At 30.7% G+C, this 60,588-nt stretch overlaps 2 protein-coding genes across 2 annotated transcripts; one reads left to right on the top strand and one right to left on the bottom strand.

Annotated features, from left to right (window-relative positions):
- Positions 1-18,352: 18,352 nt before the first annotated feature.
- Positions 18,353-20,301, bottom strand: BDBG_06182 (uncharacterized protein). The gene is made up of 3 exons (XM_002622956.2): positions 19,780-20,301; positions 19,498-19,633; positions 18,353-19,373 (listed from the first exon to the last, which is right to left on the bottom strand). The coding sequence occupies exons 1-3, from the start codon at positions 19,950-19,952 to the stop codon at positions 18,843-18,845; spliced, it is 840 nt and encodes a 279-aa protein (XP_002623002.1). The 5' UTR covers positions 19,953-20,301; the 3' UTR covers positions 18,353-18,842.
- Positions 20,302-40,090: 19,789 nt separating this feature from the next.
- On the top strand, positions 40,091-40,300 carry BDBG_17473 (uncharacterized protein; the record flags this gene model as incomplete). The annotated part of the gene is made up of 1 exon (XM_031725182.1): positions 40,091-40,300. The coding sequence occupies one exon, from the start codon at positions 40,091-40,093 to the stop codon at positions 40,298-40,300; it is 210 nt and encodes a 69-aa protein (XP_031579736.1).
- Between the last annotated feature and the right edge of the window lie 20,288 nt (positions 40,301-60,588).

Genomic DNA, 60,588 nt, shown 5'->3' with positions numbered 1-60,588 from the left:
CATTTCATCAAGATTTTGAATACTCAGAAGACTTTCTCTTTGAAATATGTCTTTAACACTTACTAGAATAATAGATGTAATGAGCTTCACTCTATTCTTAAGCATTTTATTTGAGATATCTTGATCAGAATTTCAATACAGCTCACTCTGTCTTTCAGATTTTAACAGTTTTATACTTTCTTTAACTGCCTTTCAGTCAGCTTTTTCAAAGTTAAACTGATTAGAGAGAAGAGAATTTTCACTCATTTGTTCCTCACTCAGTTCAATATTAAATTGAATAATCTCATAACCTGATTCTGATGTCTCATTTGAATCAATAAATCAGTTTACAAGTCTTTTTTCTATTAGATTTTATGATATAAAGATTAGATCTATAATAGATTTCTGTTTCATATCTTTTCTAAAGAATGTTTGTTGATCAGACTTGTTAACTAAATCTATTGAATGCTCAAAGATTCATTTAATCAGATTATCAGCTCTTACTGCTCTTTTGCATTCTGAATTTTATCAGAGATGATGTGCATTGAAATCTTCTGCAATTATAGAGTTTCTTAATAAAGTTATATTCAGAAATTCTCTATTAATTGTTCAGATATTATTATTTTTCTTCAATAACTTTTCATTATAGATATTTATAAGCTGTATAGTATCAAACTCATTCTCTTTATCTATAATATCACTTATCAGAATATCAGAGTCAGACATGATATTAAATCTTAGATTAAATTGATATCTTGATCTCTTTCTTTCATAGATCACTACTCTTGACTTTATCTCAGACTTTTGAGGTAAAAAGCAGTAGTAGCTTGAATGAGAAATGACATATTTTTGCTCAGCATCAAAATTCGGCTCCTGAAGCAGTATAAAATCAACTTTTTATTCAAATGTAATTTGAAGACAAGAATAAATACAATTTGAGTTTCTATTCACATTATTTTGAATAAATGTGATTTTTGAAGAGTTTTTAAACTTTTTTTGTTATTTTTATTGTATATTCATACTAAAAGAGAGTAGAGTAGAATCTAATCACTATCATCAGATAGTAGATTATAACTATTCTGAAAAGAAGAAATCTCAACTGCTTGCATTATATCTAGTTTATCATCAGAGTTATTTCTCAATTCTCTAATCTTAACAGAAGTTTGAGGATTCAAATTATATTTACATTTAACTGAAGAATTGAAGTTTGAAGATTTAAATAGTTGAGAGTTTCTTCTTTTTAAGCTTGCAGTTGTGAGTTTACTGACTTAACTATTCTCTTCAGTTCTAGATTTACTTTGAGCTTCATCTTTTCTTCAGTTCTTTTGAGTTCTTGAAGTAAATATATATTCTTTTAAGCTAGATGCATGTTTTTCTTTGTAATTAGAGCATTTAAACAGAGTATATTGACATATTTCATCTCTTTTTAAGCATATTTCATATTTATGCTCACTAGTTTTGTGATCTCTGATACAGAATACACATTTTGAGTCTCTGAAACAGAAGATTATAAAGTATTCATATCTTTGACAGTTTAAACACTGTGTTTGAGCTTTGAGATTCATTCTTGAGTCTTTGTATTCATGAACTCTCATTTTCAAACCTGTTACTCTTACTTCAGAGATTTTTGACTGTTCAAGTGTCTTTGTATATACTAGAACAGAGGCATTTCTTCTGCTTTATCTGAACTTAATTGAATTTAGTTATACAGGCTCTTTTCTCAGTTGAATAGAGTTGTATTCTTCTAATTCATTTTTGAGAAGTAGTATTTCTTCTTCACAGTCAAAAATTTCAACTGGAATATTATAAAGAATGAATTTGTCTTACTTTTCATCTCTCTCAGATAGAATTATTATGTTTAACAAAGATTCTACTGCTGATTTTCAGAGATTCTCATTCTGAATAAGGAATTCTGCACTGAATTCAGGCATTGTAGTCAGAATGATAGAGTTTTCAAAGAAGAATGACTCAATTGAAGCTATAACTGATTTTTAAACCTCAATATCAGTTATTAACTGAGAAAAGAACTGCTGATTAATTTCATTTCTGATTCTGAAAATGAGATTTGAGTTTAGCTTGTTTCTTTGCAAGATATCTTGATTTAAGACTTTGAGAATAAGTCTTCTATTTCTGAAGATTTGAAAGTTTTTCTTCTTTTGCATTTTTTTCTTCACTTTTCTATCAATAGAAGTATAAGCATTATTCTTCTCAGTTTTCTCAGGATTTTGAGCATGTTTTAAGACAGCAGGTTTAGAGACAGCAGATTCAGCTGCTTGAGCATATGTTTTCTTCTGATTCAAAGAAGAAGAAGAAGTAGAAAAGAAGAAAGAAGAATAAGATAAGAAGTCAGTGATTGTACTAGGAATTTTCAATGTTTTTTGAACTGTGTTTGAAATTCCAAGTTTAAGCTTGATCATCTTCTGTAGTTGTCTAGTCTGAGTATGAAGAATTAATAGAACTTCTTTATTTATCTCACTCAGACACTGCTTTTCATGAATCTTGCTTACTTTTTCAAGTTTCTGTATTTCAAGAACTTGTTGTTTCTCTATTTCTTCTTTCTTTCTTCTCTTCAGAATTTCAATCTCAGAAATAGTATTTGAGAAAGCATCTTTTTCCACATCAACTGAGTGTATTTTTGAACTCATTGTTCTCACTCAATGAAAAGTTAATCAGACTGTTTCAATTGAGATATGTATTGAAATCTTTTGAAAAGTTGATCAGACTATTTCAATTAAGAGGTTTCTAAGTCTGTTTTCAATTGAAAAGTTGGTTAGACTGTTTCAAAAGAAGAATAAAAGACTTTTGTGTATAAAATACCTGATTTTTTTCACACTAGTTCAGTAACTAGGTTAGATTTTTGAAGAGAATCTAATAAACTAAAATTGATTTTTAAGATAAATTAATAAAATCTTTACAATCTCTTTCTTAAAATACAGTAAGAAAAAGTATGATATTAATTAATAATAAATCAGATAATATGACAGTTTTTGAGAGAAAAACTGATAAAAAATAAATCAATTTTTTACAGAGAAATTGATTAAAACTATTTAATTTTATTCTAAATCATTCAATTCTTCTCACACAACAAGTGTGCAACTCAAATCAGTTAATAAAGAGTGTAAAAAAGAATTAAGTATTAATGAAAGCTCTTCAGTCACTGAAAAAGTAATTCTTACTTAAAAGAATATGAAATTATGACTGAAAACAGCTCTGTTTTTCATTCTTTGTAAGAATATTGTATAAAATCCAGAGAAAAACACCTTACTTTTTCAAGAGAAGTAAAAAACTATTTCTAAGATCTTTTTTTTGCATTAACTGCTGCAGAAGAATGAGATAGAAACTGCTAAGATATATACTACTGTATATTCTCTATCAAGACTTTCTCTCTTCAGAGTCTTAATATTATAGAGAATATAAGTCTGTTTCTATATAATAATATAAATATTGTCAGTAGAATGTAGAGGAACTGATTATTTATATCTCAAAATAGAAGCCTTTGTCAATGATTATATTAATATAGAGTTAATTCTTAAATTCAATAGAAATCTAGTGTTGCTGTTCTCAATGTCTTGCAGAATCTATTGAATATTGAGATATTAAAACTAGATTTAATATATCTCACTGTGCAGGGATCAAAGGCTCAGTCAGACCTTGAGATATACTGATTTTATAGTTGTTGTGTCTGCTGATCATGTATCAAATACAGTTGCTGAGGTATCTTTTTGTACTTTTCTGCTGGGGATGAGCCAGATTGAGAGGGATGGTACAAGGGTGAGACTTGGCGTTGATGTCTAGATACACTGAAGACAGACTGCGGAGGTTGCACTTCAGAAGTGACTGTTGATTATGTGCTTGATATTATTGCTGAGGTATCTTTTTGTATTTTTCTGCCGGGGATGGGCCAGATTGGGAAGGGCGGTACGAGGGTGGGACTTGGTGTTGGTGTTTTGGAACATCAAAGATGGACAGGGTTTTCGCAGAGGTTGCTTCTCAGATATCTCCACAATTACAGATTGGGGATCTTCCAAAATCGAGAAGATTGGCGCATATGGCTAGGTCTCTTCACCTTACAATTTGTATGGCAATCTGGCCCGGGGTTGTGGTGTGGTAGGGGAGAATGGGGGATAATCCCACACAGGAGTTTTGAACAACGTCTGATTCACGTTTGGCTGAATAACTCCACCACCACACGGGGTATGCGGTCGGCGATGGGGTCAAAATGCTCGTATGATCGAGGGCTTTTCGATGGATCTAGGGGCAGGTTCTTATTCGAAAAATCGAGCGAGTTCGTGGTGGAGCGGTTTTTTTGAGTGTGAAATATATGATCTCTAGAAGATTCAGTACTTTCATGTGATATCTGTGTATGAGAAAGAATAAGCTTATATCTGTTAAAATAGCATCTCAGTCATTGATAGTGACTTCAGTGTGTAGAAGAAGATTATATCAATCATCTTATAAGTAATTACAGAACTTATTAAGATAATTCTTTACAGTCTGAATTATCTATTCTGATGTATCATTGATCTCAGAATAATAAACAGTTAATAAACAGTATGTAATCTTGAGAACTTGACAGATTTTTATTCAGAGAGTGCTCATGAATTAACAGATCTGATCTGATACTATGAATCTTGATAATTCATATATCTGATAGAATAGACTTCTTAGAAAAGCTTCAGTGACTTATTCAGCATTCATCTTATTACAGAATTTCAATATTACACTCTTACTCAATTAGTTTATAATAAGCAGAATATTTCTATAACTCTTACTCTCAGAGAGATTAACAGTGAAGTTAATTATCATATCTTATCAGATTCTATCAGAAATATTAAGCAGTTTCAGCAGATCTTTTCTACAGTTCTTTTACAAGATGATAGAGAAATAATAGTTACAGTTTCAGATAAAACATCTGATGTTGTTTAATATCTTAAGTCAGTAGAACTCTTAAGAGAGTATTTAATACAGTTATTCATAATCTGAATAATCAGTTATACAAGAGTCATGCAGCTCTTGCATTATTCAGATGTATAAGAATTCAGAGTGAAGAACTCTGCATTATTTACAGAATTACAGAGAATTATTATCATTGATTGAACATTCTGAGATGTCAGTTCTAATATATAGTTCTGGGAAAAATTGAGATACTTCTTGTCATACTGCTTTGATAAGTGCTTGAAGAAGTTCATCAGTTCAGCTGCTGTATGTCATAGTTCATCTAATATAAATTTGAGAGAAGTTGAGATATCAGTGACAGTTCTAATCAGAGAAGCATGTATAGTGTCATAAGCTGTTTCATCTTGATTAACTAGTATCTTCAGATTCAAGAGCTGATGCTCTTAATTCATTCAGTGAGTATCTGTTACATCAGATAATATATCTTACTCTCATTATAAGAGAGCATCTATCATCAAGTTCTGACTATCAGTGTAAGAAATCCCGCTCCTCGCGGATTCTTTACTTCTATTCCTATCTCTCGCGTAACCAATAGGGCTAGCGGCCCTTGGCTACACACAACTATATAGACTGGAGTTCACAAATACTATTTACAACTCAGCTTGAATGCTATTATACATTTGATCTCTATATTTATCTTTCTACTGTGAACACTTCTAGTAGTTAACAGTACATATCATGTCAAGCTGTAAACACCTGAATAATTGCCTGTGAGCACTTATTCTTACATTTCAAGCTCAGTCAGTCAGCAACCACCTGTTATGACTGAAAGAACTAGAAACTTATATACTTCAATCTCTGTGAACTCTACTGCAGGCATTCAGAAGCAGCCATCTGAATCATGAATAATCTCTGTGAAAGAAGTCTCAGAGAACTTATCAATCACTTACAGAACATCATTCTCTGCATCTCAGACAGAGAAATTCTCTGAACTCACAAATAAATCAATCTCAGTGAAGAACATTCTTAAGCATCTCTTATGAGATTAAGCTATTTTTCTACAAGAAATGCTTACTGTCTGCAAACACTCTCAAACTGAGTCTCTAGACATGATCTTCAGAGACACTCATGAACTGAAAAGAAACTTTCTCAAGCTGTAATTACTTAAGATCATTTATCAAACCACAATCTATAAAAGCTTTTGCAAGTTTGTATTTGAAATTGACTTACAAGCTCAGCTGTGTGATATGAAAGATGAAGAAGCTGTCATCTACATAATAACAGGCCTCTATTACACTGAAGCTAAGAACTGGCTGAATTATCTAGAGAATGATTATGAGAGATTCTGATAATCTGTTCTCAAGACCTATCTAGAGAATAAGTTGAGAGACTTCATAAGCTGAACAGAGAATATCTGAGCTGTGATCATCAATATTAGAAAAAGAGACAAGAAATCTGATAAAGACTACTCACAGCACTTCATAGAATTGTGATATGAATTGAGATCTGTGGAAACAGAGCTCTGAAATAAGACCTGAATAATGATATTCATGAAGAGACTGAATAAAGACATACAGAACAAGCTCATTGAGCAAGGCTCTAAGTCCTTGACTCTGAAGAAACTGATGACTCTCATTCATCACTTATAAATCACTGTGAGAGTCACAGATCTGTGAAGAGTGAATTATCAATCAGCTCTGCAAGAATCAGAATAACAGAGAACAGATTTATCAGAAAAAGATGATAAGATATAGAGAGATTCATATCTGACTGCTAAGTAGAGAGAGAGAGCTTCACAAGCTTCTGTAAACAGAGTGTATAATAGAAAGACTAAGAAAAAGAGACTCTACTTCATCTGTTCTAAATCAGAACATCTTCATACAAACTGTTCAGACAAATCAAAATAGGAATTTAAGAAGTCATGAACAGAGTCAGCAACAGTCTTCTTAAGAGTCTTGAAGCTGATACCTGAATCTGTTACTTTCTCAATGAAAATACTTACTTATGAAGAGAGACTGTATCATGATACTGCTGCTCTGCAAGCATGAAAAGTATTGATGAACTCAGAATTCCAGGTCACTGTAATGTCTCTAAAGCTCATGAAGTGAATGAGCTGAAAGATGAAGACTGAGAACCTGCTCTTGTAATAAGCAGAGTGTGAGAACTCAGATCTGAGAGCTGAGAGACTCACAAGAGTCATCTTTGAATTGCAAGATCTCTCTGAAATCTGAAGAAGATTTGCAGAAACTATGATTATCACAGACATCACAGATAATATGTATTTAAAACTTACATGACTTCAAAGACACAATCTGTACATAGCTGTTCATGAGTCAGGTTTATACTTCTGATCAGTGTTAATAGACTCACTCACAGAGATAGAAGCAGTTGATGCTGTAGAGTTGATTAGAGAAGACAAGCTTATCTATATAATGACTTTACAAGTGTCTGAGGATCTTGCAGTCATGAAAACTGAGCTTCAGATATCAGAGAAATACTGAGATCTCACAGAGATGTTCAGCTCAGCTAAGATAGCTGAGCTTTCTTCTCATCATAAAAAGAATCTGGTAATAGATTTAATAGAAGAGCAGAAACTCTTCTGAGAATTAATCTATAAGCTCTCTCACTATGAGATAGAGATCTTACAGATCTATGTGAAGAAGAATCTGAAGAATGACTTCATTCAATCTTTACAGGCCTTCACAGAAGCCTCTGTGATATTCATGAAGAAGAAGAATGAAGATCTCAGATTGTATATAGACTACTATGACCTGAACTTCAAGATAATAAAGAGCTGCTATTTTCTGTCTCTGATTGAGAATATGATCAATCATCTTATGAGAGCTGTCATATTCACATAACTGAATATGATTAATATATATACACAGCTGTGAATACAGTCTGAGAATGAATAAAAGACTGTCTTTAGAACTGCACTGAGACTGTTTAAATATCTAGTGATATCTTTTAATCTGACTAATGTCTCTGCAGCATTTCAGTCTTTTATTAATAAAACACTTCATGTATATCTGAATGTCTTCATAATAATATATCTGAATGATGTGATAGTGTACTCTGCAAAGAAGAAAGAACACACTGAGTATATGCAAAGTGTGTTGAAGGTCTTAGATGAGACAGAACTGTATATTAAGCTTGTAAAGTGCAACTTCAGTGTCTGCTGAATTAATTTCCTAGAATATGTAATCACTGTAAATGATATTCAGATGAAATCTTCACAGATTGAGACTATTCTATCATGACTGAAGTTAACTAGTATTTATGAGATTCAGATCTTTCTGAGCTTTATGAATTTCTATAGACAGTTTATCTTTGCATTTATAAGAATCTTCTTAGCCCTTACAGACATGCTGAAGAGTGAAAACAAGAAGAAGTCATTCTGTGAATAGAGAATGAAAAGATTATTAAGAAGAAAGAACTGTAAGAACTTTCTTATCTCAGAAGCTTATAAGATCTTTACAAGATTGAAATAGATATTCATAAACACAGTGATGCTGTTTCACTTTGATCTCTTACTCTTAATCAGATTGAAGACAGATGTCTTCTTCTTTATAATTTCAGAAATAGTCTTATAACTATAGTTAAATAAGAACTGAGTTTCAGTAGTCTTTTTCTCATGAAAGATGCAATCTGTGAAGATCAATTATAGCATTTATAATCAGAAGCTTCTCATAATAGTGAAATTCTTTCATCACTGATATCACTACTTTAAGAGCCTTGTGATAGTGATTACTGTTAAAACTGATTATAACAGCTTATAACAGTTTACTTCAATCAAGAAACTCTCATAGTGATAGATTCACTGAGCTCAGAGACTGAGTGAATTCTGATTCAAGATAGAACATATCAAGAGAACTAAGAACTCAGCAGATAGACTCTCTCACAGGTCAGACTATATTAAGAAGATCAGAGTGACAGATACAGAGAGACTAGAGAAGATAGAAAAGCTTTACAGAATGCTCAGACTGAGTGTTATAAAGAGATTGACTGAAGAGTCTCTTAATTCTCTATGAGAGAAGAAGAGAGAGAGAGAGAAGAAGTCTGTGTAACTACTCTCTATAACACTGAGAGTTAACACTCTGAGAATCTCTGTGAGAATTCTTGAAGAGAGTATCTATAATCTGAAGAGTTTGCAGACTTTGAGAAGCATTATGAAAGACCTGATGTAAGAGAAAACAGAGCATAAGTCTTTATAAGATCTTCTATTCAGATTATCTGAACTACAACTGAAGAATGAATATACTTAATATATTCAGAAACTGCTTACAGCAGAGATCAACCCTGTAGAAATAAAGAATTAAAGAGACTTAAATAATCTCTTATAAAGAGAGGACTGAATTTATGTGTCTGTGAATAAGTTTCTATATATAGAACTTATTAAAAGGCATTATGACTCTTCTCTAGCAGGTCATTTTACAGATACTAGAACTCATGAGTTACTTATAAGAAAATACTTCTGACTGAAGATATAAGAACTTATGAAGAAGATAGTGAATTCTTATACTGTTTATCAGAATTCACAAGTAGTGTGATTCAGATTATATAAAGAACTTACTTCTCTACTTATCTCACAGAAACCTTGAAAACAGCTAGAAATGAATGCTCTTATAAGTCTCTCTGAAAGCAAGAACATATATAATACCTGTTTTGACAGTGTGCTGATGATAGTGAATCACTTCATCAAGATAACACACTTTATACTCACTCACAAGAACATGAAGTCAAAGAATTTGACTTATATCTTTGTCTGTGATGTGATTCAGTTGTATAAATTGTCTATGAATATTATCTCAGATAGAGAATCAATCTTCATAGAAGAGTTCTGATCTGATCTAATAACTATACTGAAGATCTCATAAGATCTAAGTATGACTTTTTATCAACAGACAGATGATCAGATAGAACATCTAATAAGTATATTAAAACAGTATCTGCAGTGCTTTGTTAATTACAATCAGAATGACTGAGTGCATTAATTATTATTTACAGAGTTTGTATACAACAACTTAAAACATGTCAGCACAGATAAAACTCTCTTTGAGATGCTCACTGAGACTTATTCACAGATAATCTTGATAGACTCATGAGAGTACACTATAGAGTGTGATGATGCTCATGAACAGACTGAGAGAATTCAGAAGATCTGAGAGAAAGTCTGTGAATTCTTGAGAAAGGCTCAAGAGTATCAGAAGAGATACTATGACTTCAAGTATATTATAAAGAGTTTCAAGAAAGATAATAGAATCTGACTAAGTCTAGAAAACATCATTATACAGAGATCTAGTAAGAAACTAAATCTCTTATAAATAGAGTCTTATAAGATTATGAAGAAAATTAGTCTGCAGTTCTACAGATTGAAACTGTCATCTAAATTACAGATATATAATGTTTTTCATATCTCTTTACTTCATGAATATAAGGAATTCTCAGAAGAGAACTCTGTGACTCATCACTCTATCTATGAAGTACTAGAGAGTGAAAGAGAATATCAGATTAAAGAGATTATTGACTCAGAGAAGCAAGATCATGAGCTCTGATTCAAGGTTCAGTGACAAGAGTATTCTGATAAGATGAATAAGTTCACTTGAAAATCATCTGAACAGATAAGATATCTGCAGAAGCTGAGACATGACTTTCATACTGTAAATTCTGATAAGTTAGAATGATATGATCTTCACTAAGAACCTGATTATAATAAAGATATTAACACTGTCATTTGTGAACTCTAGTCTATAAGATGATGAGTTTCTACTGAGATGAACAGTCTGTGATGTATATAAGAAAAGAAGAAAACATATTCTTATTAAAGCTAAAAAATAAGAAAATAAACAGGATTATAAATGCAATTTAGAGATTAATAAAGAAAAAACAAAGAAAACTCACACTTATATTATTAATATCTATGACACTCAATCTCTTCACAACTATCAATTTCTCTCTTTAAAGAAGCAGAGAGTATTATATCTATGATACAGATAATTGTTGCATTTGATGTGAAGACTGTCAGAAATGCACAGACTTCAGAAGAGCTGAACACCAGAATATACACAGTTATAGTAGAGTCTTGAAGACTGATCATCTGCATGTGTGATCAGATATCTCTTATAAAGCTGTATTCACTCTCTCAGTTGTACTGAAGTATTCAGTCTGAAAACAATAAGAATGCAGAGAGAGAGCTTATCTGTTCAGATTAACTTCTATCATGAATTCATAGCATTCACATTACCTTGATTACCTGGATTTTGCAGGTACCTGGGGACTCATCTCTCATTGACAATGAGATTGTGGAAATGCGCTGCGGTGCGAGGATCATTGATAGAGAATCTAGGCATATTCACATATGTCTGATTAGAGATTGTGTGAGTAGAAAGAGAGTGATTATAGGCCTGCAGAGCTGCAGAAGACACTAACAACACTGAGAGCTTTATAAGAACTGTCAGCTAGAGTCTGTAAGGAATTACTTGTAAGAAGACTTACAGTAAAGAGAGAGACTACACTGCTTAGAGTCAGAGACTGATCTGAGAGAGGCAGGGGATTGGCTGCTGGTCTGAAGATTGGGTGTAGTGATGAGACTGAGAGAAATGAAGACATGATTGTGAGTGATGACATCTCTGCTTCATCAGCTGGTAAAAAGTAATCAGAGAAGTTATGAGAACACTCACAAGAAGCTCAGCAGTGATCAGACATTGTTTACAAAGAGATTAAAATTGAAAAAATTTTTATTCTTGAGAAGTTCTTGAATCAATATATGAACACTGTCAGAAATACTCTCTCTCTGTCATCTGAGTGAAAACACTTCACAGATGAATGAGAATACTCACAGTTTATAAGAATGAGAGCTGTTATAGAAAAAGAAAAAAGAAGATGAGATTCTGCAGACAGATCTGAGATATTTATACTACTTTAGAGAGATTTGCTTACACTGTGAGTGATTCTATGAAACAGTCAGATCACTCTAGTAAATAAGAGTGATTATGAATCACAGATCTGAATCTTTCTATATGACTATAAAGAGTGATTACAGACTGTGAATATCTTGATTCTACAATTCTACAGAGTTAATGAAAGAATGAAAAATTTCTCACAATTCTACAGTATCAAAGAGCAATGATTTGTAAGAATGAATGAAAGATTAACTTATAAATATTTCTCTTTGATGAGAGTGATCTCATAGAGAGTGATTTATCTGTAAGATGAATCTGTGTGATGATTACATAAAAATCTTATAAAAATAATTGAGAGTCAACTGAAACTCTTCTGTATGAAAGATGTGAGATGAATCTGTGTAATAGTCAGAGAAGAATCTGTAGATTATAAAGAATCTCATGAAATAAGAAACTAAGTGACAGACTCTTTTTTCTTCACAGTAATAAGAGATTTTTTCTCACTGAGATTTTTTATAGATGTGAAGAGTTTTTAGTGAGTATCACTGCAGTGCTGAGCTGACTATGAAGTCACTCAGTGAAAGGCTTTGCAGACAAAGCCTTAGAGAGGAAAAGATATGTAAGAAATCTCACTTCTTATAAATTCTTTACCTCTATTCCTATCTCTCATGTAATTAATAGAGCTAGCGGCCCTTGACTACACACAACTATATAGACTGAAGTTCATGAATACTATTCATAACTCAGCTTGAATGCTATTATACATTTGATCTCTATATTTATCTTCCTACTATGAACACTTCTAGTAGTTAACAGTACATATCACGCCAAGCTGCAAACACCCGAATAATCGCCTGCGAGCACTTATTCTTACAATCAGAATAATAGTATATTGTAAAATGAAAGCAGCTTAAGAACTCAGATTATCATATCTATTATTTAGTGAGTTTACAGATAGTTATAAAGTACTTAAGATTCTTATAATTTATGATTATTTTAAATTCAGAGATACTTCAGAGTTCAGAGTCTCATTCTTCTAGACAGTGTATAATTATGAGAAGTTTCTTATCATAGATCTCATAGTTCTATTCAGCAGAACTCAGTTTCTTAGATATGAAGATCTATAATTATAAGACATGTTTATTATTATATTATAATATAGCTTCTTCTGTGACATAGTCAGAGAAATCAGCTTCAATAACTATCTCACAATCAGAATTGAATATTATCAGTAGAGAGATATTAATGAATATCTTCTTTATCTATGTAAATACAGCTTCAGTATCTGCTAATCATTGAAATATTGAGTCTTTCTTAGTAAGTTCTGTAAGTAATCTCATGATATCTGAGAAGTTTTGTATAAATCACTGATAGAAGTTAGTAAATTCAATGAAGCTTTATACATCTTTTATAGTATATAAAGTCTCTCATTTGAGAATAGCAGAGACTTTCTCAGAATTCATTGAAATTTTCTTATCAGCTTCTATGATAAAGCCTAGATATTTTATACTCTTGACTTTAAAATCATACTTTTCAATATTTATTGATAGTTCTGTCTCTTGTAATTATTGTAATATCTTTCCCACATGTTCTTGATATTCTTTTCTGAATCTGTTAGTGAAGATGAGAATGTCATCTAGATATACAGATACAAACTTATCAAGAAAATCTCAGAGTGCTCAGTTGATATACTTCTGAAATGTACTGAGAGTATTAGTCAGTTCAAAGAATGTGACTACTCATTCAAAGAGACTGTAATATGTTCAGAATACTATAAGTTATTCATCTTCTTCAGTAATACAAATCTTATAAAATGCAGTGATGATATCTAACTTTATAAATTATTGAGCTCACTCAATATATGCTAGAGTTTCATTGATGAAAAATAAAAGATAATAGTTTTTCTTTATCAATCTGTTCAGATCTTAATAGTTCACACAGAATCAGAGTTCTTTATCTAACTTCTTTTCAAAGAGAATAGAAGCTGCAGTGAAAGAGTTACTAATATATATAAATTTCTTATTCAACAGATTATTGAGTGTCTTCTGAAGAAGAAGAAGTTTATCTTGAGATATATTATAAAGAGAGCCTCACAGTGATTCAGAGTTCTTATCATTCTTCTTGTCTAACTTGATGCTGTGATTCACTTCTGAATCTTGTAAAGAAGATATATTAATATTATCTTATCAGAAGACATCTAGATATTCATGATATTATTGAGAAAGTTTTATGTGAGAATCTGTTATTATAGTATGAGATAACTTTTCTAGGGCTTTCTTAATATTGATCATACTGATGAAATAGATTGATACATAATTCTGCTATTGATGACTTTGTCAGTGACTCTGTCAGTGATTTTAATAATGACTTCTTTTTTAAAGTATTTTATAAGCATTGACAGAGATCTGTGTAAGATTCATAGTCTTATAAATATTATCTTCATGAATTCTATCATTATTAGAGAATATTAAGCTCCTGTTTCAAGTACTTAATAAGATGTCTTATTCAGATAGCTAAATAAGTTCTAGCATGAGATCATAGTCAAGATTATCAACTTTGTATGCATAGACATCTTCACATTAATATTCTCTGACACATCTATGTTTAGTTTTATCATATAACAAGTATGAATGTCTTCTGAATTATCAAATCCTGCAAGGAGTCAGAGTCTTGATAAGAGAATACACTGAAGATTATAACATCTTATGATGAAAGATTTAATCATTGTATAATGACATAGATCACTGTCTATCATAGCTTTCATATTATACATGTTATCTATCACAGTAGATATAAGAATCACATTCATTGTCATTTTCTCTTTAAATCATCATCATTCAACCTCTTCAAGCTTCTGCTTATAAATTTAGACAGAAGCTAATCTTTTCTCTGCTTTATCAAGATATTTTCATAGTTATCTTTCAAATTCTTCTCTAATGTAATGTGGTTGATACAGACAGGCACTGATTCATTCTTTAAGCAAGAAGATATGTAGATCAATCAACAGTTGAAAGTAATATATCTCAATCAGTTACAGTTAATGCACACTTCTTATTGATATTGATTAGTAACTTCTTCAGAAGTGATCTCAGAGACTCAGAAGCCTGTTTAGATGACAGAGACTCTTACTTATATATAGACATTTGAGTCTACTCAGTTCATAGCATCTATATCATTGTTGTTGTTTCTCAGCACAGATGTATGAGTGACTGAGTTATTTCTTAGCACAGATATACAAGTGTAATATCTTCTATCACTGTTCTGTATACTCTTGAGCTTGATAAGATAATTATTCAATATCTGAAGCTGTGTGCAGAAGTCTTTATAAGTCAGGTCTTTGTTTATACTTATAAGAGTCTGTAAGAGTTCAAAAGTTAATATCTTCTTAAGTATACTAATCTTCATTTAATTCTCTCGAGATTGATCATCTACTTGTAAGATCTTGATGTTGAAGTCAGAGATAAATGTTGTAAGAGAAGTGTTTCTCTGTCAGATACTCTGTAATTAATATAATACTTTTTGTTATATGACAGTGTCTCAGAACAGAATATCAAGATATTTAATAATATTATCAGATATTCATAATACTGATTCACATGCTTTCATTCATGAATGAAACTTCTATTTCATATAATTCTTCAATTATTCATTAATATATCAATCTTGATTGATTAGTGAACTGATGATATCTTCATTTATACTCAGTTTCATAAGTATTTTCATTCTTTATAATGAGTAGAGAGTGAGATCAGAAGTATTGAAATATATAAGAGTATCTAAGTATTCTTTCAGCACTTTTATATTTAATTCTGTAGATGTTGAAATTATATAAGTTTCTTATTAAGTTAATTATTGAATTTTCTTGTATTGAAGTTATTGAGTTGTATGTATATTAGCTATCTATAACTGTTATAATTTTAACATTGCTCAGAGTCACTGTAATATTATATCTATATCTATATTCAAGAGTTCTTCTATATTATTATTAGACATGATTATATTGATTATTAGATATATAATATCTGTGAAATCAGAAGAAGTGTAATTATATAAATATCTTATACATCTGTAATATCAGAACTCTCAGATCTTTCACTGATATTCTCTTTGTAAAATCTTACTCTCTTTGTAAGATCTTGTTACAGAGTCAGAGTGACTGATGAGTAAGCTTTTATCTGAGAACTCAGTATTTATTTAACTATTTAACTGTTTCTCTATTTCTTACCTGTTATTATGTGTTCAGATATCATACTGAGTAATTGTTTCTAATAAGAAGATAATAAACATTTTTCAAGTGTAAGAGGTCTATGCTGAATAGGTCAGTATAATATTTATAGATCTTATATAACAAAGTGAAAAATATTAGAGAAGAAAAGAAATAGAAAGTGTGAGAATGAGCAATCAGAGTGAATATTTATACACATATATGATAATATACACAGTGAAACTTCAGAGTGAAAGAATAGAGGTTTTTATACACAGTGAAGCTTTGAGATGAAAGAATAGAAATTCTGTAGATTTTCAGCTGAGAATCAGCGACCAAGAATTAAAGCAGTAGAAATCTGTGAAGTGTAATGAAATAGTCTATATAATTGATCAGGCGCAGCCCGCCACACTTCTATATAATTAATATTTAATTTTTATATAATATTATATAAGAACTCATCATACGCTCTACTTATATATAAGTATAATGAAATAATAATAATAATAACAAAAGCTGAAATCTCTTATAGATATGTGAATAAGTGAACTATTTAAAGAGAAAGAATATAAATAATATTTAAAGAAAATTTTTACAATTATTATAAAAGAATCAATTTTGATTTATTTAGATAACTTAGAAAATGAAAATGAAAATGAAAATTTGAATAGATTAAATATAAATATTACTTGTATTGAAAATAATATAAATTTCATTTCAAATTTATAAAGATTAAACAGTAAATGTGAAGTTTTTAATACTGAACTATTTGCAATAATAACAGCTTTTAAGTTACTTGAATTAAAATGTTATAAAAGAGCTAATTTAAAAGAAGTATAAATATTTTCAGATTATTAAACTATTATACAAAGACTGAAAAATAATTAGAGTAGTCACTGAGATTATAAATTTCATATTTAATCTTATTTAGTCTGATCTTATACATTTCTTGACATGAATCCCACTGAGACTAATTATTAAAATAACATGCAAAGTGACTATATATCAGATCTCAAAATGATATCAAAACTTAGAAAAAATAAGAAAGTGATTTTATTTACTCTTATTTAGTTTCATTCTTAATATAAAGTTACTATTTTTAGACATTTTAAGGTTTTTTTTAGACTATTTTTAATTTTTTTAAAAGTAACACTTTTTGATAACACTTAAATGAGATTTAAAGTTATTTAAAGCAATAAAAATAATTTCAATTGAGAAGTGAAAATCATGATCTCATTTGAAAAATATAATAAAAGTAGATAGTAAGTCTTATTAAGACAGTATAAGACTACTATCTAATATTAAAACTATCTAATGAGTAGACTGACTATCAGAATCATGAATTTCATATTTAGTCTCATTTGATCTGATCTCATACATTTCTTGGCGTGAATTCTGCTGAGACTGGCTATTAAAAAAACATGTAAAGTGACTATATATCAGATCTTAAAATGAAATCATGACTTGAAAAAAAATGAGAAAGTGATCTCATTTAATTCTATTTGATTTCATTCTTAGCATAAAGTTACTATTTTTAGACATTTTAAGGTTTTTTTTAGACTATTTTTAATTTTTTAAAAAGTAACACTTTTTGATAATGCTTAAATGAGATTTAAAGTCATTTAAAGTAATAAAAATAATTTAAATTGAGAAGTGAAAATCATGATCTCATTTGAAAAATGTGATAAGAGTAGACAGTAAGTCTTACTAAAACAGTATAAGACTACTATCTAATGTTAAAACTGTGTAATGAGATCAGTTGAATTGATAATGAGACTATCAAAAAATCTGATCCTGATTCTGAACACGGTCACACGGTCAGTCTAGTAATGAGATCAGTTAAATTGATAATGAAACTATTAAATATTCTAATTCTGATCTCGGACACGGTTACATAGTTAGTTTAAAAATAATCAGATTTATCAGTTCTTTGTATTTTTCTATATTTTTATTATTTTAATATAATTTCAATATCTGTATTTTCTTCTATATAATTAACACTTAATCTGTATTTAATATTATATAAGAACTTATTATAAGCTTTACTTCTATATAAGTATAATAAAAGAATAATAATAATAATAATAATTAAGATTAAATAATAATTTTATATAATTTCAGTAAGATTTAATATCTGTTTTTATCACATTGTTAAAATGAAATTATAATTTTTACTTCTTAATTTTAAATTCATTTTATTGCTTTAAATGACTTTAAATCTTAATTAAATATTATCAAAAAATGTTACTTTTTAAAAAATTAAAAACAGTTTAAAAAAAATTTAAAATCTCTAAAAATAACAATTTTATACTAAAAATTAATTTAAATAAAATTAAATAAAATCACTTTCTTAATTTTTCTAAATTATGATCTTATTTTGAAATTTAATTAATAGTTACTTTGTCTGTTCTTTTGATGACTAGTTTCAGCAGAATTCACATCAAGAAATGTATGAGATCAGATTAAATGAGATTAAACATGAAATTCATAATCTCACTAACTAGTTTAGCAGAGACTCAAGCAATCTGCGATGCAGACAGATCTAGAGGTTATAAATATTGAATTAATGAGTATGAGAAATGTAGAGGACTTTTTTTCTTATATAGATAAAGATGGTGATCCTAATATACCGCGCTATTAAAGCTACAAATATATTCATTTTTGATGAAATATAGCGTTATGGTGATAATCATATTGTGGTGAGGTGCCCCCCCACGGATGTGGTGGGTTTTTAGCGTAGGCACGTGTACAGGTGTATACTTGAAGCGAATAAAAAAGAGAGACGAAAAATAAAGAAAAAGGAAAAAAGAGGAACATCCCTGATCTTTTACAAGGCACAAAAAATACGGGGGTAGTTAGGTTTAGAGCTGCCGCGCCCTCTTTCGCGCGCTGCCTTTGACTGGAGTCTCAGTGTCCCGATCGTGACTTCGCTTCTCCTTTTGATCAAGCACAAGACTGAGCACATCGAAACCAAACTGTGGGTACTCCAAACACATGGCCTTGAACTCTTGCTCGGCCTCGTGGCGCAGGACATGGCTCCTTGTAGCCCAAAATGCAGCAACAGGTTTCCGAATAACGGTATCTTCCGCCGGCGTGTTACCGTAGACATATCTCGCATATGCGATTTCTCCACGCGCAGTGCTGCTGATGCGATGGATCTTGCTGTGTGCTAATTGTTTGAGGGTTTGTAGGCCGAGTTTTTCGGCCAGGGTGTATACGCGCGCATGCTTTAGCAGCTGGTCGCCCGTGTCGTCGACTGCTGGAATTGAAGGGTCGCTTTCAAGTGCGTCGGACGGCGCGGCAAGACGCCTTGGGAAGTATTCGCCTGTGTACTGGTATTGGAGGAAGCAGCCAATGGTATCTAAAACCTCGTCTTCCAGTATTATTCGACGCTAGTGGAAATGACGGACACCGGTTAGCCATATTTATTTTGCCCTGTTCCTACATGACCCTGTTTATTGCCAGCAGTTTTCACATTAAACTGCGGAAGCGGGTTTGGAGAATAGGGTAGCGTACAGGGCCATCACCAGTGAACTGGGCGACTGCGTCCCTGAAAAAGGGGCTGGCGGTAAGTATGGCCTCATGGGCTGTTAGAGTGGTTTGATCCTCGCCTCTACCGACAACTAGTTCCACTATCGGCGATTTTAAGTATCTATTATAATAGGTGTCAGAATCAATGCGCCAGCCTTTTCTTACTATGGAAAAAGCCGGAAATTTGAGCAATGCGCCTCCTACTAAACACTGAAGAAGTACACTATGTTATAATATTTGCCACTAGGGATCATGTAGCTTACTCACTCGATATATGCGGATTCCTTCCTTTCTGGAGCTGGCGTACTTGCTTCTTCCACCATAGTAGTATCAGCTTCAGCTCCAGCTTCCGCACCTTCGGTCGTAACAGGGGTTTCCGTAGAACAAGCCATATCTACGTCGAAGCTCTCCGCAGGGATTTCTATGCGTGGTTCGGACATTCTTCTTTAATTGCTATTTGAGAAAATGTGGAAAGGAAAGAAATATCAAGGGGTGGATGCGCTTGCAAACGATCGACTGTTATCCGTAGGAGGGTGGATGAGAGGCACAATTGCGGCCAAACCAAAAGGACAGCGTAGAATTAGGATATTAAAGAATAAAATATCAAATAAAAGAACAAAAGAAAGCAGAAAATGATTGAAAGAAGCCCCGCGACAATGAATCTCTAGAGCTCAAGAGACGGTGTTTTGTAGGTCCCAGCCTCCTTGTTTTTTGCTGCCGAAGCTCCCATTATAACCTGCATGACTAAGATACTGATCACATGATGTCCGGATTTGGAGAACACAAAGGTTATCTCAGCAAGCTCAGACGCTTCTCCAGATATTCATTGCTGTTTTAACACTGGATTGATGATTATGTCATGAGCTAACCTCAAATAAGCAATAAGCTAACCCAAATAGTAAAATCAGGTCATGTGAGTGATAATATCTTATAAAGCATCTGAGAAGAAACAGTTTCTGATTATTAATAACATGAGAATAAGTTACTCAGTACTCTGAGTATGAAAGAGAATTTCAACTTAACTTTATAGATTCATCATTTCTATATCATCTTAAAACCTTAGAATAATAATGTTCTCATGATGTATCTGATTTTTATATTCATATCTTAAGTTTTTAGAATAGAAGTATCATCTCAAAGTTAATCAGTGTGTTTTTGAACACAGGAATTTTAATTCAATTTCTCATATAAAAAAAAGCTCTTAGAAATTCTGAGATCAAAAAATATGATCATTTTCAAGAGTATACATTTATCTTAAATATAGATTTTTTTGAAATATTAAAGTAATATTTCTATTCTTCTTCTCTTTAGCTATAAGCTAAGATGATTTTCAAATCTCAAAGATATATGAGTATATAGTAATAGAAAGTCAAAGTTAAAGAATCTGAAAAATCTCTGTAAATCTCAGAAATCTTTATTGCAGATGAAACTGTTTCTTCTCAGACTCTGTGATGAGAATTGCTCTGAGTATATAACTTGTATCAAAAGTAGACTAGTATTATACTAGATTAGTTAATAATAATGCTGTAATCTGTTCAAACTGAGCCAGAGAGTCTGAGCTCACTGAGATAACATAAAGAGCCTGTTCAGTGCGGCTGTGTGTACTCATTCTTTTTGTACAGATCTTCACTTTCTTTAAAAAGTACAGTCTCAATATCATGACTGTTCAGTGAACAGAGTGTCTGTACTAATATTACAGCTGCTTTTTACAAATTACAGATGAAAAAGACAGGTGTTTAGTGAATTGAGTGACTGTAGTTGTATCTTCCACTAAGATCTTATAAATAAATAATATTCAACTTCAATAGTGTGTGATAATATAGAATAGTACTTTTAGAGACAATATAATATAAAATAGTGTTCAAAGTGAAGGTAGTTAACTAATATTGATTAGAAAGAAGCTTATAAAAAACATATTATTTTTAAACTGACTTCAGAGTCAGTTTACAAAGTGTAAGAATAAGTACTCACAGATAATTATTCAGATGTTTACAGCTTGATATGATATTAGACTAGCTGCTGAGACTATAAATTTCACATTTAATCTCATTTCATCTGATCTCATACATTTCTTGATGTGAATTCTGCTGAGACTAGTTATTAAAAAAACATGCAAAGTAATCATATTTAAGATCTTAAAATGAAATCATGACTTGAAAAAAATGAGAAAGTAATCTCATTTGATCTCATTTAGTCTCATTCTTGATATAAAGTTACTATTTTTAGACATTTTATGGTTTTTTTTAGACTATTTTTAATTTTTTAAAAAGTAACACTTTTTAATAACACTCAAATGAGATTTAAAGTCATTTAAAGCAATAAAAAGAATTTAAATTGAGAAGTGAAAATCATAGTCTCATTTGAAAAATGTGACAAGAGTAGACAGAAAGTCTCACTGAAACAGTATGAGACTACTATCTAATATTAAAACCATGTAATGGGATCGGTCAAATTGATAATGAAACTATTAAAAAATCTGGTCCTGGTTTCAGACACAGTCACACGGTCAGTCTATGTGATATGTACTATTAATTACTAGAAGTATTTAGAATAGAAAGATAAAATATAAAGATTAAATGTATAATAGTATTCAAGCTGAGTTATGAATAGTATTAAGAAACTTCAGTTTCTATAGTTATATATAGTCAAGAGCTACTAACTCTATTAATTATATAAGAGATAGAAATAGAGATAAAGAATCTATAAAAAGTGAGATTTCTTATATACTCTTTTCTCTCTAAGACTTTATTCATAAAGTCTTTCACTAAGTGATTTTATAGAATCAGACTCAGCACTGTAGTAATACTCACTAAAAACTCTTCATATCTACAAAAAAAACCTCAGTGAGGAAAAATCTCTTATTATTATAAAGAAAAAAGAGTCTGTTACTCAGTTGCTTATTTTATAAGATTCTTTATAACCTGCAGATCTTTCTCTGACTATTATATAGATTTATCTTATATCTTTCATACAGAAGAATTCTGATCAACTCTCAATTATTTCTGTGAGATTCTTGTATAATTATTATATATATTCATTTCTGTAAGAAATCCCGCTTCTCGCGGATTCTTTACCTCTATTCCTATCTCTCATGTAATCAATAGGGCTAGCGGCCCTTGGCTACACACAACTATATAGACTGGAATTTGTGAATACTATTCACAACTCAGCTTGAATGCTATGATACATTTGATCTCTACATTTATCTTTCTACTGTGAACACTTCTAGTAGTTAACAGTACATATCACATCAAGCTGCAAACACCTGAATAATCACCTGTGAGCACTTATTCTTACATTTCAAGCTCAGTCAGTCAGCAATCATCTGTTATGACTGAAAGAACTAGAAACTTGCATGCTTCAATCCCTGCAAACTCTACTGCAGACACTCAGGAGCAGTCACCTGAATCATGAATAATCTCTGTGAAAGAAGTCTCAGAGAACTTATTAATCACTCACAGAACATCATTCTCTGCATCTGTGACAGAGGAACTCTCTGAATTCACAAATGAATCAATCTCAGTGAAGAACATTCTTGAGCATCTTCTGCAGAATCAAGCTATTTTTCTACAAGAAATGCTTACTGTCTGCAAACACTCTTGAACTAAGTCTCTAGACATAATCTTCAGAGACATCTGCAAACTGAAAAGAAACTTTCTCAAGCTATGATCACTTAAGGCCATCTATTGAATCACAATCTATAAAAGCTTTTACAAGTTTGTATTTGAAATTGACTCACAAGCCTGACTGTGTGATATGAAAGATGAAGAAGCTGTTATCTATACAATGACAGGCCTCTATTACACTGAAGTTAAGAACTGGCTGAATTATCTAGAAAATGATTATGAGAGATTCTGATGATCTGTTCTCAAGACCTATCTAGAGAACAAGTTGAGGAACTCTGTGAGCTGAACAGAGAACATCTGAACTGTGATCATCAATATTAGAAAAAGAGGTGAGAAATCTGATGAAGACTACTCATGATGCTTTATGAAATTATGATGTGAATTGAGATCTGTGAAAACAGAGCTCTGAAACAAGACCTGAATAATGATGTTTGCAAAGAGACTGAATAAAGACATGTAGAATAAGCTTATTGAGTAAGACTCTAAGTTCTTGACTCTGAAGAAACTGATAACTCTCATTCATCACTTACAGATTACTGTGAGAGTTACAGATCTGTGAAGAGCAGATCATCAATCAGCCCTGTGAGAGTCAGAACAATAGAGGACAGGTTTGTTAGGAAAAGATGACAAGATATAGAGAGATTTGCATCTGACTGCTGAGTAGAGAGAGAGAGCTTTACAAGCTTCTGCAAACAGAGTGTATAACAGAGAGATCAAGAAAAAGAGACTCTGCTTCATCTATTCTAAATCAGGACATCTCTGTGCAAACTGTTCAGATAAATCAAAATAGAAATTTGAGAAGTTATGAACAGAGTCAGCAACAGCCTTCTTAAGAGTCTTGAAGCTGACACCTGAATCTGTTACTCTCTCAATGAAAATGCTTACTTATGAGAAGAGACTGCACCGCAGTGCTGCTGTCTCACAAGCATGGAAAGCATTGATGAACTCAGGATCTCAGGTCACTGTGATGTCTCTAAAGCTCACAGAGTGAATGAACTGAAAGGTAAAGACTGAGAATCTGCTCTTATAATAAGCAGAGTATGAGAACTCAGACCTGAGAACTGAGAGACTTACAAGAGTCATCTTTGAATTGCAAGATCTCTCTGAAACCTGAAGAAGATTTGCAGAAACTGTGATTATCACAGACATCACAGATAACATGTATTTGAGACTTGTATAACTTTAAAGACATAATCCGCACATAGCTGTTCATAAGTCAGGTTTATACTTTCAATCAGTGTTGGTAGACTTACTTATGAAGGTAGAAGCAGTTGATGCTGCAGAGTTGATTAGAGAAGACAAGCTCATCTATATAATGACTTTATGAGTATCTGAGAATCTCACAGTCATGAAAACTGAGCTTCAGATATCAGAGAAATACTGAGATCTCACAGAGATGTTCAGCTCAGCTAAGGCAGCTGAGCTTTCTTCTTACTGTGAGAAGAATCTGATAATAGATTTGATAGAAGAGTAGAAACTCTTCTGAAAATCAATCTATAAGCTCTCTCATTATGAGACAGAGGTCTTGCAGACCTATGTAAAGAAGAATCTGAAGAATGACTTTATCTGATCTTCACAGACCTCTGTGAGAGCCTCTGTGATATTTGTGAAGAAGAAGGATGAAGGTCTCAGATTATGTGTAGACTATCACAATCTGAACTTCAAGATAATAAAGAGCTGCTATTCCCTGTCTCTGATTGAGAATGTGATCAATCATCTCACAGAAGCTGTCATATTCATACAACTGAATGTGATCAATGTATATACACAGCTGTAAATACAGTCTGAGAATGAATAAAAGACTGTCTTTAGAACTGCACTGAGATTGTTTGAATATCTAGTGATGTCTTTTGATCTGACTAATATCTCTGTAGTATTTCAGTCTTTCATCAATAAAACACTTTGTGCATATCTGAATGTCTTCATGATAATATATCTGAATAATGTGATGATGTACTTCATGAAGAAGGAAGAACACACTGAGCATGTGCAAAGCATGTTGAAGGTCTTAGATGAGGCAGAACTGTATATTAAGCTTATAAAGTACAACTTCAGTGTCTGCTGGATTAATTTCCTAGAATATGTAATCATCATAGATAATATTCAGATGAAATCTTCATGAGTTGAGACTATTCTATCATGACTGAAGTTAACTAGTATTCATGAGATTCAGATCTTTCTGAGCTTTGTGAATTTCTATAGATGATTTATCTTTGTATTCATGAGAATCTTCTTAACTCTTACAGATATACTGAAGAATGAAAATAAGAAGAAGTCATTCTGTAAACAGAGAATGAAAAGGTTATTGAGAAGAGAGAACTGTGAGAACTTTCTTATCTCAGAAGCTTGCAGAGTCTTTGCAAGATTGAAACAGGTATTCATAAATGTAGTGATGCTGTTTCACTTTGATCTCTTACTCTTAATCAGATTGAAGACAGATGTCTTCTTCTTTGTGATTTCAGAAATAGTCTTGCAACTACAGTCAAATGAGAACTGGGTTTCAGTGATCTTTTTCTCATGAAAGATGCAATCTGTGAAGATCAACTATGACATTCATGATCAGAAGCTTCTTATAATAGTGAAATTCTTCTGTCACTGACATCACTACTTTGAGAGCCTCATAATAGTGATTACTATTAGAACTGATCATGATAGCTTGTGACAGTTTGCTTCAATCAAGAAACTCTCACAGCAGCAGGTTCACTGAGCTCAGAGACTGAGTGAATTCTGGTTCAAGATAGAACATATTAAGAGAACTAAGAACTCAGTGAATGAACTCTCTCACAGACCAGACTATGTTAAGAAGGTCAGAGTGACAGATACAGAGAGACTAGAGAAGGTAGAAAAGCTTTATAAGATGCTCAGACTGAGTGTTATGAAGAGATTGACTGAAGAGTCTCTCAATCCCCTGTGAGAGAAGAGAGAAGAGAAAGAAAAGAAGTCTGTGCAATTACTCTCTATGACACTGAGAGTCAACACTCTGAGAATCTTCATAAGAATTCTTGAAGAGAGTATCTATAACCTGAAGAATTTGCAGGCTTTGAGAAGCATCATGAAAGACCTGATGTAAGAGAAAACAGAGTATAAGTCTTCACAAGATCTTCTATTCAGATTGTCTGAACTGCAACTGAAGAATGAATATACTCAGTATATTCAGAAACTGCTCACAGCAGAGATCAACTCTGCAGAAACAAAGAATTGAAGAGACTTAAATAGTCTCTTACAAAGAGAGGGCTGAATTTATATGCCTGTGAATGAGTTTCTATATATAGAACTTATTAAAAGGTATCATGACTCTTCTCTAGTAGATCATTTTATAGACACTAGAACTCATGAGTTGCTCACAAGAAAATACTTCTGACCAAAGATGTGAGAACTTGTGAAGAAGATAGTGAATTCTTGTGCTATTTGTCAGGATTCACAGATAGTGCAGTTCAGATCATATGAAGAACTCACTCTTCTACTCATTCTGTGAGAATCTTGGGAACAGCTAGGAATAAATGTTCTTGTGAGCCTCTCTGAAAGTAAGAATATATATAATACCTGCTTTGACAGTGTGCTGATGATAGTGAATCACTTTATCAAGATGACACACTTTATACCCACCTGCAAGGACTTGAAGTCAAAGAATTTAACTTATATCTTTATTCACAATGTGATTCAGTTGCATGAATTGTCTGTAAATATTGTCTCAGATAGAGAATCAATCTTTACAGAAGAGTTCTGATCTGATCTGATAACTATACTGAAGATCTTGTGAGATCTAAGCACAGCTTTTCATCAACAGACAGATGATCAGACAGAACATCTGATGAGTATATTGAAACAGTATCTGTGATGCTTTGTCAATTACAATCAGAATGACTGAGTGTATTGATTATCACTCACAGAGTTTATATACAATAACTCAAAGCATGTCAGCACAGGCAAAACTCTCTTTGAGATGCTTACTGAGACTCATCTGCAGATGATCTTGATGAACCCGCGAGAGTACACTATAGAGTGTGGTGATGCCTGTGAACAGGCTGAGAGAATTCAGAAGATTTGGAAGAAAGCCTGTGAATTCTTGAGAAAGACTCAAGAGTATCAGAAGAGATACTATGACTTCAAGCATATTATAAAGAGTTTCAAGAAAGATGATAGAGTCTGACTGAGTCTAGAAAACATCATCATATAAAGATCTAGTAAGAAGCTGAATCTCTTGCAGACAGAGCCTTGTAAGATTATGAAGAAAGTTAGCTTGCAGTTCTACAGATTGAAACTGTCATCTGAGTTGCAGATATATAATGTTTTTCATGTCTCTTTACTCTATAAATATAAGGAATTCTCAGAAGAGAATTCTGTGACTCATCACTCTGTTCATGAAGTACTAGAGAGTGAAAGAGAATATCAGATCAAAGAGATTGTTGACTCAGAGAAGTGAGATCACAAGCTCTGATTCAAGATTCAGTGATAAGAGTATTCTGATAAGATGAATGAGTTCACTTGAAAATCATCTGAGCAGATAAGATATCTGCAGAAGCTGAGACATGACTTTTATACTGTGAATTCTGATAAGTCAGAATGATGTGATCTTTGTTAAGAATCTGATTGTGACAAAGATATTAACACTATTATTTATGAACTCTAGTCTATAAAATAATGAGTTTCTACTAGAATGAACAGTCTGCAGTGTATATAAGAGAAGAAGAAAACATGTTCTTATTAAAGCTAAAAAACAAGAAAATAAACAGGGTCATAAATGCAATTTAGAGATTAATAAAGAAAAAATAAAGAAAATTCACATTCACATTATTAATATCTGCAACACTCAATCTTCTCATAACTATCAATTTTCTTCTTCAAAGAAGTAGAGAGTATTATGCCTGTGATACAGACAATTGTTGCATTTGATGCAAAGACTGTCAGAAATGCACAGACTTCAGAGAAGCTGGACACTAGAGCATATGCAGTTGCAGCAGAGCCTTGAAGACTGATCATCTGTGTGTGTGATCAGATATCTCTCATGAAGCTGTGTTCACTCTCTCAGTTGTGCTGAAGTATTCAGCTCAGAAACAATGAGAATGTGAAGAGAAAGCTCATCTGTCCAGGTCAACTTCTGTTACAAATTCATAGCATTTGCATTATCTTGATTACCTGAATTTTGCAGGTACTCAGGAACTCATCTCTTATTGACAATGAGATTGCAGAAATGTGCTGCAGCATGAGAATCATTGATAGAGAACCTAGACATATTCACATATGCCTGGTCAGAGATTGTGTGAGCAGGGGAGAAGTGGTTGTAGGCCTGCAGGGCTGCAGGAGACACTGGCAACACTAGAAGCTTTATAAGAACTGTCAGCTAGAATCTGTAAGGAATTACTTGTGAGAAGACTTACAGCAAAGAAAAGAACTGTGCTGCTTGAAGTCAGAAGCTGGTCTGAGAAAGGAATGAGATGAGCTGCTGGCCTGAAGATTGAGTGCAGTGGTGAGGCTGAGAGAGATGAAGATGTGATTATGAGTAGCAGCATTCCTGCTTCATCAGCTGATAAAAAGTGATCAGAGAAGTTACAGGAATGTTCATGAGAAGCTCAGCAGTGGCCAGACATTGTTTACAAAGATATTGAAATTGAAAAAATTTTTATTCTTGGAAAGTTCTTGAATCAATACACAGACATTGTCAGGAACACTCTCTCTCTATTATCTGAGTGAAAACACTTTATGAATGAATGAGAATACTCACAGTTTGTGAGAATGAGAGCTGTTACAGAAAAAGAGAAAAGAAGATGAGATTCTGTGAACAGATCTGAGATATTTATACTACTCTAGAGAGGTTTACTTACACTGTGAGTGATTTCACAGAACAGTCAGATCACTCTAGTAAACAAGAGTGATTATGAATCACAGATCTGAATCTTTCTATGTAACTATAAAGAGTGATTACAGACTGTGAATATCTTGATTCTATAATTCTACAGAGTTGATGAAAGAATGAAAAATTTCTCACAATTCTACAGTGTCAAAGAGCAATGATTTGTGAGAATGAATAAAAGATTAACTCATGAATATTTCTCTTTGATGAGAGTGATCTCACAGAGAGTGATTCATCTGTGAGATGAATCTGTGTGATGATCACACAAGAATCTTGTGAAAATGATTGAGAGTCAATCAGAACTCTTCTGTATGAAAGATGTGAGATGAATCTGTGTAATAGTCAGAGAAGAATCTGTAAATTACAAAGAATCTTGTGAAATAAGAAACTGAGTAACAGACTCTTTTCTCTTCACAGTAACAAGAGATTTTTCCTCACTGAGGTTTTTTATAGATGTGAAGAGTTTTTAGTGAGTATCACTGCAGTGCTGAGCTGACTATGAAGTCACTCAGTGAAAGGCTTCATGGACAAAGCCTTAGAGAGAGAGGGGTATATAAGAAATCTCACTTCTTATAAATTCTTTACCTCTATTCCTATCTCTTGTGTAACTAATAGGGCTAGCGGCCCTTGGCTACACACAACTATATAGACTGGAATTCATGAATACTATTCATAACTCAGCTTGAATGCTATGATACATTTGATCTCTACATTTATCTTTCTACTGTGAACACTTCTAGTAGTTAACAGTACATATCACGTCAAGCTGCAAACACCCGAATAATCGCCTGCGAGCACTTATTCTTACAATTTCACATCTTTCAATCTGAAGAGTTTCAGTTGATCTTTAATTATTTTTCTGTAAGATTCTTATATAATTATTACATAGATTAATTCTGCAGATGAATTACTTTCTGTGAGATCACTCTTATTAAAAAGAAGTATTTATAAGTTAATCTTTTATTTATTCTTATAAATCATCATTCTTTGATACTTGTGGCGGGCTGCGCCTGATCAATTATATAGACTACTCTGTTACACTTCACAGATTTCAACTGCTTCATTCTCAAACATGTACACTCTGATTCTCAGCCATTCTTGATTGCCGATTCTCAACTGCTATGAACACGTATAGATTCTTCGACTCTGAAGCCCCATCACATACATCATCACATACACATATAAATATTCACTTCAATCACTGATTCTCACACTTTCTCTTTCTTTCTCTTCTCTAACATTTTTCTCTTTGTTATATAAGTTCTATTTATTATATCAATCTATTCAGTGTAGGCCTCTTATAGTAGAAAAACATTCATCATCTTCTTATTAGAAATGATTATTCATCAAGAGATATCTGAATATGTAACAATGTGTAAGAAAGAGAAATAATCAGTGAAAGTGAACACTGAGTTCTTAGATAGAAGCTTACTCACCAGTCACTCTGACTCTGTAATAAGATTTTACAAGAGAATGTCAGTGAAAGATCTGAGAGTTCTAACACTTAGATGTATCAGATATTCATACAATTATACTTCTTCAGATTTCACAGATATCACATATCTGATAAATGATATAATCATGTCTAACAATAATATAAGAGAACTCTCAAGCTTGAGCATAGAAGTAATATTACAGTGACTTTAAGTAATGTTAGAATTACAATAGCAACAGATAACAGATATGTACACAACTTAATAACTTTAATACAAAGAGATTCAATAATTAACTCATGTAATTTCAACATCTACATAATCAAATATAAAAGTGCTGAAAGAACACTTAGATACTCTTATATATTTCAATACTTTCAATCTCACTCTCTACTTATCATGAAGAATGGAAATGCTTGTAAAACTAAGTGTAGATGAAGATACTATCAGTTCATTAATCAATCAAAATTGATATCTCAATAAATGATTGAAGAATCACACAAAACAGAAGTTCTATTCATGAATCAAAGCATGTGAATCAGTATTATGAACATCTGACAATATTATTAAATATCTTGATGTTCTGTTCTAAGACACTGCTATGCAATAGAAAGTATTAGATTAATTATAGAGTATCTGACAGAGAAATACTTCTCTTACAACATTTATCCCTGACTTCAACACTAAGATTCTAGAAGCAGATAATCAATCTTGAGAGAATTAAATAAAGATTAGTATACTCAAGAAGACATTAACTTTCAAACTCTTACAGACTCTTATAAGTGTAGATGAAGACTAGACTTATGAAGGTTTCTGCACACAGCTCTGAATATTCAATGACTGTCTTATCAAGCTCAAGAGTATACAGAACAGTGATAGAAGATATTACACTTCAGTCACTTATACACTTATGCTGAAGAACAGCAATGATGCAGATGCTATGAACTGAATAGATTCAAATGTCTATACACAAGCAAGAGTTTTCACTGTTTAAACAGGCTTTTAAGTCTCTGAAATCACTTCTGAGAAAGTTGCTGATCAACATTCACATGAAGTATACATCAACTATAACTGATTAGAACACATCACTTCTAACTACTGATTGATCTATGTGTCTTCACACTCAAGAGAAAGATCAGCATTCTCTCAATTGAGAGAAAGATCATTGTCTTCTCATTCAAAGAATGAATCAGCACCTGTTCATATCAATCACATTGCAGTGAAGAAAGATTCAGAAGATAACTATGAGAATGCTCTGATAAAACAGAGAAAAGATTAGCTTCTGTTCAAATTCATAAACAGAAGCTTAAAGAGATCAGATAATAATAATTTGAAGAGAAAATGACAATGAATGTGATTCTTGTATCTACTGTGATTGATAATATGTATAATATAAAAGTCATAATAGACAGCAGTCTATGTCACTATGTAATGATAAAATCTTCAGTCATAAGATATTATAACCTTCAGTGTATTCTCTTATTAAAATCCTGACTTCTCACAGAATTTGATGATTTAAAAGATGTTTGTACTCATTACATGATGAAACTAAACATAGATGTGAGAGAACATCAATATGAAGATATCTACACATATGAAGTTAATAATCTTAATTATAATCTTATGTTAGAACTTGCCTGGCTATCTGAACAAGGCATCTTGTTAGATACTTAAAACAGAAGCTTGATATTTTCTAATGATGATAGAATTCACAAAGATGATATTCACAAGACTATGAATCTTACACAGATCTCTGTCAACACTTATAAAATACTCTGAAAAAGAAGTCATTATCAAAATCACTGACAGCAGAATCATGTGTCAATCTATTCTATCAGTCTGACAGATATTAAAAAGACTCTAGAAAAGTTATCTTGTGTTACAATAACAGATTCTCATACAAAACTCTCTTAATAATATCATGAATATCTAGATGTCTTCTGATAAGATAATAATGTTACAAATCTATCTCTCTTACAAGGTTTAGAAGTGAATCACAGTATCAAGTTGAAAAAGAGAAATAGTAAGAACTCTGAATTATCATGAGATTCTCTTTATAATATGTTCTGAGATGAACTTCTCCTTCTTTAAAAGACACTCAATGATCTGCTGAATAAAGAATTCATATACATTAGCAACTCTTTCACTGCAGCCTCTATTCTCTTTGTAAAGAAATCAGGTAAAGAACTTCAGTTCTGTATGAATTATCAAGAATTGAACAGATTAATAAAGAAGAATTGTTATTCTTTATCTCTTATCAATGAAACTCTAGCTTGTATCATACAAGCTCAATGATTTACAAAGTTAGATATCATCACTGTGGTTTATAAGATTTATATCATCAAAGAAGATAAGTGAGTTACAGTATTCTGAACACAATATAGTCTCTTTGAATAAATAGTCACACTCTTTGAACTGATTAACACTCTCAGTACATTTCAGAAGTATATCAACTGAGCACTCTGAGACTTTCTTGATAAATTTGCATCTGTATATCTTGATAACATTCTCATCTTCACTGATGAATTCAGGAAAGAATATTAAGAATATATACAAAAGATATTATAATAACTACAGAAAGCAGAACTGCTGATAGACATAGATAAGTATAATTTTGAGATTAAAAGTACAAAATATCTAGACTTTATCATAGAAGCTGGTAAGAGAATCTGAATGAATTCTGAGAAGATCTCTGCTATTCTTGAATAAGAGACCTCACACACTGTGAAAGATATACAAAGCTTCATCAAATTTACTAACTTCTATCAGCAATTTATACAAAACTTCTCAGATATCATAAGATCACTTACAGAACTTACTAAGAAAGACTCAGTATTTCAATGATCAGCAGACACTGAAGCTGCATTTACACAGATAAAGAAGATATTCATTAATACTTCTCTGCTGATAACATTCAATTCTAATTATAAGACAGTTATTGAAGCTAATTTCTCTGACTATGTCATAGAAGAAGCTATATTGCAATATGATGATAAAGATATCTTATAATTATGCATCTTCATATCTAAGAAACTGAGTCTCACTGAATGCAACTATAAGATCTATGATAAGAAACTTCTCACAATTGTACACTGTCTAGAAGAATGAGACTCTGAACTCTGAAGCATCTTCAAATTTAAGATAATCACAGATTATAAGAATCTCAAGTACTTCACAACTACTTATAAACTCACTGAATGATAGATACAATGATCTGAGTTCTTAAGTCACTTTCATTTTACAATACACTATCATTCTGGCAGTCAGAACTCAATGACAGATGCCCTCTCATGATAAGAGTAAGATATGTCATTCAATGTAACAGATACTCACTGAATGAATTGAGAGCATCAGCTCTTGAATCTGAAGATATTAGTTGATCAAGATGAAACAGCTTATGACACTATACATACTTCTTCAATTAGAACACTCTCTCTCTGAACTGATATTAACACTAATATCTCAACTTCTCTCAAATCTACACTGAATGAATTATGATATGTAACAGCTTAAATTGATAAACTTCTCTAAGCACTCATTAAAGTAGTATATCAAGAAGCATCTCAATTTCTCTCAGAACTATATATAAGAACTGACATCTCAGAATGCTTAATCAATGATAATAATACTCTGCAGTTCTGTGAATAACATTGAGTCTCTCACTCTGAACTCTTACAAACTCAGATAATGCAAGAGATGCATGATTTGTATATAATCAGTTACTCAGATTATAAACAATTATACTGAATCATCTCTCAAGAGTTCTACTGACCTGAAATATTAAACAGTATCAGACATTTCATTTGAAACTATAATTATTATTCTTTCATTATCTTGTGAAAGAACTGTAGAAAAGATCTACTGAAATTACTCAATATCTCTAATAGAATCTGATGAGATGTGATAATTGACTTCACTGTTAATCTCTCTAAGAGTAAGAATTATAGAAATGTCCTGATCATCATGAATTAATTAAATAAGAGTGTAATATTAAAATCTTGTAATAAGATAAATACTGAACAAGTCACTGAAGCTTTTCTACAGAGCTTATTCTATCAGATATATGAATTACTGAGATTCATAGTATTGAATCAGAGTTATTAATTCATGAGCACTCTCTGAACAAGAATCTGTCAAGTTCTCAAGATTATACACTGTCTGTCAACTGTCTATCACTCTGAGACTGATGATACATCAGAATAAATAATTCAGACTGTAAAGAATTATCTTCATAAGTTCTATAATTACTTATAAGATGATTGATATGATCTGCTTCTACACACAGAGATAACTATCAATGAATGAGATGCTGTTTCAACAGGCATAAGCTCATTCTTTCTTAGACATAGTTATCATATGAAAGTGTTGAATCTTCTAGAGATCACACAGTTCATATCAAATTCTCACAGTTCAATTCAGATCACTGATAATATAGTAATAAAGCTCTGAGATGCCTGTGACTGAGTAGAGGTCTTCATGACAACTGTGAAACAAGATCAAGAGAATTAAATCAATATTTACTGAGATCTCACTAAACAATATAAGATAGAAGACTTGATGTGATTAAATCTTAAGAATATACAGATCACACATTCATCTCATACACTAAATTACTGTTATATCAAGTATAAAGTGATAGAAGTTCTAGATAGTCACAACTATTATCTTGACACATTATCAGAGATTCATAATATCTTTCACATAAGCTTGCTTCACTGTACTGTTATCAACTCATTCTCTTCTCAACTGACTTCTGACTGGCAGTCACCAGACATCATAGAAGAAGATAATGAGCTTGAGTGAGAGATTGAGAATATTCTTGATAAGAGATCTCACAGCTGTGATCAATAATATCTTGTGAAATGAGTTAGCTATAATTAATCAACCTGAACTCTGAGTTCCATGTTATTCAAAACAGCAGCTCTTGATTAATAAGAACTGCTTCTGAAAGAAGAGGACTAATGTGACAGGCTGTGCCTGATCAATCATATAGACTATTCTGTTACACTTCACAGATTTCAACTGCTTTATTCTCAAATGCATACACTTTAATTCTCAGTTATTCTCAATCACTGATCCTCAGCCGCTATGAACATGTATAGATTCTTCTGCTCTGAAGCCTCACTGTGTACATTATCATATATACATATAAATATTCACTTCAATTGCTGATTCTCATACTTTCTCTTTCTTTTTCTTCTCTAACATTTTTCTCTTTATTATATAAGTTCTATTTATTATACCGATCTATTCGGCGTAGACTTCTTACAATACTGTAGAATTATAAGGAAATTTTCATTCTTTTATCAACTCTGTAGAATTGTAGAATTAAGATATTCGTAGTCTATAATCACTCTTTATAATTATATAGAAAGATTCAGATCTGTAATTTATAATCACTCTTTATTTACTAGAGTAATCTGACTATTTTATAAAATCACTTACAGTATAAATAAATCTCTCTAGAGTAGTATAAATATTTCAGATTTATTCATAGAATCTTATCTTTTTTTCTCTTTTTCTGTAACAGCTTTCATTCTTATAAACTGTGAGTATTCTCATTCATTCATGAAGTATTTTCACTCAGATAATAGAGAGAGAGTATTTCTAATAATATCTATACATTAATTTAAGAACTTTTCAAGAATAAAAATTTTTTTAATTTTAATATCTTTATAAATCATGTCTGACTGCTGCTAAGCTTCTTGTAAGCGTCTTTATAACTCTTCTAATTACTTTTTACTGGCTGATGAAGCAGGAATATCATTACTTATAATAGTATCTTCATCTCTCTCAGCTCTGTCACTGTATCTGATCTTTAAGTCAGTGACTAATTCTGTATCTCTGTCAGATCAGCTTCTAGCTTCAAGTAGTATAGTCTCACTATTTACTGTAAGTCTTCTCATAAGTAATTTCTTACAGATTCTAGCTGACAGTTCTTATAAAGCTTTTAATATTATCAGTGTCTTCTGTGACTCTGTAGATCTATAATTATTCTCTTTCTATCTACACAATCTCTGATCAGATATACACAAATATGTCTAGATTCTCTATTAATGATTCTCATACTGCAGCGCATTTCTGAAATCTCATTATTAATAAGAAATGAGTTCTCAAGTATCTGTAAAATTCAGATAATCAAGATAATGTAAATATTATGAATTTATAATAGAAGTTAATCTGAACAGATAAGTCTTCTCTTCATATTTCAATTATTTTCAGACTGAATACTTCAGTATAACTGAAGAAGCAGATGCAGCTTTGTGAGAGATATCTGATTATATACACAGATAATCAGCTCTTAAGACTCTGTTATAACTGTGTATACTCTGATATTCAGCTTCTCTAAAGTCTGTACATTTCTGACAGTCTTTATATCAAATGTAATAATTATCTGTATTACAGATATAATACTCTCTACTTCTTTGAAGAAGAGAATTGATAGTCACAGAGAGATTGAGTATTATAAATATTAAGAATATAAGTATAGATTTTCTTTATTTTTTCTTTATTAATCTCTAACTTATATTCACAGGTCTATTTTTATTTTCTTTATTTTTTTTAGTTTTTAATAAGAATATAATTTCTTCTTCTCTTTTTAAACACTACAAACTGTTTATCTCAGTAGAAACTCATTATCTTATAGACTAGAATTTATAAATAACAGTATTAATATCTTTATTATAATCAGATTCTTTGTGAAGACTGTATTATTCTGACTTATCAGAATTTACAGTATAAAAGTCATGTCTCAGCTTCTGCAGATATCTTATCTGCTTAGATGATTCTTAAGTAAACTTATTCATCTTATCAGAATACTCTTATCACTGAATTTTAAATCAGAGCTTGTAATCTTACTTTTCTGAGTTAATAATTTCTTTGATCTAATATTCTCTTTCACTCTCTGATACTTTATGAACAGAGTGATAACTTACAGAGTTCTCTTCTAAGAATTTCTTATATTTACAGAGTAAAGAGATATAAAAAATATTATATATCTATAACTCAGATAATAGTTTTAATCTGTAGAACTGTAAACTAACTTTCTTTATAATCTTATAAGACTCTGTCTATAAGAGATTCAGCTTCTTACTAGATCTTTATATAGTGATATTTTCTAGACTTAGTTAGACTCTATTATATTTCTCAAAACTCTTTATAATATACTTGAAGTCATAGTATCTCTTCTAATATTCTTAAGTATTTCTCAAGAATTCATAGACTTTCTTCTAAATATTCTGAATTCTCTAAGTCTGTTCACAGACATTATCACACTCTATAATATACTCTTGCAGATTTATCAAGATCATCTGCAGATAAGTCTTAGTAAGTATCTTAAAGAGAGTTATATCTGTACTGATATATTTTAAGTTATTATATATAAACTCTGTGAGTAATAATCAATATATTCAGTCATTCTGATTGTAGTTGACAAAGTATTACAGATACTGTTTTAATATACTTATCAGATACTCTATTTAATCATCTGTCTATTAATGAAAAGCTGTGCTTGAATCTCATAAGATCTTCAGTATAATTATCAGATTAGATCAGAACTTATTTATGAAAATTAATTCTCTATCTGAGATAATATTCATAAGAAATTCATATAACTGAATTACATTGTAAACAAAGATATAAGTCAAATTCTTTGACTTTAAGTTCTTATAGATGAATATAAAGTGTGCTATCTTAATAAAGTGATCTACTATCATCAGTACACTGTTAAAACAGATATTATATATATTCTTACTTTCAGAGAGACTTATAAGAGTATTCATTTATAGCTGTTTTCAAGGTTTCTATTGAATGAATAGAGAAGTAAGTTCTTTATATAATCTGAACTACATCACTCATGAATTCTGATAAACAGTATAAGAATTCACTATCTTCTTCATAAGTTCTTGTATCTTTGATTAGAAGTATTTTCTTATAAATAACTCATAAGTTCTAGTATCTATAAAATAATCTACTAGAGAAGAGTCATGATGTCTTTTAATAAGTTCTATACATAGAAACTTATTTATGAGTATATAAATTCAGTTCTCTCTTTATAAGAGATTATTTAAGTCTCTTCAATTCTTTATTTCTGCAGAGTTGATCTCTGTTATGAGAAGTTTCTAAATATACTGTGTATATTCATTCTTTAATTATAGTTCAGATAATTTGAACAGAAGATCTTATAAAGACTTATACTCTATTTTCTCTTATATCAGGTCTTTCACAGTACTTCTCAAAGTCTATAAATTCTTCAGATTATAGATACTCTCTTCAAGAATTCTTATAGAGATTCTCATAGTGTTAACTCTCAGTATTATAAAGAGTAATTGTACAGACTTCTTCTCTCTCTTCTCTTTCTTCTCTTATAGAGAATTAAGAGACTCTTCAGTCAATCTCTTTGTAATACTCAGTCTGAGTATCTTATAAAGCTTTTCTATTGTGGCGGGCTGCGCCCGATCAATCATATAGACTATTCCGTTACACTTCACAGATTTCAATCACTTCATTCTCGAACGCGTACGCTCTAATTCTCAGCCATTCTTGATCACTGATTCTCAGCCGCCACTTCATTCTCGAACATGTACACTCTGACTCTCAGTCATTCTTGATTGCTGATTCTCAGCCATCATGAACACATATAGATTCTTCCACCCTGAAGCTCCACTGTGTACATCATCACATACATGTATAAATATTCACTCTGATTGTCAATTTCTACACTTTCTCTTTCTTTCCTTCTCTAATGTCTTTCTCTTTGTTATATAAGACCTATCAATATAATACTGATCTATTCAGTGTAGGCCTCTTACACTAGAAAAACATTCATCATCTCCTCATTAGAAACAATTATTCATTGAGAGATATCTGAACACATAACAACATGTAAGAAATAGAGAAACAGTCAAACAGTTAAGCAGAACACTGAGTCTTCAGATAGAAGCTTGCTTATCAGTCACTCTGACTCTGTAACAAGATCTTATGAAGAGAATAAGATCTTATAAGAGAATATCAGTGAAAGATCTGAGAGTTCTGACACTTAGATATATGAGAATATGACTACACATCTGATGATTGATATAACCATGTCTAATGATAATATGAAACCCTCGAACATGAGCATAGACATGATGTCACAGTGACTCTGAGCAATGTTGAAATTACAACAATAATAAATAGCTGATATGCATGCAACTCAACAACTTCAATATGAAGAGATTCAACAATTAATTCATGCAATTTCAATATCTACAGAATTGAATATAAAAGCACTGAAAGAACACTTAGATGCTTCTGTATATTTCAATACTTCTGATCTCACTCTCTACTCATCATGAAGAATGAAAATGCTCATGAAACTGAGTATAGATGAAGATTTCATTAGTTCATTAATCAATCAAGATTGATATATCAATGAATGATTGAAAGATTACATGAAACAGAAGTTTCATTCATGAATAAAAGCATGTGAACCAGTGTTACAAACATCTGACAATATCATGAAACATCTTGATGTTCTGTTCTGAGACACTGCCATGCAATGAAAAGTATTAGATTGATTACAGAGTATCTGACAGAGAAACACTTCTCTTACAACATTTATCCCTGACTTCAACACTAAGATTCTAGAAGTAGGTGATTAATCTTGAGAGAATTGAATGAAGATTAGCATGCTTAAGAAGACATTGACTTTTGAACTCTTACAGGCCCTTGTAAGTGTAGATGAAGACCAGACTTATGAAGACTTCTGCACACAGCTTCAGACATTGAATGACTGTCTTATCAAGCTTAAGAGTATACAGAACAGTGGCAGAAGACATTACATCTCAGTCACTTATACACCCGCACTGAAGAACAATGATGCAGAGGCCATGAACTGAATAGATTCAAATGCCTATGCACAAGCAAGAGTTTCTGCTGTTTGAACAGGCTTTCAAGTCCCTGGGATCACTCCTGAAGAAGTTATCAATTGACATCAATATGAAGTGTGCATCAACTGTAACTGATCAGGACACATTGCTTTCAACTGTCAATTGACCTATGTATCTTCATACTCAAGAGAAAGATCAGTGCCTGTCTACATCAATCACATTACATTAGAGGAAGATTTAGAGAATAACTATGAGAATGCTCTGATGAAACAGAGAAAAGAGTAGCTTCTGTTCAAATTTGTAAACAGAAGCTTGAAGAGATCAGACAATAATAATTTGAAGAGAAGATGATAATGAATGTGATTCTTGTATATACTGTGATTGATAACATGTATAATATGAAAGCCATGATAGACAGCAGTCTATGCTACTATGCAATGATAAAATCTTCAGTCATAAGATATCGTAATCTTCAGCATATCTCTTTATCAAAATCTCAACTTCTCACAGAATTTGATGATCTGAAAGATGTTTGTACCTGTTACATAATGAAACTAAACACAGATGTGAGAGAACATTAACATAAAGATATCTACATATATGAGATTGATAATCTTGATTATAATCTTATATTAGAACTTGCCTGACTATCTGAACAAGGCATCTTATTGAACACTCAAAACAGAAGCTTGATATTCCCTAACAATGATAGAATTCACAAAGATGACATTCACAAAACTATGAATCTAACACAGATCTCTGCCAATGCATACAAAATACTCTGAAAAAGAAGTCACTGACAGTGAGATTATATAACAATCTATTTCACCAGTCTAATCAATATTAAAAAGGCTCCAGAAAAGTTATCCTGTGTTACAATGACAGATTCTCATACAAAACTCTCTCAATAATATCATGAATATCTAGATATCTTTGAACAAGACAATATTACAAACATACCTCTCTTACAAGGTTCTGAAGTGAATCATGGTATTAAGTTAGAGAAAAAGAATGATAAGAACTCTGAACTGTCATGAGGCCTTCTCTATAACATGTTCTGAGATGAACTTCTTCTTCTTTGAAAGACACTTAATAATCTGTTGAATAAGAAATTCATATGTGTTAGTAACTCTTCCACTGCAGCCTCTATTCTCTTTGCAAAGAAATCAGAAGAAGAACTCTGATTCTGTTTAGATTATCAAGAATTGAACAGATTAACAAAGAAAGATTATTATTCTTTATCTCTTATCAATGAAACTCTAGCTCACATTGAACAAGCTCAATGATTTACAAAGTTAGATATCATCACTGCATTTTATAAGATCTGCATCACTGAAGAAGATAAGTGACTTACAGCATTCTGAACACAATATAGTCTCTTTGAATAAGTAGTCACACTCTTTGAACTGGTCAATGCTCTCAGTACATTTCAGAAGTATATCAACTGAGCACTCTGAGACTTTCTTAATAAATTTGTATCTAGTTATCTAGATGACATTCTCATCTTCACTGATGAATTCAGAAAGAAATATCAAGAGTATATACAAAGAGTATTACAATGACTACTAGAAGCAGAACTATCAATTGATATTAATAAGTATGATTTTGAAGTCAAGAGTACTAAATACTTAGGTTTTATTATAGAAGCTGACAAAGAAATCTGAATGAATTCTGAGAAGATCTCTGCTATTCTTGAATGAGAGATCTCATACACTGTGAAAGATATATGAAGCTTCATTGAATTTACTAACTTCTATCAGTGATTTATATGAAACTTCTCAGATATTGTAAGATCACTTACAGAACTTACTAAAAAAGACACAGTATTTCAATAATCAGTGAATACTGAAGCAGCATTTATATAGATGAAGAAGATATTCATTAATGCCTCTCTGCTAATAATATTCAATTCTGATCATGAGACAGTTGTTGAAGCTGATTTCTCTGACTACATGACAGAAGAAGTGATATTGTAATATGATGATAAAGATGTTCTATAATCATGTGTCTTCATGTCTAAGAAACTGAGTCTCACTGAATGTAATTATGAGATCTATGACAAGGAACTTCTTACAATTATATACTATTTAGAAGAATGAGACTCTGAACTTCAAAGTGTCTTTGAATTTGAGATAGTCACAGATCATAAAAATCTCAAATACTTCATAACTATCTATAAACTCACTGAACAACAGATGCAATGATCTGAGTTCTTAAGCTGCTTTCATTTTACAATACACTATCATTCTGGCAGTCAGAACTTGATGAGAGATGCTCTCTCATGATGAGAGTAAGATATGCCTTTCAATGTAGCAGACACCTGTTGAATGAACTGAGAACACCGGCTTCTAGATCTGAAGATATTAGTTGATCAAGATGAAACAACTCATGACATTATACACACTTCTCTGATTAGAACACTCTCTCTCTGAACTGACACTGATACTAATATTGATACTGATATCTCAACTTCTTCTGAACCTACATTAGATGAGCTATGATATACAGCAGCTTAAACAGATAAACTTCTTCAAGTACTTACTAAAGCAGTATAACAAGAAGCACTCTGATTTTCTCCAGAATTATGTATAAGAACTGACATCTCAGAATACTTAATCAATGATAATAACACTCTACAATTTCATAAATGATACTGAGTCTCTCACTCTGAACTCTTATACATCTGAATAATGCAAGAGATGCATAATTTGTGTATAACTGATTATTCAGACTGTGAATAACTGTATAGAATAATTTTCTGAGAGTTCTATTGATCTGAGATATTAAATAGTATCAGACACTTTGTCTGAAATTGTAATCACTGTTCTTTCATTATCTCATAAAAGAACTGTAGAAAAGATCTACTGAAATCACTTAATATTTCTAATAGAATCTGATAAGATGTAGTGATTAACTTTGCTATTAATCTATCTAAGAGTAAGAGTTACAGGAACATTCTGATCATCATTGATTAACTAAGTAAAGATGTAATATTAAAATCTTGTAATAAGATAAATGCTGAACAAGTCACTGAAGTCTTCTTACAGAGTTTATTCTATCAGATGTATGAGTTATCAAGATCAATAGTATCAGATTAAGACTGTTAATTCATAAGCACGCTCTGAATAAGAATCTGTCAAGTTCTCAAGATTACACACTGTCTGTTAACTGTCTATCACTTCAAGACTGATGATGCATCAGAATAAACAATTCAGACTGTAAAGAACTATCTTCACAAGTTCTGCAATCACTTACAAGATGATTGACATGATCTGCTTCTACATGCAGAGATTGCTATCAATGAATAAGATGCTGTTTCAACAGACATAAGCTCATTCTTTCTTACACATAATTATCACATGAAGGTGTTGAATCTTCTAGAGATCACACAGTTCATATCAGACTTTCACAGTTCAATTCAGATTGCTGATAATATAGTAATGAAACTCTGAGATATCTGTAATTAAGCAGAAGTCTTCATGATAACTGTGAAACAAGATCAAGAGAATTAAATCAATGTTCACTGAGACTCTGCTGAACAATATAAGATAGAAGATCTGATATAATTGAATCTTAAAAATATATGAATCATACATTTATCTTGTACACTAGATTACTGCTATGTCAGATATAAAGTGATAGAAGTTCTAGATAGCTACAACTACTGTCTTGACATATTATCAGAGATTCATGATGTCTTTCACACAAGTTTACTTCACTGTGCTGTCACTGATTCATTCTCTTCTCAACTGACTTTCAACTGACAACTGCCAGGGATCATAGGAGAAGATAATGAGCTTGAGTGTGAGAGATTGAAAATATTCTCAATAAGAGATCATGCAGCCGCAGCTGATAATATCTTGTAAAATGAGTCAGTTATAATCAATCAACCTGGACTCTGAGTTCCACATTATCTGAAACAGCAGCCCTTGACCGATGGAAACTGCTCCTGGAAAGAGGAGGCTAATGTGGCAGGCTGTGCCTGATCAATCATATAGACTATTCTGTTACACTTCACAGATTTCAACCACTTCATTCTTGAACACATACACTCTGATTCTCAGCCATTCTTGATCGCCGATCCTCAGCCGCCACTTCATTCTTGAACACATACACTCTGACTCTCAGTCATTCTTGATCACCAATCCTCAGCTGCTATGAATAGACTGACCGTGTGACCGTGTCTGGAACCAGGACCAGATTTTTTGATAGTCCCATTACCAATTCGACTGATCCCATTACACGGTTTTAACATTAAATAGTAGTTCCATACTGTCCCAGTGGGACTTACTGTCTACTCTTGTCACATTTTCCAAATGAGACCATGATTTCCACTTCTCAATTTAAATTATTTTTATTACTTTAAATGACTTTAAATCTCATTTGAGTGTTATCAAAAAGTGTTACTTTTTAAAAAATTAAAAATAGTCTAAAAAAAACCTTAAAATGTCTAAAAATAGTAACTTTATGCCAAGAATGAGACTAAATAGAACCAAATGGGACCACTTTCTCATTTTTTTCAAGTCATGGTTTCATTTTAAGATCTGATATATAGTCACTTTACATGTTTTTTTGATAGCCAGTCCCAGCGGGATTCACGCCAAGAAATGTATGGGACCAGACCAAATGAGACCAAATGTGAAATTCATGGTCCCGGCGGCCAGTCTAGCTATGAATGCATATAGATTCTTCCGCCTCAAAGCTTCACTGTATACATCATTACATACATGTATAAATATTCACTCTGATCATCAATTTCTACACTTTCTCTTTCTTTCCTTCTCTAATGTTTTTCTCTTTGTTATATAAGACCTATCAATATAATACTGATCTATTCGGCGTAGGCCTCTTACATCTATCTTCTCTACTTTCTCTGTGTCTATCACTCTGATCTTCTTAATATAATCAGATCTGTAAGAGAGTCTATCTGCTAGATTCTTAGTTCTCTTAATATACTCTATCTTGAATCAGAACTTACTCAGTCTCTGAGCTTAGCAGATCTGTCACTGTGAGAGTTTCTTAATTAAAGTAAACTGTTATAAGCTATTATAATTAGTTCTAACAGTAATTACTGTTATAAGACTCTCAAAGTAGTGATATCAGTGATGAAAGAATTTCACTATCATAAGAACCTTCTGATTATAAATATCATAGTTAATCTCTGTAAGTTATATCTTTTATAAGAAAAAGATCACTGAAACTCAGTTTTTATTTAACTATAGTTATAAGACTATTTCTGAAATTGTAAAGAAGAAGATATCTGTCTTTAATCTGATTAAGAGTAAGAGATTAAAGTAAAATAGTATCACTATATCTGTGAATATCTGTTTTAATCTTATAAAGATCTCATGAGCTTCTAAAGTAAGAAAGTTCTTACAGCTCTTTCTTCTCAACAATCTTTTTATTCTTTATTTATAGAATGACTTCTTTTTATTTTCATTTATCAGCATATCTGTAAGAGTCAAGAAGATTCTAATAAATGCAAAGATGAACTGTTTATAGAAATTCATAAAGCTCAGAAAGATCTGAATCTTATAAATACTAGTTAGCTTCAGTTATGATAGAATAGTCTCAATCTATGAAGATTTTATCTGAATATTATTCACAGTGATTACATATTCTAGAAAATTAATTCAACAGACACTAAAGTTATACTTTATAAGCTTAATATACAGTTCTGTCTCATTCAAGATCTTTAACATAGTTTGTATATACTCAGTATATTCTTTCTTCTTTACAGAGTACATCATCACATTATTCAGATATATTATTACAAAGATATTCAGATATATATGAAGTGTTTTATTAATAAAAGACTGAAATACTGCAGAGATATTAGTCAAATCAAAAGACATTACTAGATATTTAAATAATCTCAGTGCAGTTCTAAAGACAGTCTTTTATTCATTCTCAGACTGTATTTACAGCTGTGTATATATATTAATTATATTTAGTTAAATGAATATAACAGCTTTTATAAGACAGTTAATTACATTGTCAATCAGAGATAGAGAATAGTAACTCTTTATAGTCTTGAAGTTCAGATTACAGTAGTTCACATACAATCTGAGCCAGTATGGCCCAGTTGATAAGACTGGTAACCAAGGCCGCACACATTAGAGGTGTGTGGGTTCAAATCCCATCACTGACATCTGTCACTTCTTATCCATGAAAGCCCTCATGTAATAGAAGCTGAGCCTAATTAGTAAGGCTTGATGCAGGGTAGAACTCTCTACTGCAAGCCAAGTCACTAGTTAAGTGAGATTCTGCAAACACTCATCAGAGCTGGCATGGGATGTCAATGTCTCACTATTCTACTGTGCATCTGTCAAGGTTCTAACAATATAGAGTCAAGCCTAATGTAGTGATTATAAACTACTTAAGTGAGTCTCTAACTAGAGCTGTCATCAGAGCCTAGCTCCCTCTCAAATATAGAGAATGATTTTGAAAATCACTTAACTAGCAGGTCTAGACATGCATCTAGACCCTAGACAGAGCACTCTGATAGGCTAGAGTCTGCAAGCTCTCTGTCAAGCCCTAATACTGACAGAGAGAACTACAGTCATCAAGTCTATGATTAGTCTCTAACACAGAGTGAGGTCACAACAGCTGATTGATAGGCCTATGAGCATCTAATGAGGCTGAGATCAGCAACCGGAAGCTTGATATGTACATCATCAAGTGAGCAGTGGCAGTCACTAACTAATATCTCTGGAAATTAGTGACTGGTCTGAGAGAACAGATATGATGATCAGTTAATTATAGAGAGTTAAATATAATTAGCTTAAGGTGCATTCTGCGGGTGGCTAGCGCCCGTTGTCATCTTCTATTAAAGCAATGAAAATTGAAGCTTCAATTCCTTCTTCTGCTATTAAATTTGAAAAGGCCTGTATGAACTATGCTCTGAGAGTTATAAAGATAAGCTCAAATTATATAATCAGAGAAAGAGTCTCTTCTTCATTTTCATCATTTAACTCTGGAAATAAACTGAATTGAAATAGATTTCTTGATTGAAATGAAAATAATTCTTCAAAGAAAATGTCTTCTTAACTATACAGACTATACTCTCTGATTAAAAATCAATTTTCTTCTTTAAATATTGAAAAAGTTGATTATGAGAAGTTATCTCTCTGAAGAGAAAAGCTTGAATCTCTTATAGACTTATAAATAAATGAACTATTAAAAGAGAAAGAATATAAACAGTATTTAAAGAGAATTTCTACAATTAATATAAAAGACTCTATTCTGATTTATTCAGATGACTTAAAAAATGAGAATTTAAATAGATTAGACACAGACATTACTTATACTAAAGATAATATCAATTTCATCTCAGATTTCTGAAATCTAGACTGTGAATCTGAAGTCTTTGATACTGAACTATTTGTAATAGTAAAAGCTTTCAAACTCATTGAAATAAAATCTTATAAAAGAGGAAATAGTTTAAAAGAGATATAAATATTCTCTGATAGTCAAGCTGCTTTAAAAAGACTTAGAAATAGTCAGATTTATAATGATCAAATGAATCTTGAACTGATCTTAAACTCTGTTTTGAAAATTCAAAAAAGAAGAATATCAAAGCTGATAATTCATCTACACTAAGTTCCTGTTTATATGAATATTCATGACAATGAATTAACTGATTCAGCTGTAAAAAAGAGTGTAGAATTAAGTAGATCTATTCAAAAAATTATATTCTGATCTTTTATAAAGAGAAAAATAAAAGAATCTTATTTAGATAAGTGAAATAAAAGCTGATAGAAATAAAAGAAGAGTATACATTATTCAAGATTTAAAATAAAACTCAAGTGAAAATCTTCTTCAATTAAATGTAAAAAGAAAATATTCTCATCTATAATACAGCTGAAACTAGGACATGACTATTTTAAATCTTATATATAAAGATTTGATGATAGATTTGACTCAATAGATTGCTGATTCTGCAATATAAATGAGAATCCTGAGTATATTGTAATACACTGTGCATTATATAATAGTCTCAGAGCCAGATTGAAAGAGAAGTATAATTTAATTCAATTAAATATGAGATTCTTATTCTCAACTGAGATAGGAATTAAATACTTAATAGGCTTTCTATCAGAAACTCAAGCAGCTACAAGAAAATAGCTAAATTCAGAATTATCTGAATATGAAGAGAAGAAAATCAATCAGATATAGTCTGTTAAAATAGCTATATACTATCATTTAATAATTTGTTTTGTTACAGTCTCTCTTTACTTTATCTTTTTCTTTCAATTCCTTTCTATCTATCTATTTAATGTGTCTATCTTTAAGACTGTGTTCTCTTTTCCTTTGTCATGATATTGTCAAATGATTTCAAAGTATCAGAAGATGTTAAAACACTGCAATTTGTAAACGGTTTTTGTATTCTGAGCTGGAATTTTCTGATTTTACATATCTGAAATTGATGAATGTATAATAGTTAACTTTACAGATATAGGAAAAACCCTGAGAACTAAAAGTTCTCAGGTAGATGTCATAGTCTCTGACTGTATACATCTATAATTGAAGAATAATAATAATAATAATAATAACATACAATCTGAGATCTTTATTCTTCTTCTTTATAAATATCACAGAGACTTCTGTGAAGATCTGTGAAGATTAGATAAAGTTATTCTTCAGGTTCTTCTCTATATAAGTCTGTAAGATCTCTGTCTTATCATGAGAGAGCTTATAGTTTAATTCTCAGAAAAGTTTCTACTCTTCTATTAAATCTATTATCAGATTCTTCTCACAGTGAGATAGAAGCTCAGCTGTCTTTGCTGAGCTGAATATCTCTGTGAGATCTCAGTATTTCTCTGATATCTGAAGCTCAGTTTTCATGACTGTGAAGTTCTCAGATATTTATAAAGTCATTATATAGATGAGCTTGTCTTCTCTAATTAACTCTACAGTATTAACTGATTCTATCTCTATAAGTGAGTCTATCAACACTGATTGAAAGTATAAACCTGACTTGTGAATAGCTATGTGTGAATTGTGTCTTTAAAGTTACACAAGTTCTAACTATATATTATCTGTGATATCTGTGATAATCATAGTTTTTATAAATCTTCTCCAGATTTCAGAAAGATCTTACAATTCAAAGATGACTCTTATAAGTCTCTCAGCTCTCAGATCTGAGTTCTTGTATCCTGCTTATTATAAGAGCAGATTCTCAGTTTTCATCACTTAGCTTATTCACTTCATGAGCTTTAGAGACACTACAGTGACCTGAGATTCTGATTATTTATTATTATTCTTCAATTATAGATGTATGTAGTCAGAGACTATGACATCTATCTGAGAATGTTTTTTTCTCAGGGTTTTTTCTATATCTATAGAGTCAACCATTATACATTTATCAATTTCAGATATGCAAAATCAGAAAATTCCAGCTCAGAATATAACAACTGTTTACAAATTGCAGTATTTCAACACCTTTTGATACTTTGAAACTATTTGAAAATATCGTGACAAAGGAAAACAAAGCATAGTCTTAAAGATAGACATATTAAATAGGTAGATAGAAAAGAACAGAAAGAAACAAGTACACTAAAAAGAGACTATAGCAAAATAAAAATATTAAAAGATAGTGTATAGCTGTTTTAAGAGACTATATCTAATCAATTTCCACCTCTTCATATTCAGATACTTCTGAATTCAGTCATTTTCTGGTAGCTGCTTGAGTTTCTGATAGAAAGTCTATTAAGTATTTAATTCCTGTCTCAGTTGAGAATAAGAATCTCATATTTAATTGATTTAAATCATATATCTTCTTCAATCTGACTCTGAAACTATTGTATAATGCACAATGCATTACAATATACTCAGGATTTTCAGTTGCATTGCAGAATGAGCACTCTGTTAAATCAAATCTATCATCAAATCTTTCTATATAAGATTTGAAATAACCATGTCCTAGTTTCAGCTGAATTATCCTGGGATTCTGAGTTTATCAATACTCTTCATGCTTGTAAGACAGCAGTACAGTAATGTAGTCTCTTCTCATAAGCATGCATTTTCATTGAGAGAGTAACAGATTCAGATGTCAGCTTTAAGACTCTTAAGAAGACTGTTACTGACTCTGTCTATGACTTCTCAAATTTCTATTTTAATTTATCTGAATAGTTTGTATGAAGATGTTCTGATTTAGAACAGATAAAGCAGAGACTCTTTTTCTTAATCTCTCTATTATATACTCTATTCATAGAAGCTTATAAAGCTCTCTCTCTCTACTCAGCAGTCAAATATGAATCTCTCTATGTCTTATCATCTTTTCTCAGCAAATCTGTTCTCTGTTATTCTAGCTCTTATAAGACTGATCAGTGATCTGCTCTCTACAGATCTGTGACTCTTACAGTAATCTGTATACAGTGAATGAGAGTCATCAGTTTCTTCTGAGTTAAGAGTTTAGAGTCATACTCAATGAGCTTATTCTGCATATCTTTATTCAGTCTCTTTATAAATATCATTATTTAGGTCTTATTTCAGAGCTCTGTTTTCACAGATCTTAGTTTATATTATAATTTCATAAAGTGCTATGAGTAATCTTTATCAGATTTCTTATCTCTTTTTCTAATATTAATAATTATAGCTCAGATATTCTCTGTTCAGCTTATAGAGTCTCTTAACTTATTCTCTAGATAGATTTTAAGAACAGATCAGTAAAATCTCTTATAATTATTTTTCAGATAATTTAGTCAGTTCTTGACTTCAGTGTAGTAGAGATCTATTATTATATAAATAATAGCTTCTTCATCTTTTATATTACACAGTCAGGCTTGTAAGTCAATTTTAAATTCAAACTTATAAAAGCTTTTATAGATTGTGATTCAGTAAGTAATCTTAAGCAGTCACAGCTTAAGAAAGTTTCTTTTTAATTTATAAGTATCTCTGAAGATTCTGTTTAGAGACTAAGTTCAAGAGTGTTTACAGATAGTAAGCATTTCTTATAGAAAAATAGCTTGATTCTGTAGAAGATGCTTAAGAATGTTCTTCACTGAGATTAGTTTATTCATGAGTTCAGAGAGTTTCTCTATCACAGATACAGAGAATAGTATTCTGTAAGTAATTAATAAGTTCTCTGAGACTTCTTTTATAGAGATTATTTATCATTTAGATGACTGCTTCTGAATATCTGCAGTAGAGTTCACAGAAATTGAAGTATATAAGTTTCTAGTTCTTTCAGTCATAACAGATGATTGCTGACTGATAGAGCTTGAAATGTCAAATAAGTGCTTATAGATAATTATTCAGATGTTTACAGCTTGACATGATATATACTGTTAACTACTAGAAGTATTCATGATAGAAAGATAAAATATGAAGATTAAATATATAATAGTATTCAAGCTAAGTTATGAATAGTATTCGTGAACTTCAGTCTATATAGTTGTGTGTAGCCAAGAGCTGCTAACCCTATTGATTACGCGAGAGATAGGAATAGAGATAAAGAATCTGTGAGAAGCGGGATTTCTTACAAAAAGTCAGAGTCAGTTTAAAAGAAATGTGTGTTTTTATAAGCTTTTTTCTCTATCTCATTCTACAGAAGAATATTGAAATAGTGTGATAGCATAAGACCGGCTTGCTACTAATAATTGATAAATATGCTATTTTTAATAAGATTCACTATTGCGTTTAAAAAGTACAGACGCACTGAACAGGCTCAAAGTATGAAGAAAATTATGAGATAATTAATCTCTTATATTTATATAAGAGAAGCTAGCTACATTATATGAATTACATATGAGATCACGTGCAGGCGGAGCAATCTACACTCTCTCTCACATCACTATAAAAGATCTCAAATATAATAGAAAAGATTAAACCTCTTATGTAAAAACTAGCTATATTATTCTCAAATCTATTCAAATTATACTACATACATTAAATTTAAGTATTTCAGCTTTTTTTACCTGTAAAACCTAGTAAATTAAGAAATTAATAAAAATGCAATTATACTCAGAAATCTAGTCAAGCTGTCTGTTATTATTTCAGTTATAATATAATTAATTGAAATTATATTATTGTTTAACTAACTGTGAGTATAATGAAATCATATATTAATATACTTGCTTTTAACAGTGATTATAAGCCTCAGTGACTGAATAGTTAATACAGTCACTTAGTAGTGTTTTTCATATGAAAAATCAAGACATGCAGATTCAAAACCCGCAGGAGATATATTAAAACTGAAACTCAAGAATCTCAGATTTCTAATAAATACAGAGATGTACAAATCACTTTAATAAATTACTCTATATTTCTGAGCTAAGAAGTTATTATTGTATGTATTTAATTATCACTTCTTTATATTTTTCTATGTTCTTTATTATCTTAATATGGTCTCAATATCTGTATTTTCTCCTGTATATTCAACACTTAACCAGTATTTAACATCATATAAGAACTCATTATAAGCTTCGCTTGTATATACGTATAATGAAAGAATAATAATAATAATAATATCAGTAATTATAATCATAGTAAGTTATAATATTAATTGATAATAATAAAGTTTTATATGAAGCAATTAAAATACTGTTATTATTTTAAAACTTATTAATAGTTAAAATAATTAAAAATATAATTATTCAGTTTAGAAGTGAATTAATAATAATAAAATAAAATTTGAATTAATTGATAATCAATTTTTAAAATCTAGTGTATAATATTTTGTTAAAGTATTTTTTATATATATTTTAATCAATCTTTCTCTGATTAATAAGCTAATCATTTATAATATAATTAAAAAGTATATAATTGCAAGAAATATATTTTTAATAAGAAGTAAATAAGTAATCATATTGAATAAAACTTTCAGTCAGTGTAACTCAGTTGATAAGACTGATAATTAAAACTGTATATATTAGAGATGCGTGAGTTCAAATCTCATTACTAACATCTACTACTTCTTACTTATAAAAGCTCTCATGTAATAGAGGTTAAGACTAACTAGTAAATCTAGTATGAGATAGATTTATCTAAATCTACTATAAGTTAAGTTATTAATTAAGTGAGATTCTGTGAATATTATCAGAGCTAATATGAGATATCAATATCTTACTAATCTACTATGCATATATAAATATTCTAATAAAATAGAGTCAAGTTTAATATAGTAATTATATACTAGTTAAGCTAGTTTCTAACTAGAGCTATTATCAGAGTCTAGCTTCTATCTTAAAATACAGAAAATAATTTTAAGAACTATCTAACTAGCAGGTCTGAACATGTATCTAGACTCTAAACAGAGCACTTTAATAAACTAGAGTCTGCAAGCTCTCTGTTAAGACTTAATACTGATATGAAGAACTGCAGTTATCAAGTCTATGATTAGTCTCTAATATAGAACAAGGTCATAACAGCTGATTGCCTCAGTAGCTGAATGATTAATGCACCCACCCGGTAGTGCCTTGATGTGGGAAACCAAGGCATGTGAGTTCGAAACCCGCAGGAGATACATTAAATCTAGAACTTAAGCATCTCAGATTTCTAATAAATACAGAGATGTATAAATTACTTTAACAAATCACTCTATATTTCTGAGCTGAGAAGTTATTATCATATATATCTAATTGTCACTTCTTTGTATTTTTCTATGTTGTTATTATCTTGACATGATCTCAACACCTGTATTTCCTTCTGTATAATCAATACTTGATCTGTATTTAACATCACGCAAGGACTCATCATAAGCTCCGCTTGTATATAAGTATAATGGAAGAATAATAATAATAATAATAATAATGACAGCTAATTGATAGATCTATGAGTATCTAATAAGACTGAGATCAGCAACTGAAAGCTTAATATATACTACTAAGTAAGCGGTGATAGTTACTAATTAATATCTCTAGAAATTACTGATTGATCTGAGAGGACAGACGCGGTGATCAGTTAATTATAAAGAGTTAAATATAATTAGCTGAAGATGCATTCTGCGGGTGACTAGCACCCGTAATTACTTATTCAGTGACTGAAGAGCTTTCATTAATACTTAATTCTTTTCTACACTTTTTATTAACTGATTTGAGTCACATACTTCTTGTATGAGAAGAATTGAATGATTTAGAATAAAATTGAATAGTTTTAATTAATTTCTCAGAAAAAAATTAACTTATTTTTTATCAGTTTTTCTCTTAAAAACTGTTATATGATCTGATTTATTATTAATTGATAGTATACTTTTCCTTACTATATTTCAAGAAAGATATTGTAAAGATTGTATTAATTTATCTTAAAAATCAATTTTAGTTGATTAAATTCTCTTCAAAAATCTAACCTAGTTACTGAACTAGTGAAAAAAAGTATGTATTTTATACACAAAAGTCTTGTATTCATTTGAAATAGTCTGTCTAATATTTTATTTGAAAATAAACTGAAAAAATCTTTTATTTGAAACAGTCTGATCAACTGTTTATTAAGAAAGTAAAATAAGTTCAAAGCTAAACTCAGTTAATACTGAAAAGAATAGTTTCTCAAATATCATTTCTAAGAGTGAAATTCTAAAGACAAGAAAGAAAGAAGAGATAGAAAAATAACAAGTTTTTCAAATTCAAGAACTTGAAAGAGTCAGTAAAGTACTTGAAAAACAGTGTCTGAATGAACAGAATAAAGAAGTTCTGCTAATTCTGTATATACAAGCTGAATATTTACAAGAAATAATCAAGTTCAAACTTGAAATTTTAAAAGTTCACAACATTCTCAAAAGTTCTATCTTAAACTCAGAATTCTCTTCTTCAAATCAGAAGAGAATATATGCTTAAGCAGCAGAAACTGCTGTTCAAAATTTACTCAAAACTGTCTTTAAAAAACTACTTAAGACACTGTTCAAAAGACTGCTCAAAAGTTTAAACAAAGTCATGAAAAAACTCCTCATCTTCTTTAAAAAAAGAGAAAAAACTGTAAAGAGAGAAGAATTTTCAAGTATCTAGAAATAGAAAACTCATTCTGAAAGTCTCTAATAAAGAGAGTCTATAAAATCTAAGCTCAAATCTCATTTTCAAACTGAGAAATGAGATTAATCAGCAGTTTCTCAGTCAGATAATAAGTGATATTGAAGTTCAAAAATTAGTTATAACTTTAATTAAATCATCTTTCTTTGAAAACTCAATTATTCTAATCACAATGCCTGATTTCAATGCAGACTTTTTAATTGAAAATAAAAATATCTGAAAATCAGCTGTAGGGCTTACACTGAATACATCAGTCTCATTTAAAAGAGATAAGAAATGAGAAAAATTTATTCCTCATGATATTTCAGTTGAAATCTTTCATTGTGAAGAAGAAATGCTACTTCTGAAAAATGAATTAGAAGAATACAACTCAATTCAACTCAGAAAAGAATCGGTATGATTGAACTCTAATAAGTTCAGATAAAACAGAAAAAATGCATCAGTTTATATATATATAACAACACTTAAACAGTTAAAGATTTCTGAAGTAAGAGTAGCAGATTTGAAAATGAGAGTTTATAAATACAAAGATATAAGAGTGAATCTCAAAAATCAAACACAGTGCTCTAACTGGTAAAAGTATGAATACTTTGCAGTCTTCTGTTTCAGAGACTTAAAATGTAAATTCTGTGCAGACAATCATAAAACTAGTGAGTATAAATGTGAAATATGCTTAAAAAAGGTGATATATATTAATATACTCTGCTCAAATGCTCTAACTGCAAAGAGAAACATGTTTCTAGTTTAAAAGAATGTTCTTTTGCTTCAAAAATATAAAAGAAGTGAAAAAAAGAAGAAGTTCAAGTTGAACTAAATGATACTAAATCTTCAAGCTTAAAAAGAAGAAATTCTCAATTATCTAAATCTTCAAACTCAAATTCTCCAGTTAAAAATAAACAGAATTTAAATTCTCAGATATCTATAAAGATTAGAGAAGGCCTGGTAGCGTAGTAATTAACTACGCTATCAGAAAGCCTCAATTGACGGCCTTTCTCCAGAGGAATGAATGTCAAGAGAGCTGTGAGAGTCATCTTAATCACAACTTTCACTGTTAAGTTATAAAACAGTATCAGAAGCTCTTAGATATACTATAGTAAATTATTATCAAGCTTAAGATATTCATCACAGAGATTCCCAGGTATTAATTCTCACTGATCTTAGAATTAACAGTCTTTCAGATGCTTCAAGTTAGATCAGTATTAGAGGAATTAAAATCTAGAATATCTGCAGAATAGTAAATCATTATTAAGCTTAACTAGTCAAATCTCATCTCTCACACTCTACACACTGACTGTCAAGGAATTGAAATTTAAAAACTATCTAATTAGAACATCTCAGATCTAGCAAGAATCTAGATGAGATGAGATTTAAATACTCTTAATAGATGATTAATACAAGTAAGATCATAACAGTCAATTAATAGAGTTAAATACTGAGATTAACAGCTAAATGATTAAATACTCAACTAGAATTAAATACCTCTGATATTATTCTTAGTGAGAATCTCACTTATAAGTGAGCTAGTTATAGAAGCTAGCTGAGTGACCGCTTTTTAGAGAGAATGCTAATCTCTGAAGCAGGTCTGAGAGAACAGAGACAGTAGTCAGTTATATAGAGTATTAAAATATGTATATAGCTTAAGATGTAAACTACAGAGATCTTATTTTATAGTTTATCTTTTTTTATTTTTTATTTTTAATTAAAGTCTCTCTTTACTTTTTCTTTTCTATTCTTTTTTATTCACTTATTCAATATGTCTATTTTTAAGACTTTGTTCTCTTTTCTTTTATCATGTTATTTCTGAATGATTTCAAAGTATTAGAAGATGGTAAAATACTGTAATTTATAACTGGTTTTTATATTCTGAGCTGGAATTTTCTGATTTTATATATCTGAAATTGATAAATGTATAATAGTTCGCTTTATAGATATTACAAAAACTCTGAGAACTAAAAGTTTTCAGATAGATATTATAATCTCTGACTGTATATATCTATAATAAAAGAATAATACTAATAATAAAGATTAGAGAATTGACAAATAATTTCACTGATAAATTAGAAAGAATGAAAGCAGTTGAAATTCCTGCTTTTTAAAATAGTTATCAGCTACTATCTGATAATAGTGATTAGATTCTACTCTATCTCTACTCTTCTTTAGTATGAATATATAATAAAAATAACAAAAAAAGTTTAAAAACTCTTCAAAAATCACATTTATTTAAAACAATGTGAATAGAAACTCAAATTATATTTATTCTTGTCTTTAAATTGTATTTGAATAAAAAGTTGATTTTGTACTTATTCAAGAATTAAATTTTAATACTGAGCAGAAGTACATCATCTCTCACTCAAGCTATTACTGCTTTTTACTTGAAAAATCTGAGATAAAATCAAGAGTAGTGATTTATAAAAGAAAAAGATTAAGATATTAATTTAATCTAATATTTGATATTATATCTGACTCTGATATTCTAGTGAGTGACATTATAGATAAATAGAATGAGTTTAATACTATACATGTTATAAATATCTATAATGAAAAGTCATTGAAATATAATAATAATATCTGAATGATTAACAGAGGTTTTTTGAACATAACTTCATTAAAAGACTTCATAATTATAGAAGATTTCAATACACATCACTTCTGATGAAATTCAGAATACTCAAGAGTAGTAAGAGCAGATAAATTAATTAAATAAGCTTTTAAGTATTTAATGAATTTAGTTAAATAGTCTGATCAACAAACTTTCTTTTGAAAAGATATGAAACAGAAATATATAATAGATTTAACTTTTATATCACAGAATCTATTTGAAAAAAGACTTATAAACTGATTTATTGATTCAAGTGAAATATCAGAATCAGAACATGAAGTTATTCAATTTAATATTAAACTAAGTAAAAAGAAGTAAGTCAAAACTCTCTTCTCTCTAATGAATATAATTTTGAAAAAGCTGATTGAAAAGCAGTTGAAGAAAATATAGAACTGCTGAAATCTGAAAAACAGAGTAAGCTCTATTGAAATCTAAGTCAAGATATCTCAAATGAATTGCTTAAGAATAGAGTAAATGATATTACATCTATTCTTTTAACAGATGTTAGAGAAAACATTTCAAAGAAAAAGTCTTCTAAATACTCTAAATTATAATGAAATGAGAACAACTCTTTTAAAAGAAAAGAATTAGTCACTGTTAAAAGAGATTGAAAGAATAGTGTAATATCTGATAAAGAGTTTAAAACTATTAGAAATGAATATATTTCAGATATTAAAAAAGTCAAAACAGACTGTTAAAACAAGTGTCTTAAAGAAGTATAAGGAAAAGAAATCTTTAAAGCTTTCAACTATACTAAAACAAGAAGTGTAGTAAAGCTTTCAACTCTAGAATATGAATTTTAGAATGAATCATATACAGTAAACTCTTGTAAAGAAAAATATCACACTTTTATAACAATTCTCTTTCAAAACTCATCAGATTCAGTAGAAGAGAATATTTTATTCAATAAATATAATAATAATGAGAATGACTGAGAATGATCTGAGCTTATATAAGATGAATTAAAGTTAACTATATTCTTCAGTTCAATTAAAACTGCTACAGATTCTGATTTAATTAATCATTTAATCATTTAAATGTAAGAAATCCCGCTTCTCACAGATTCTTTATCTCTATTCCTATCTCTCATATAATCAATAGAGTTAGCGGCCCTTGACTACACACAACTATATAGACTGAAGTTTGTGAATACTATTCACAACTCAGCTTGAATACTATTATATATTTAATCTCTACATTTTATCTTTCTACTGTGAATACTTCTAGTAGTTAATAGTATATATTATATCAAGCTGCAAACACCTGAATAATCATCTGTGAGTACTTATTCTTACATTTCAAGCTCTGTCAGTCAGTAACTGTCTATTATAACTGTCTATTATAACTGCAAGAACTAGAAACTTGTATACTTTAATCTCTGTAAACTCTACTGCAGACACTCAGAAGTAGTTATCTGAATTATGAATAACTTCTATAAAAGAAGTCTCAGAGAACTTATTAATCACTCACAGAATATCATTCTCTGCATCTGTAATAGAGAAACTCTTCAAATTCATAAATAAATCAATCTCAGTAAAGAACATTCTTAAGCATCTTATATAAAATTAAGCTATTTTTCTATAAGAAATGCTTACTGTCTATAAATACTCTTGAACTGAGTTTCTAGACATGATCTTCAGAGATATCTGTGAACTGAAAAGAAACTTTCTTAAGTTATAATCACTTAAGATCACTTACTGAATCACAATCTATAAAAGCTTTTATAAGTTTGTATTTGAAATTGACTTATAAGTCTAACTGTGTGACATGAAAGAATAAGAAGCTATTATCTATATAATAACAGATCTCTACTACACTGAAGTCAAGAACTGACTGAACTATCTAGAGAATGATTATAAGAGATCTCACTAATCTGTTCTTAAGATCTATCTAGAGAATAAGTTGAGAAACTCTATAAGCTGAACAGAGAACATCTGAGCTGTAATGAGTAATATTAGAAAAAGAGATCAGAAATCTGCTAAAGACTACTCACAGTATTTCATAAAATTATAATATGAATTGAGATCTGTGAAAATAGAGCCCTGAAACAAGATCTGAATGATGATATTTATAAAGAGACTGAATAAAGACATGTAGAATAAGCTTATTAAGTAAGACTCTCAGTTCTTGACTCTGAAGAAACTGATAACTCTCATTTATTACTTATAGATTACTGTGACAATTACAGATCTGCAGAGAGCAGATCACTGATTAGCTCTGTAAGAATCAGAATAACAGAGAACAGATTTACTGAAAAAAGATAATAAGATATAAAGAGATTTATATCTAACTGCTGGGCAGAGAGAGAGAGCTTTATAAGCTTCTTTAAATAGAGTATATAATAGAGAGACTAAGAAAAAGAATCTGTATTTTATCTGTTTTAAATCAGAATATCTCTGCACAAACTGTTCAGATAAATTAAAATAGAAATTTAAAGAGTTATAAACAGAGTTAGTAACAGCCTTCTTAAGAGTCTTAAAGCTGACATCTGAATCTGTTACTTTCTCAATGAAAATGTATACTTATAGAAAGAGACTGCACTATAATACTGCTGTCTCATAAGTATGAGAAGTATTAATGAACTTAGAATTTCAGATCACTGTAGTGTTCTCAAAGCTTATAAAGTGAATAAGCTGAGTGATAAAAACTGAGAATCTGCTCTTATAATAAGCAGAGTATAAGAACTCAGATCTGAGAACTGAGAGACTTATAGACAGTCTGCTGACGTCATGGTG

The sequence above is a fragment of the Blastomyces gilchristii genome (assembly GCF_000003855.2).
Source record: "Blastomyces gilchristii SLH14081 genomic scaffold supercont1.15, whole genome shotgun sequence".
NCBI classification, from domain to species: Eukaryota; Fungi; Ascomycota; class Eurotiomycetes; order Onygenales; family Ajellomycetaceae; genus Blastomyces; species Blastomyces gilchristii.
This window is presented reverse-complemented; position numbering and strand designations above follow the sequence as displayed.

Bases quoted from the DNA above. Each gene is read 5' to 3' on its own strand.
- BDBG_06182 (XM_002622956.2), bottom strand. From the start codon at position 19,952: ATGTCCGAACCACGCATAGAAATCCCTGCGGAGAGCTTCGACGTAGAT. The intron at 19,634-19,779 runs GTGAGTAAGCTA...CTATTATAATAG, and splicing joins AAGGAATCCGCATATATCGA to ATACTTAAAATCGCCGATAG. The intron at 19,374-19,497 runs GTACGCTACCCT...CATTTCCACTAG, and splicing joins AGTTCACTGGTGATGGCCCT to CGTCGAATAATACTGGAAGA.